A 72089-nucleotide genomic window follows, 5' to 3' on the forward strand; every position below is an offset into this window, starting at 1 on the left:
TTAATATCATTAAGGAAAAGGGTCCAAGATGTTTTTCTTGAAAAAGAAAGTTAAGATTTAAATATACAGTATTAAATATGCAAGCTCACATAGAACTTTTTAGAGCTGAATATAATTCAAGAGCAACACAAAGAAATACATTGTACATACAACTCAATAGAAAAAAACCTGATTAAAAAATGGGCAGAGGCTCTGAATAGATTTTTTTTTTTTAAAGATTGGCACCTGAGTTAACATTTGTTGCCAATCTTCTTTTTTTTCTTCTTCTTCTTCTCCCCGAAGCCCTCCCAGTACATAGCTCTATATTCTAGTTGTTGAATAGACATTTTTCAAAAGAAGACACACAGATTGCCAATAGGCACATGAAGAAGTGCTCCACATCACTAATCATCAGGGAAATGCAAATCAAAACCACAATGAGAAATCACTTCACATATGTTAGACTGGCTAGCATCAAAAAGAGAAGAGATAAGTGTTGAGAAGGATGTGGAGAAAAGGGAACCCTTGTGCACTGTTGGTGGAAATGTAAATTGGTTCAGCCTCTGTGGAAAACAGAATGGAGGTTCCTCAAAAAATTTAAAATAGAACTACCATCTGATCCAGCAATTTTACTTATATTTACCCAAAGAAAACAAGAACACTAACTTAAAAAGATGTCTACTCTCATGTTCATTGTGGCATTATTTACAATAGTGAAGACACGGAATCAACCTAACTGTCCATCAGTGGATGAATGGATAAAGAAAAATGTATATATACACAATGGAATATTATTCAGCCTTAAAAAAGGAAATCTTGCCATTTGAGACAACAGAGACAGACCTTGAGTGCGTTATGCTAAGCGAAATAAGTCTGGCCAAGAAAGATAAATAAGGTATGATCTCACTTGAATGTGTGATTTTGTTTAAAATAACAAAACAAGCTTACAGATACAGAGAACAGGTTGTTCATTATGGGAAGGGGGTTGGGAGGGGGGGGTGGTGGGGTGAAATGGGTCAAAAGGCCCAAACTTCCAGTTATAGAAGAAATAAGTCCTGAGGATTTAATATACAGCATGGTGACTATAGTTAATAATATTGTATTGCATATTTGAAAGTTGCTAAGAGAGTAAATCTTAAAAGTTCCCATCGTAAGAAAAAAAAATCTGTATATATGGTGACAGATGTTAGCTAGACTTATTGTGGTGATCATTTCACAATATATCCAAATATTAAATCGTGTTGTACACCTGAAACTAATATCATGTTATATGCCAATTCTACCTCAAAAAAAATATATTGTGTTTCATAGCATTTTTCATACAAGTCCGACACGATTTCCAGTTAGTCCTTGAAAGCTGCAGTAACACTTTTAGACCACTGAGAGTCAGTATGTTGTAGAAAGACTAGATTTTGCAGTCAGGACAAGACTCAAATTTCAGAACCAGCTTTTTCTTATCTGTAAAATAGGGATAATGCCTTACAAGTAATGTTAAGGATTAGAAGGGTCCTGTAAAGAGGTGATAGGGTAGATGAGGGCAGAGAACAATTCTTATATCTTATTCCAGCCAACCCTTTCCTTTTCTGCTGTGCATCCTTGCTTACTTCTCTATCAGTCACTCCTTGCTGTTTGCCTCCTAGTTCAACGGTGGAGCGAAGTCTTCTATGGTCTTAGATGGACTGTCAGGTTGAACTTCCAATTCTTTGCCTTAATTGAAATCTGAATTGCACCTCAAGATACACTCAGCCTCAAAAACATTCTTATCCCTTCTTGTTATTTTAGACTGTTGTTCTGCCTCCATCAACCTCTGTTTTTGAACCTTGACATCCAAGCCCTATCCTTATTGCTGTGTCTATGACCTCCATCACAACACCCTACCTGTCTTGATGATTTCGGTGCCTGGTCAGTCATCTTCTCCACCCGCTCTCATCCTTTGCCACGTTCATCGATTTTTACTTCTAGCCCATCTAATACCGTGGCTTGATACTTCCTCATTTAACCTCTGAAAATGCAGACAGGGCACTTCATAATTTGCTTGATCTGAAACTATTTTACTTTAAGTTCTCAAACACAGAGTATTCCTTTTCTGATTACAAGCACTTTATTTCCTCATTTCTGATAACTTGCTCCACACCCAAATCACAGTGTTTAGATTCTAAACTCCTCTCAGTATTCATTCACCTCATCGCTCAGCTTAGTCCATGCCAATACTGTCTTCTCTCGCCTCTAGAATCCATCTTTCTTTCCTCCATCCTTGTCTGCCATTCTCACCATTTCAGTTCCTAACCCTGTGCAGCACCATTAACTTCCTTCAATAACCACTTTTCAGAAGCTGGGCAAAACTGTGAAACCATGCTGCTGGGTTCTATGAAAAGTTCATGCTATTTCTCCTCAGTTGGGTCCCTAATTATGCTTCTTTATTTTTATCCCTTATGGTCTTCTCTACTGAATTCTTGGCTTATAGCAGAGTAGGCATTCAATAAATTTTGTCAACTATTGCCTCAATTAATTAAAATATTTCTTACTGTCCTCTAGCCTTGAATCTTTCCCTCTGCTTTCTAGGTACTAAGACCTTGGCTCCTTTCAATTTGAATGCCCTCACTTTTTCTCTACTGAACCTTTACTTTTCTATATTTTCTTTCAGCTTTTCTCCTACCTCCAATGGTAACATGTCTCTTGCCCTTTCTAAGGACTGCCATTCCTGCATCTCATTCTCCTGCATCTCATTCTCCTGCTGTCTCCTCTGGGGTCATGTTCTATCAGTAGTCTGTTCTCTTTCTGCCATCTTTAGTTCCTTCCTACTAGATCCTTCTTTTTACAACACAAAAGATCACTTCTACTCCAGTGTTCAACCCCTCTCATATTACTACTACTAGCTTGTTTGAAATTACAGACAAATTTATCCTAGTGAGCTCTACATCCTCACTACCCACTCTTTCCTTCACAGCCCTGCTCCCCTATCCACCCAGATGCCAGCTGACTCTTACTCAGGCTGTTTTCCGAATCTGCTCACCCAAAAGTCCTCAATGACCTCCTGATCCCCAAATTCATTTATCTTGCCTTAATTTTGAGGCTCTGATGACTCTGTGGTGGTTGATATTGCTGACAACCCTCCTTCTCCTTCCCCTTTACTTTTAGATCTATATCTTCACCTTATCTCACTGACATATATGTCTTCATTGCCTTTTTAAAATGCCTCTTCCTCCCCTCAACTCTAAATATAGCTGTTCTCTAAGGCTCTATTCCGGGGTTTATACCCTCTCTCTTAATCATCTCATCTAATTTTAGGGCTTTTCAATCTCCACGTGGATGCTGAAAGGTTATTGTAGCCTCGACCTTTTTCTCAAGCTCCATTGCTGGAACTTAGGTATCTGCTGTGCATCTGCAGCTAGATATCCTGCTGTGGCCTGAGCACAGTATGGCTGCAAGGGAATGCCATGTCTTCTCCAGGAGGTGGGAGTTGGGCTGTTCTGGGTTCAAATCATGACTCTATCCCTTATTAGCTGTGCTCATTCATTCAAAAATTTAGATAATGAGTGCTTTTTATGTGTCAGACATTAGTGATATAGCTCTGAACAAAATAACCACCGTCTGCATTTGTGCAAACTAGAGTTTAGGGGCACAGGTGCAGTCCTGTTTCCTGATCTGTAAAATAGGGCAAAAGACCATTATCACAGGCTGTTGGGAAATTAAATGTGAAAATGCATACTGAGTGCTTAGCACACTGCCTGGCATGTAGTGAGTATATGCACAGTAAGTATTACTTTACTAGTGCCTCTCATGACATTTCTGTTTGAGTTAACACCTCCATTCCTTGACTGGAAATTGATTAAAATCTTGGAGTCATCTTCAATCTTTTCTTATCCATCTCTTTTTTTAAAGTGTATTTTCTTTATTGAGCTAAGATTGGTTTATAACATTATGTACATTTCAGGTGTACATCATTATATTTTAAATTCTGTTTAGACTACATCATGTTCACCACCCAAAGTCTAATTACCATCCATCACTGTACACATGTGCCCTTTTACTCCTTTGCCCTTCCCCCTCCCCTCTTTGCCCTCTAGTAACTACCAATCTAATCTCTGTATCTATGTCTATGTTTCTTCTTGTTGTTTTTACCTTCCACTTATGAGTGAAATCATATGGTATTTGTATTTCTCCCTCTGACTTATTTCGCTTAGCATAATACCCTCAAGGTCCATCCATGTTGTCACAAATGCCAAGGTTTCATCATTTTTTATGGCTGAGTAGTATTCCATTGTGTGTATATATCCCCCTCATCTTCTTTATCCATTTATCCATTGATGGAAACTTGGGTTGTTTCCATGTCTTGGCTATTGTGAATAATGCTGCAATCTTTTTGACTTAGTGTTTTCATGTTCTTTGGATAAATACCCAGAAGTGGGATAGTTGGATCATATGGTAGTTATATTATTAATTTTTTGAGGAATCTCTATACTGTTTTCCACAGTGGCTGCACAAGTTTACACTCCCACCAGCAGTGTCTGAGGGTTCTCTTTTCTCCACATCCTCTCCAACACTTATTTCCTGTCTTAATGATTATAGCCATTCTGAACGGCGTCAGGTGACAATAGCTCATTGCAGTTTTGATTTGCATTTTCATGTGCCTGTTGGCCATGTGTATATCTTTGGAAAAATGTTCAGATCCTTTGTCCATTTTCTAATTGGGTTATTTTTGTTGTTGTTGTTGAGTTGTATGAGTTCTTTATGTATTTTGGATATTAACCCCTTAACAGATATATGATTTCCAAGTATCTTCTCCCAATTGTTAGGCTGTTTTTTCTTTTTCTTTCTTTTTTTTTTTTTTGAGGAAGATTAGCCCTGAGCTAACTTCTGCTGCTAATCCTCCTCTTTTTGCTGAGGAAGACTGGCCCTAGGCTAACATCTGTGCCCATCTTCCTCTACCTAGCATGGCTTGCTAAGTGGTGCCTTGTCTGCACGCAGGATCCAAACCAGCGAACCCCCGGCTGCTGAAGCGGAACGTGTGAACTTAACCACTGCACCAATGGGCCAGCCCCTGGTTTTTCATTTTGTTGGTGGTTTCCTTTGCTGTGATGAAGCTTTTTAGTTTGGTGTAGTCCTACTTGTTTATTTTTACATTCATTTCCCTTGCCTCGGGGGAGTCATTGTATTCAAAAAGATACTGCTAAGACCAATGTTGAAGAGTTTATTGCCTATGTTTTCTTCTAGGAGTTGTATGGTTTCAGAATTTACATTCAAGTCTTTAATCTATTTTGAGTTAATTTTTGTGTACAGTGTAAGATAATGATTTTTTTCTTTTGCATGTGACTGTCTAGTTTTCCCAACACCATTTATTGAACAGACTTTACCTTCTCCATTGTAAGTTCTTGGCTCCTTTGTTGAAAATTAGCTGTCCATAGATGTGTGGGTTTATTTCTGGGCTCTTGATTCTATTCCATTGAGCTGTGTGTCTGTTTTTGTGCCAGTGCCATGCTGTTTTGATTACAATAGCTTTGTAGTATATTTTGAAATCAGGGAGAGTAATACTTCCAGCTTTGTTCTTTTTTCTCAGGATTGCTTTGGCTATTCAGGGTCTTGTGTTGTTCTATATCATATAATTTGGGGATTCCTTGTTCTATTTCTGTGAAAAATGTCATTGGGAAATTTTGATAGGGATTGAACTGAATCTGTAGATTGCTTTAGGTACATTTTAACTATGTTAATTCTTCCCATCCATGAACATGGAATATCTTTCCATTTATTTGTGTGTCTTCTTTGAACAATGTTTTATAGTTTTCAGTGTATAGGTCTTTCACCTTTTTGGTTAAGTTTATTCCTAGGTATTTTATATTTTTGCCATTGTAAATGGGATTGTATTCTTAATTTCTCCTTCTCCTATTTCATTGTGTTGCAGAAAGGCAAGTGATTCTTGTATGTAGATTTTGTATCCTGCATCTTTACTGTATTCGTTTATTATTTATAATAGTTTTTTTGTTGGATTCTTTAGAGTTTTCTATACATAAAATCCATCTGCAAATAGTGACAGTTTTACTTCTTCCTTTTCAATTTGAATCTCTTTATTTCTTTTTCTTTCCTGACTCCTCTGGCAAGGACTTTCAATACTGTGTTAAATAAGAGTGGTGAAAATGGGCATCCTTGTCTTGTTCCTGTTCGTAGAGGGAAAGATTTCAGTTTTTCACCATTGAGTATGATGTTACCTGTGGGTTTGCTATATATGGCATTTATTATATTGAGATACTTTCCTTCTATGCCCATTTTATTCAGTTTTTAAAAATTATAAATGGATGCTCTGTCTTGTTGAATGCTTTCTCTGAATCTGAGATGATCATGTGATTTTTATTCTTCATTTTGTTAATGTGGTGTATCACACTGATTGATTTGCAGATGTTGCACCATCCATGCACCCCTGGAATAAATCCCAATTGATCATGGTGTATGATCCTTTTAATGTATTGTTGTATTTGATTTGCTAGTATTTTGTTGAGGATTTTTGCATCTATGTTCATCAGTGATATTGGCTTATAATTTTCTTTTTTTGTGTGTTGTCCCTGTCTGGTTTTGGTGTCAGTGTAATGTTGGCCTCATAGAATGAGTTAGGAAGCGTCCCCTCCTCTTCAATTTTCTGGATGAGTTTGAGAAGGATAGGTATTGAGTCTTCTTTGAATGTTTGGTAGAATTCACTGGGGAAGCCATCTGGTCCTGGGCTTTTGTTTTTTAGGCGATTTTTCATTACTGTTTGGATCTCCTTACTAGTGATTGGTCTATTCAGATTATCTATTTCTTCTTGATTCAGTTTTGGAAGGCTGTATGATTCTAGGAATTTATCTATTTCTTCTAGATTATCCAATTTGTTGGTGTATAGCTTTTCTTAGTATTCTCTTATAGTCCTTTGTAATTCTGTGGTGTCCATTGTAATCTGTCCTCTTTCATTTCTGATTTTATTTATTTGAGCCTTCTCTCTTTTTTTCTTGGTGAGTCTAGCTAAAGGTTTGTCATTTTTGTTTATCTTTTCAGAGAACCAGCTCTTAGTTTAATTGATTTTTTCCACTATTTTTTTAGTCTCTATTGTATTTATTTCTGCTTTAATTTTTATTATTTCCTTCCTCCTGCTGATTTTGGGCTTCATTTGTTCTCCTTTTTCTAGTTCCTTGAAGCGCACTGATAGATTGTTTGAGAAAAATCTTGTTTTTTGAGGTAGGCCTGTATTGCTGTAAACTTCCTTCTTAGTACTGCTTTTACCATATCCCATAAATTTTGGTATGTCATATTTTCATTTTCATTTGTCTCCAGGTATTTTTTGATTTCTCCTTTAATTTCTTCATTGATTAATAGTTGTTCATTAACATTGTGTTTAATCTCCACATATCTCTGGCTTTTCCAGTTTTCTTCTTGTAGTTGTTTTCTAGTTTCATGCCATTATGGTCAGAAAAGTTGTTTGGTATTATTTGAATCTTCTTAAATTTTTTGAGACTTGTTTTGTGGCCTAAGATGTGATCTACTCTGGAGAATGTCCCATGTGCATCTGAAAAGAATGTGTATTCTGGAGGCTGGCCCAGTGGCATAGTGGTTAAGTTCGTGTGCTCTGCTTCAGTGGCCCGGGGTTTGCCAGTTCAGATGCTCAGTGCAGACCTACACACTGCCCATCAAGTCATGCTGTGGCGGTATCCCACATAGAAGCACTAGAAGGACTTACAACTAGGATATACAACTACGTACTGGGACTTTGGGGAGAAAAAAAAGAAGAGGAAGATTGGCAACAGATGTTAGCTCAGTGCCAATCTTCCTCACCAAAAAAAAGAATGTGTATTCTGCAGTTCTTGGATGGAATGTTCTGTCTATATCTACTAAGTCCATCTGGTCTAATGTGTCACTTAAGGCCAATGTTTCCTTATTGATCTTCTGTTTGGATGATCTATTCATTGATGTAAGTGGAATGTTAAAGTTCCCTACTATTATTTTGTTACTGTCATTTTCTCCTTTTATGTCTGTTAAAGATTGCTTTATGTATATAGGTGCTCCTATGTTGGGTAAACAGATATTTACAAGTTTTATGTCCTCTTGTTGGAATTGCTTCCTTTATCATTATGTTATGCCCTTTGTCTCTTGTTCTCGTTTTAAAATCTATTATGTCTGATATAAGTATTGCCACTCCAGCTTTCTTTTTGTTTCCATTTGCTTGGAGTATCATTTTCCCTCCCTTTACTTTCAGTTTGTGAGTGTCTTTAGATCCAAAGTGTGTGTCTTGCATGCAGCATGTATAGGGGCCTTCTTTTTTTTATCGATTTAGCCACCCTTAGTCTTGTTATTGGAGCACTTAGTCCATTGACATTTAAAGTAGCTATTGATAAGTATGTACTTATTGCCATTTTGTTACTTTTTTCTGGATGTTTTTGTAGTTCTTCTCTGTTCCTTTCTTCTTCTCTTGTTCTCTCATGATTTGATGGCCTTCTTTAGTGTTACGTTTGGGTTCCTTTCTCTTTATTTTGTATGTATTATTATAGGTTTTTGGTTTGTGATTATCACAAGGTTCGTATATAATAATCTATGTAAATAATAATCTATATTGTTTATGGTCTCTTAGTTTGACTTCTTACTAAAAGCCCTACACTTTTATCCTCCCCTGACATTTCATGTTTTTTATATCCTATTTTACTTATTTTATTTTTGTGTATCCCCTATCTTCTTATCATGGAATTAGATAATTTTAGTACTTCTGTCTTTTGACCTTCATACTAGCTTTATAGGTGCTTGATCCACTACCTTTACTGTATATTTGCCTTTACCAGTGATTTTTTTTCTTTGATAACTTTCTTATTCCTATTTGTGGTCTTTTCTATTCCATTTAAATAAGTCCCTTTGACATTTCTTATCAGGCCAGTTTAGTGCTGATAAACTCCTGTAGTTTTTTCTTGTCTGGAAAACTCTTTCTTTCTCCTTCCATGATATGAATGATAACCTTGACAGGTAAAGTATTCTTGGCTGTAGGTTTTTCCTTTCAGCACTTTGACTATATCATGCCACTCCCTTCTAGCCTGTAAGGTTTCTGCTGAGAAGTCAGCTGATAGCCTTATGGGGTTTCCTTTGTATGTAACTTGTTGCTTTTCTCTTGCAGCTTTTAGGATTCTCTCTTTAATTCCTGACATTTTAATTATAATGCGTCTTGGCGTGGACCTCTTTGGCTTCACCTTGTGTGGTGCTCTTTGCACTTCCTGTACCTGGATGTCTATTTCCTTCCTTATGTTAGGGAAGTTTTCAACTATTATTTCTTCAACTGGGTTCTCTGCCCCTTGTGTCTCTCTTCTCCTTCTGTGAAACCTATAATATGGATGTTAGTATGCTTGATGTTGTCCCAGAGGTCCCTTAGGCTGTCCTCATTCTTTTAAATTCTTTTCTCTGTTCAGCTTGGGTGATTTTCTCTACTCTTTCATCCAGATCGCGGATCCTTCTTCTGTGTCATCTACTCTGCTATTGATTCTCTCTACTGAATTTCTCATTTCCATTATTGTATTCTTCTGTTCTCAATGGTTCTTTTTTATATTTTCCAATTCTTTGTCAAAGTTCTGTGTTCATCTCTTCTTCTCCCAAGATCAGGGAGTATCCTTATGACTACTAGTTTGTACTGTTTGTGAGGTAGATTATTTATTTCTGTTTTCTTTAATTCTTTTTCTGAGGGTTTGTCCTATTCCCTTATTTGGAACATATTTCTTTGTCTCCTCATTTTGCCTACTTCTCTGTAGTTATATCTATGTATTAAGTAGCTCAGCTGCATCTCCTGATCTTGGAAATGTGGCCTTATGTAAGAGATGCTTTATGGGGCCTGGCAATGTGCTCCTCTCTCATCACCTGTGCCAGATGTTTCCTTGTGTGGGCTATGTGTGCCCTTTTGTTGTGGTGGAGTTGCTACTGCTACAGGCGCATGGGTAGGTTAGGCTGGCCCCTAAGCTGGCTGGTTGTAAGGCTCAGCTGGGTGTGGCTGCTGCAGTGACTTTATTGCATGGGGCAAGCCCTGGCATGGCTGGCTGTAAAGTCTAATAGCATACAACGACTGCTATTTTGCTGTTAAGTGAGTCAGGCCCCCACTGTGGCTGGTTGCGAGGCTCAGGGGTTCACAATTGCTATAGGCTTTCAGTGTGGCTCCCTGTAGTGCGCGGCCATTGTCAGCTCTCTCAGGAGTGTAGATGGGTAGAGCTGGCTCCAGGTGTGGCAGTGTACAATCATTTCAGGTGTTGGAATGTGGGGCAGATCCTCTATGTGGCTGTTTGCAATGGCCAGCAGCACAAGTCTGCCGTGGGCCCATGTGCCCCACCAACACAGGCCTGCACACACACCTTGTCAATGTGGACCCACAAGTTTGCTGCGGGCTTGCTGTGGGCAGGGCCAGTCCCTGGGGCAGGCTGCCTGCTGCCTGGCTGTGCTTGATTGCCACGGGTGCTCTATTGGGTAGGACAGATTCCTGCACTAACAGGCTAAAGGAGGAAATCCAACGGCAGCTGCCAATGTCTGTGTCAACACAACTGAACTAGGTCACAGTAATGGTTGCTACCAGTGTCTCAGTCCCGGGGGTGCGGTGGGGGGTGGGCTCAGCTGCCTCCTGCCTCTCTGAGATGTGCTCCAACCTTAGTAAGTGAGTCAGTTTTACTAATGAACTATGCACTTTTCTTTCTGGTGTTTTTGTGTTGGTTTCCAGATCGGGTGAATCTGTGTGTGGGCCCTTTAAGATCAGGTTTTCCTTTCTCTGAAATTCTGTGGTTTTTCCAGGCATATTCCCTATTGGTTTTCAAAGCCAGCAAAGCCAGGTATTATGGGATCTCATCTTGGTTGTGCTGAATCCAAGGGCTGGGATGCCTATTGTGGCATAAAATCCCTGGCTCCTCTGGGAAAAGCTCTGTACCTTTGAGATTGCTCCTGGCCATGAAGCGCCATGGCTAGGATGTGGTTTTTTCCTCAGCAGAGTTGTATTTCTGCCTCTTCCACCTGTCAGTGTTGTCCCTTGTGGGGGTTATTTTTATCCAGTTTCCAGATCTCCCTCAGAGGAAACTGTTCCACAAGTAGTTGTAGATTTGTTGTGTCCATGGGAAGAAATGAGTTCAGAGTCCTCCTACACTGCCATCTTCCAAACTCTCTACCTCTCTTTCAATGCTCCATACTTTTAAGTCTAAGTAAAGAAGAGTGACTAAGACTATAAGCTCTGGAACTGACATCCCATGTTCAAATCTAGGTTGGGACACCCAGGTTTGAAGCTAGTCACTTAACTTTTCAAAACCTGTGTGAAATAAGGATTTTTTTTTATTGAGGTCATAATAGTTTATAACACTGTGAAATTTTAGTTGTACATTATTATTTGTCAGTCACCATATAAATGTGCCCCTTCACCCCTTGTACCCATTTCCCAACCCCCTTCCCCTGTGATAACCACTAAACTGTTGTCTTTGTCTGTGAGTTTCTCCAACATATGAGTGAAATCATACGGTATTTGTCTTTCTCTGTCTAGCTTATTTTGCTTAACATAATACCCTCCAGGTCTATCCATGTTGTTGTGAATGGGACGATTTTGTCTTTTTTCTGGCTGAGTAGTATTCCATTGTATATATATACCACACCTTCTTTATCCAGTCATCGGTCGATGGGCACGTGGGTTGCTTCCACTTCTTGGCTATTGTGAATAATGCTGCAATGTAACTCCCTTTGAATTGTTGATCTCAAATTCTTTGGATAAATAACCAGTAGTGGGATAGCTGGGTCATATGGTAGTTCTATTTTTAATATTTAGAGAAATCTCCATACTGTTTTCCATAGTGGCTGCACCAGTTTGCATTCCCACCAGCAGTGGATGATGGTTCCCTTTTCTCCACATCCTCTCCAACATTTGTTATTTTTTTGTCTTGGTGTTTATAGCTATTCTAATGGGTGTAAGGTGATATCTCAGTGTAGTTTTAATTGACATTTCCCTGATGATTAGTGATGCTGAACATCTTTTCATGTGTCTACTGGCCATCTGTATATTTTCTTTGGAAAAATGTCCGTTTAGCTCCTCTGCTCATTTATTGATCAGGTTGATTGATTTTTTGTTGTTGAGTTGTGTGAGTTCTTTATATATTTTGGAGATTAACCCCTTGTCGGATATATGATTTGTAAATATTTTCTCCCAGTTGGTGGATGGTCTTTTCACTTTGTACCTTGTTTCCTTTGCCTTGCAGAAGCTCTTTAGTCTGATGAAGTCCCACTTGTTTATGCAAAAAGGATTTTTGTGCCATCTATCTCAAAGAGCTATTTTGAGGTTTACATGAGATAATGTATGCAAAGAACTTCACAAGGTATGGGTAAGAAATCATATTTCCTGGAGATATTTTCTTGAACCTGACTCTTCTTAGTTGCATTAATAGCATCCTAATTCAGACTCTTGAGTGTTTGTGTCATCAACTGCATCTGTCTCTGTGGCAGACTCGATAGTGTCACCCCTCTATAATCTGTGTTTCCTGATGTTCCTGCTCCTGTTTAACCCTCTCCCTTTGAGTGTGGAAGTGACCTGTGACTTGCTTCTAACCAAAAAAATGTGGCAAAAGTGACAGGACATGTGATTAAGTAAGATTACAGTGCTCTCCAGCTGAAGTCTCTCACTCCCTTGCTGGCTTTGAAAAAGCAAACTGCCCTGTTGTGTGATGCCAATGTAGGGATGCTCATTGAAGGAAGTGAGAGAAGTCTTTAGGAGCTGAGGGTAGCCTTTGGTTGACAGCTAGCAAGAAACTGAAGTCCTTGGTGCAAAAGTTACGCAGCAATAGAAAATGAGTAGTAATTATTTTTCCTTCTTTTAGCATTCCTTTCTTCAAACTACTACCCCACCAAGTTGAGCTCTAGAGCATTGCTCTTGCCACCTCACGGCTGAAAAACCTTCATCCCACTTGTCCCAACTATGAAATGGGGCTTGCAAACTTTGGGTGCAGCCTACCTTATCCTATACTCCTATACAAAATCCTTTTCTCCAAATAGACTAGACTACTTCTTTTCTGAACCTGCTTTCCAGACCCAGCATCTTCTATTCATGCCATTTCCTACAAGTGAAGGCAAACTCTCAGTCCTCATCTCCACCATCAAAATCTACCTCAGCCCTTAAGGCTAGTACAGATGCCACCCACTCGCCTTTCTGCAGTATCCTCACTCTCCTCTCAGTGCTTTTCATTGTCCTCATTTATATCATCATCACATAGTGCTCTGTGTTATCCTATTTGAATATACTCCCTCTTCTACTGCTCTGGGCACTCATCCCAGGCAGCAGAGCACAAGGGTTAAGGGCACAGAGTCTAGAGTAGACTGCAGGATTTTGTATGTTGGTTCTGCTACTAACCAGCTGCATAACTTTGGGCAAGTTACTTAACCTCTTTGTACCTTGGTGTTTTTTTTTTTTTTTGGAGGAAGATTAGCCCTGAGCTAACATCTGTTGCCAATCCTCCTCTTTTTGCTGAGGAAGACTGGCCCTGAGCTAACATCCGTGCCCATCTTCCTCCACTTTATATGTGGGACGCCTACCACAGCGTGGCTTGCCAAGCGGTGCCATGTCCGCACCTGGGATCTGAACCGGTGAACCCTGGGCCGCCGAAGCAGAACGTGCGCACTTAAGTGCTGTGCCACCAGGCCGGCCCCTGTACCTTGGTTTTCTAATCTGTAAAATAAGAGTCCCTAATAGACTTCCTACAAAGATTAAATACAGTGATAATTGCTTGGCAGAAAGAAAGCAATTTATTGTGTTTGCCAAAAGAAACAGTCATTTTTGTATCCTCCCCCTTTTTAAAATCTCAACCTCTAGTCCATAATAGTACTCTCTATAGAGACAAATAGTCATTAAATGATGAATGAAGGCTTGACATTTGCATTTGTTTAACTGTGAGTAGGAAACAGCATTAGAAATCTCCTGATCAATAACTTTCCACCTTCATTTCCCACCAATCAAATAGCCTTTTGAGTCATGAAGATCTTAAAATGGGAAAATAAGAAAGGGGGTAGGGAGAGGGAGGGGGAGGAAAGGAAAAAAACCTGGAGAGGGCAATGTTTACAAATAAATCACTAAAATTCACTGAAAAATTCTATTTACTATTTTCATTCATTATTATCAAAGTTCCTTGCATGATCTCTTGCTGAAACCATGGAAAGTAGCATATTTTCCGGTAGGCTCTGTGCTTGCTCTGATGTACCTTTTCAGCATCTGGCCAGGCACATTTATATATGTAAAAGCCCAAGTAACATCTTGTCATCCTCGTGCTGATTTTAAGGACAGCCCTGCAGGCACTGACTTGGCAGAGTTACTCACTCAGCAATACGTAGACAGCTTAAGGACTAAGAAAGTGACATCACACCTGACCTTCAAAATATAAACACCAGAAATCCCAACTAAAAAAATAAAAACGTATATTCCAAATGTTATTGCAAAATACCCTCCTGTTTTCCTGGCTTAGTGACTGCTGGTAGAAGAACACAATGCTCGGGAGAAAGAACGAAAATACTTTGACAGCAGTGTGTGGGTTGGGATTAGAAAAAGTCATGCTCTCTGATGGGGCACCTTCTCCCCACATCGTAGAGCAAAAACAGAAAATGATTACAATAATGGGAGCTGCACGGAGGATGCTGCAGTGGACAAAGCAACAGAATCGTACGCAAGCAGGCAAAATATGTTTCATTTTGGCAGAGTGAGAGATCTAATCTTTACCAGCAGCATGACTAGACTGACAACCTGATGGTAAAGCAAATAAATGATCAGTTCCCTGTTCCAGCCACGGAACCCACAGTGCTTCCTTTAATAACATATCTAGAAATGTACAGCTCTCTTTGAAGGTGAAACAATTCTCCCTTGCCTACTCAACACCCACCTAAAACCAGTTCATATGCAGAGCTATTTCTGCCTGTTTTTTGTGTTACTTCTCCATCACATAGCTAAAGAGTTTTAAGCCAAGAAATAACCACAGGAACTAAGTGATGCAACTGCTCTTGCCACAATTAACCACAAGGAATTTATTCCTCGCTTCCTACACAGCACATGCTTTTTGTATTGCTCCTTTATTCACCTTGAGGAAATTATTTAACTGCTTCATGTTCATAGATGGGAGATGGGAGAAAATACAACCAAGAAAATACACAAAACTTCAAATTTTATCTATTCAATCCTAATCAATGACAAACCTATAGAATTTGCCCTCTTCCCAAAAGAGTTGATAAAAGATCTAGGATTTTGGACAAGGGAAGGGAGGTTTACTACGGTTTGTGTGACACATCTGCTGATCTTCTACCGGGTTTACTGCCTGTGCTTTCCTTGCCAGTTCAGGACTGAGAAGTGTGAGCGAAGCGGCACTTCATCTCAGTTCCTGATGTGGGACTGTCATTTCTTTGAACAAGATCATTAAGCTATCACCTCTAAACAAAATGGATACCCCTCAGGGTTAACTTGAATCATTCTCTATCTATAGAAATTTACGATCTGATTACACAGTTATAGTCTGAGGGTGGTGGTGGAGAGGTACCTAGAAAAGGATAGAGTGTCCCTCCAGGCAAGGACACCTTCATTCTTCTCTGAGGAGAAATGAACACACTGCCAATCAGTCAGAACTAGGATGATGTAAATGTACAAGCAACTCAAGCCATGAGAAATTCCAACTTTTGGGCATCCCATCCAAAGCAACCAGGAAAAGTGACTGCTACAAACTTGACCCCTTACTACTCACACACGTTAAGTTCTGTTCACTAGCATAATTCCTATATGAACTAACATGAACTAAATTTATGTCAAGGGTGGCAACATAGCATTTAAACTCTAACATGTCTGTTGTTAAATAATTTTGGCAAAGTATGGCTCCCTAGCTTGCAGTGTGCAGACCATGCTGAAGATCTTGGCCTTGGATGATTTTCTATTGTCTAGCCTTTTTTCCCCTGTTTTTATGTTTTACAGTTTTCCTGCAGAGGACTGTCACATGAAGACAAGGTGGAAAAAAGTCATCTATTATCTTTTGTTAATTACCATTATTTTCTGGTAAAAAGAAAACCTTTAGAATTATTGAGACAATTAAATCATAGATATGGGTAAATTTCAAAAGCATTAGAAATTTGGAGCTAAAGGCTATTTTTTTAAATGAATTAATAAAGTTTTATTTATATATAAATCACTGTACCTAAACCACTTACCAATATGTTGACTAGCTTGTTATATACCCTAAGTGTGGGAAATAGATGGACAGAATATGAGTGGGCAAGCAAATGAAAATAATAATACTTAAAGCCATAGGAGATACAGTAATATTGGCATAGTCTTTAATTCTGGTAAGAATTTAAATTGGTATAATTTCCTCTTGGAATGAAATCTGGCAATTTTTACATAAGAATATTCATACCCAAACATTCATGACCCAAAGTCTTGTTTCTAAAATTTATCCTTAAGAAATAATTTAAATGGGAAATACTTCCACTCTAGTTTTATTTATCACAAGCTTAACATAGATAAATAATTAGAAACAATAAAGATATACTACAATGCAGGGTAGTTAAGTCAATTAAGGTACAACAAATGAATAGAATAAAGCAGGCACTAAAATAATAATTATAAAGTAAGCTGGGCCAAACCACAAAGGTTGGTCGGGGTTTGAAGACTGGTCAAAATGTCTTAGACTCAACTTAGGTTACTTTCATTTTGGTACCAAACTGGCAAATAGTACAACAGATGTATGCACAATCAACAACACGTAAGTGGACTTGGTCCTCGGTTCCCTCTCCGGTTCCTCCCACACTTGTGCCTGAAGTTCTGTGGTCAATGTAGAGTGAAGAATCTGCCAGGTCAGAGGAGCCCTGAACTCTGCCTTGGCGAGAGTCCACATTAGCAGTGGAGCTTCCACCCCATTTCCGAATGAGAAAAATTTTCCACTGTATTACTTTATAAGAAAACAACTCATCATTCTTTTTCCTACTATGTCATCACACCTACAGCAAGCTTGGTCATGGTCTACTTCGTGAAGATTACCTGGAAACATGGAAAAGGCCTGGAAGTTGGCAGTGCAGGAGATACCAAACTGTAAAACATTCTCTAGGATATAAGGTTGTACGGATAAGAGAAAAATGGAAACATGGAAAATAGGAGGGAAAAGGAAATCTATTGAGATGATTATTTTTACTTTTGAATTTATAGTTGTGATAACATCACTTTGACAAGATGGGAGAAACTTTAGTGACTCACAAACAACTAATCTTGGGCCTCTTCTTCCATTTCTTTTTGTTTCGCCCTAAAATTTTTCCCCTTGTAAAGGTAGGCATTAAATTTATTAGCCATTCACATGCTTCCACTGGCACTGAAAGGAAGGGAAATCTTGCCTTTGAAGTACATTACCTTCTCCATCATGCTGTTTCTTAATATTGCCCCAAAGTCCTCAAAGCACTGGTTTCCATATTTATACTCCATAGTCACTATACTGCTTCCCGTCCTACAGGGCCTGCCTTTGCCCACAGCTCCAGGGTTCCCCACGAGCAAGTGGCAATGCTTTGCCCCACAAACTGCCTGCCCGGCTGCAACTATGTTTCACACCAAGGCCGTCAACACCCGTGGTATAGAGAGAGTGGATGCTTTATACCAGAGAATGACTTGACAGTTTATATTCTCTCTCTCAGAAGTCAGAATAGGAAATATCTGAAGAGGATAGAGCCATACAGAAGTGGAAAGACTGAGAGAGAGAAGAGAGTAAGCAGAGGTCGTAAGAAGGGTCAGGTACTTGACAGTGACAGAGGAAGTGCGGAAGAGGGAGGCCAAGAGCAGCCTGCTGCCAGTCTGATGGACAGTATTCCCGACCTCCATGAGGCAGCGCTGAGCGGAAGCTGAGACTTTGCTTTCTTTCCTATTTTTTTCCCCTTACTTTTCTATGTAACTTTACCATGAAACTTCTGTTAACAGAGAAAATCAAGGGTGTCTCTGTTCCTCTCAATGTGAAAAGTTCTAACAAAATAATAGCTAAGTTCTTAGAGCACCGATCCTGATTCTGAAACTATAAAATCCCACAGGTTCTCAAAAAAGTGTATCACAATCACCATACAGCTCCATTCCTGCACCAAGATTTTTTCAAACACTGAAAATACAGTATAAAAAATTAAAGTAACTTTCCCCGTGTAGTCACTGTGGGAGGGGCTACCCTGATTCCAACTATGCTGTACTACAGTGGTCATATCTTCTGGAATTCCTTTTTGAATCATATTCAGAATCTGCTGCTTTGTCACTCAAGAAAACCAACCTTATTTTTTCACTTTCTACTTTGGGCTCTCTTCCTCTCCTTCCCTTTTCCTTTTGTTTCTTGCCATCATGAGCCAATCATATGAGGAGCTGTGTTAAGTACTGGGTGAAATGAGCGACTGAACCAAATGGAGTAGAGGTGGGGAAACAGTATAATTGAAATAATAGCAGCAAACACAGGATAATAAGTTCATTTGTGTGTTATGGCTCTAGTGCCATAAGAAATAAGATGGATGTTGCTGAAGGGGGTTGTATTGCAGCCACACTGCTCCATCATTGGTATTTCAGTTGATAGCCACTTGCTGTGATATCCTAAATGATGCCCCATATCTGGCACAATGTATACATTTGTGAAGTCACTGAGTAAATAAATGAATGAAGGAAAGGCTTAATGGCTTCAATAGAGTCTATTTTGCTGGTTACTACTAATTTACTAATTTAATAACTTTAATAATTAAAAACAATTTTTTCATAAAAATTACACTATAGTAAATGAAATTAATAATATAATTTATAATGGGACCAAAGTTATTTCTTTGGAACAGGGTTATGATTGGCCCTCATGTGACTGTGCTGTGACAAGGATCTCGTGATGGTAAGTTATACCATCCCTCTCAAGTTCCAAATCAGATACCTGAGCTTTTTCCACACTTACGGGTTCACTCTGCTGCCTGACTTCTTTTATTCCCCTGCAATACTTGGGGACCTTTCTCCAGTGAGGACACAACACCTCTATCTTCCCTCTTCCCTCCCCAGGCTTCAGAGGCCAGTTCTTAACACATCTTACAGATAACCAATGCTCAATAAATGTTTTTAAAATAAAACAATAAAAATACTTGTACAATTCCCATTAGGATCTGACACAAATTTCTCCACTATATATTGTAAGCATTAGAGAAGACGTGTATTTGTTGTCAAAAGTTTTTAAATTCTAAGAAATTTATCTCTACTTAATTTAAAAACTTACTGCCTGTGGCAGTATGGGAAAGACACATTTCCTTACCATACGCATTGTGAAATCCATCTGTATCATCTCAAGCTTTAAGAATTTCAAGCCACACCAGAACTCTGATTTAATTTTCTTTCCACCGCAAGAGTGCCTGCACAGTATCCGTCACTCATGTTTATTTGCAGGTGCATGGGAATGAATGTGGCTGATTTATTGCTGTAGGCTATCTTGATGCAAACAATGGTATAATTTGTTTCTTGGATTCTTTTCAATCCATTCTACAGCTGCCTTCCATCAAGTGTGAGTTCTATAGCTTCTTTATGAAAGCTGTGCTCCCAACAGAAATGTCCTTGAGTAGCTGTAAATCTTCACGTGATGAAATTGACTAATATTTGTATAAAGTTTTACCATACACAAAACACCTTAATATACATTGACACATTTAATTCTCATAATAATCCAAAGCAATAGCATCGTTATTCCCATTCTGCATACGAGACAAGTCTTTGTAAATTACAGCGACTTTCCTAAGATTATGTAGCAGCGGTAACATTGAAACCCAGACTTCTCTGTTTCCTTCTCCTTCAACATAATCATCCTAGCAGTTCATATGTATATGAAAACTTCCTTTTCTTGAGGCTTCTTACTTTTTATGGAATTTAAATGGAAAAAGCACTGAGATGAAAACTCTGCTTGAAATCTCCCCTAAGTCAGTGTTGTTCTTTAAAGTCAGTAGTAAAGTCAGTCAGTAAAATTCTAACCAAAATGAGTAGAATAAAACGCTTCCCAAAGAGCATTAGGAATTAAAACAAGCAGCATCTTGGCCTCTGTGTCTTTATATTCTCTTTTGACTCAGTATCCATTTTGCCCCAAAGCACAAAACAATAATTAGAAAAGAAAGGATACTTATATGAGCTGGAAGTTAAAATATCATGTAACAATCTCGATAACTAGATAATTCATTTGAGCGCAGTGGTGCCAAAAGTATGAATGGATGACAAAGAGAACAGTCATTCTGATGCAATAAGATGGCAGTGTTAAGCAGTCTTTAAATAATACATGTTCTAAAACACAGAGTTACATCATGAGTTTGATACAGTCACCTCAGTAAGGAATTAAACATGAAAAAATGTTTCCTCTGAAGTTGCTTAGAAGATGAAAATACATATGGAATGTCTTACTGATTACTTAAAAAAGAAATTGTGCCATTAGTTATTGATGTTAGAATTTTATAAATGATGAGGAGATAGAAAGTCATTATCATAAAAGTATAAACTGTAAGGCAGTTTCACATTATCTCAAATTTCTGCTAAAGTGAAAATGTAATAGCTTCACAAATTAAGCATTTTCACTACAAACTGCCTTTTTTCTCACCTCCTGATTTATACAGAAACTTCTGAAACACCTTACTGGTTATCAGCAATGAAACAAAACTATGAAACAGACAAGATGTGTCTCAGTCCTTCCAAATCAAAGATGGTTTCTCTTTGGGTGAATGTATAGCTTTACAGGTCCATTAAAATCTACTCCAACCTTCCGTCTACTCTATTCCTGGTACTGAGCAAAGCAAATTATGTCACACCTACCATGGCACTCCTCTTCCTAGAAACAGCCCTGGCTTCACATGGGTGGGGGGCTGGGGAGGAGAGGCCCCTGCATGGTCTGCCTCCTCCTCCAGCCTTACCTAGTACCTCCTCCACCTCACTCACTACCATCACCCTGTGTCTCAGAGGCCAGCGCAGTGGCAGGCACACAGCTGGGGCCCAATAAAGATTTGTTAAATGAATCATTTTTACCATTTGACAATGTAACAATAAAACATTGCCTCACAATTTTGAAATTTGTTTATTTCCAAAACAATTTTATGTAAGGAGACAATGAATTAGTAATGTAATGAGTCCTTTATTCTTTGTATGAATTTTTATATATTTTGAAAGTTTACAGTAGGTAAACTTACATATATTTTAACTCCAAGTAATTACTGCTTTTGTTAATTATTTCAACAAATAAACGTCTTGTATTCTAGGCACAAGAATAAGCATTAGAGAAGATGAATTTAAATATTCATTTATCCTATCATTCAACAATCATTTACTACAAGCTAAGTGTCACTTAAAATTGTTAGATACACAGCCAAAATCTATTGGCAGGTGAGATGGGAGTTTTTATATTTCCCAACACACACACACACACACACACACAAGCACTATAGAAGAGATATTAGTGGAAATCTGTGGTTTTTTTCTTTAGAAAGAGAGAAAACGGTCTTGTAGCAATGGAGAAAAGTGGATGGGTGGCTTGTGTAGGACCCTGACATAGCCTGAAGGAGGGGACTTGACACATTTGCCTGTATTGGTAGAGCTGTCTAGAAGAGCAGCTCTAAAGCCTGGTAATGAGGAATATTCTGAGCAAGTGAATAAGCAATGGGCAATCTTAGATTATGGATGTCTCGTGAATATATGAACTGGGAACTACTCAAGGTCTGGGCTCTCTCTTGGATCCTAAATGGACTTGTACACTGTGGGTTTACGGTAACCACCGTCATGAAACTATGCCTAGAAATAAGGCCAACGTATTAGGAGATAGAGAGTCTTAGAGGAAAAGCACATATTCTACAACTTAAGAAAGGCTTGCTATACTTTTATTATGAAGTAAAGGGCAGTCTCCTATTGAGAATATTTTGTGTTTATCTTGGGTAGAAGTTTTCCCAAAAGGGTCCCTGGGGCTGATAGTATGTCTCAAAGTTCTATCCCATAAGGAAAAGGGGGGGTCCCCAAGCGTCTGAAATGCACATTCTAAGCAGACACTAGCATATACAGAACACAAAATTCAGAGATGGGTCTTCAGGGACTGTTAGATCAGTCTGGCTGCCCTAACCACAAGAGAGAAAACTCAGAGTCAGAAAATTTTAGGAGTTGGGGAAACTTCAGACACAGAATATTAAATCTGGGCTCAACCTTGGTGAGTAAATCATTCTTTGTGTTTCTGTACCCTGTGTGGAGCGTGGGAGATAGCTCAAGGGGTTAAATACTTTATCTAAATCCTCTCTCCTGTAACAGGTACAAAGACTATTTTCCCTGGAAGAAAGTGCTGATCAAATTTAAGATTTCAGCAAATGGCCTACTTTGAGCTCTTTTTTTGTCCCATTTGCCTTTGTTCTTGGTGTAGTGCCCATAAGAGCTTCAACATTTTTATATGAATCAAATCATAGTCACAATTAAGTTTTCTGTAAATGTTTTTTTCCTTAAAAAAATTAAAATTGGAGCCCTGTAATGTAGTAAAACAATGTACGCAACCTAGATGTTAAGGTAAGCCTCTGATCCACGTATCAGAAGTGACTCAACTGGTTGAAAGCGACAGAGGAAGTGGAGATGGAGTTGGGTATATGGCCAGTTTGTACAGAGGTTAACGGCACAAGCTTTGTAGTGGAACAGACTTTGGTTTGAATTCTGGCTTAACTGCTTACTAGCTTCCACTAATGACCTTAAGCTAGTTATTTAACCTACCTGAGGTTCACTATCTTCATTTAAAAATGCTTAGCATGGGGGCCGGCCCAGTGGTGCAGCAGTTAAGTGTGCACGTTCCACTTTGGCGGCCTGGGGTTCACCGGTTTGAATTCTGGGTGTGGACATGGCACCAGTTGGCAAGCCATGCTGTGGCAGGCGTCCGACATATAAAATAGAGGAAGATGGGCATGGATGTTAGCTCAGGGCCAGTCTTCCTCAGCAAAAAGAGGAGGATTGGCAGATGTTAGCTCAGGGCTAGTCTTGCTGAAAAATTTAAAAAAATGCTTAGCATGAAATTATAATTACAAAAACAACAGCAGTTATTGTTGCTATTAATAAAAATGCATGTATTCTGAAGGCCTGGGCCCCAAAGACAAAAAGGAATATTTTTTCTTCTATAAAGTTCTATACATTACAACATTCCCTTGTAGATATGATCTGTTTCCTAAAGGAGAAGGAAATAACATCATCTGGGTTCCTAGGACATTATTTTTTCCTTCAGCTCATTTTATTTATTTATCCCAGTCACAATCTTTTTGTTAATTATTTTGTAACATTTTGGTATACTTCCTTGGCTTTCTCTTTAGTCCTTATTGAAACAAGTTTTCTCTTCATGCAATCATGAATAAACTTATTCTTATTTCTATTCAGTAATGTAAACACTGTCTTTTAAAACATTATGATAGGGGCTGGCCCCATGGCCGAGTGGTTAAGGTCATGTACTCTGCTTCAGCAGCCCAGGGTTTCGCTGGTTTGGATCCTGGGCGCGGACATGGCACCACTCATCAAGCCATGCTGAGGGGGCATCCCACATGCCACAACTAGAAGGACCCACAACTAAAAATATACAACTATGTACTGGGAGGCTTTGGGGAGAAAAAGGAAAAATAAAATCTTTAAAAAAAAACCCAAAACATGATACATTTTAGGATGAAAATGAATAAATAGCAAGAGACAAGAGAAGGTGGCCTGTGAATAAATAAATAAATGATGATGCAAAGTTAATGGAAACACTCAGGAGCCTCAGCTTATGATTCCTCATAATCTAAAAATCCAAAGGGCAAATACACACGTTTATTGATGATAAACTGCTATTTGTTAGACATGAACCCTTCCAGGGAGGAGGGGTATTATCATTTACTAAATGCACAGTTCAAGTTTTACTGGTACTAAGATAATACATGTGATGCCGTTAATTCCATCATAGAAATGTGACCCAAGTATGAGAATGTATCCTAAGAACAATTACATAGTAATAAAAATAATACTCTGGTTTTTTTTTTGGTAAAGATTGGCACCTGAGCTAACAAGTGTTGCCGATCTTCATTTTTTTTTCCTGCTTTTTTCTCCCCAAATCCCCCCAGCACATAGTTGTGTATTTCTAGTTGTAGGTCCTTCTAGGTGTGGCATGTGGGACGCCGCTTCAACGTGGCCTGACGAGTGGTGCCATGTCCGCGCCCAGAATCTGAACCAGTGAAACCCTGGGCCGCGGGAAGTGCAGCGCGCGAACTTAACCACTTGGCCACGGGGCTGACCCCAAATAATACTCTATTAAACATACTTGCTGCTGTATATATACAAAAAGTATTCCACTTCTAGGAGATTTATGCACATTGAAATGACTAATCATGACTCTCTACATGTGCAAAAGAATTAGGAACCATCTAAAACTTCCCTAAAAATACTCGAACTTGCCTGTTTAGGTCTCTAGTGATATAATCCTGCTTATATCTTTGATAAGCACAATTAATAGAATGCTGACTCTATTAGAAAGTAGCTCAACGCTCAAAGCTGCCCTGCACCCTCAATTTCCAAACTCCAACCACTTATCCACATGGATCCCATCATCATGAAATAAAGATTTTGGTGTACTTAGAGTTATTTTCCCATACATATTTAACAATCTAGTTTTTGTGTGTGTGTGCAAATAAAATTAGGTTCATATTATAGTTGTCGTACAGCCTGTGTTAATTTGTTAAAATTTATCATACAAAGAGTTTTAGAAAATATTTATGTACACTTTAAAGAACAATAAGATAATCACCGATTTACTCACCAACCAGGTTAAGAATGACGTCATTATCAGACTTTAGAAGCTGTCTCTGGGCCACTTCCTGATTGTATCCCCTCCCTTGGCCCCACAGATAATCACCATCGTTAATTTTGTGTTAATTATGCCCTTGTCTTTCTCTATTATGATACTATTTATACACGTACTCCTAAAAAATCAGTAGCTTGATTGTGCCTGATTTTGAATTTAATATAATGGAATATTGTACGCTTTCTTTTCTGACTTGCTTCATTCTTTAATGTGCTTTTGGGATTCATTCACAGTGATGCCTTAGCTGAAGTTCATTTTCAGCTGAAAAAGGTATATACTTTGTATATACTTGTATGAATATACCAGTTTAGCCATTCGTTTCCAGTTTCTAAAAATTACGTATAATGCTGCTATGAACAAATTTTTAACATGTCTCCTGGTGCATGTATAGAAGAGATCCTCTATTAAATATAGGGAAGTGGAAGTGTTGGATGGTAGGTATGTGCAGTCAGCTTTACAGACAACACAAACTGTGTCCTAAGTAGCGGTACCAATTTAGATTCTCAGCACCAGGGGGCGGGAGAGGAGTGTGCACTGCAGCCTAGCCAGTTTTTCTTTTTTAAATATCTGCTAATCTGGTAGATAAAGATGGTACTCTATTATAGTTTAAATTGGCACTTTCTTGATTAAGAGTGTGAGCCCCTTTTTCATATATTTATCGGCCATTTGAGTATCTGCTTTTATGTGAGACGTATATAATTAAAAGTTTTCTAGCAGCCACATTAAAAAAGTGAAAGGAAACAAATGAAATCAATTTTAGTTATGTATTTCAATTTAACTGAAAATATTTTGATTTCAACATGTTTTCAATATAAAAATTCTTAAGAAGATATTGTACGTTCTTTTTTTTTTGGTACTAAGTCTTTGAAATATGGTGTGTATTTTACATTTACAGTACATCTCAATTGAGACAAGCCACATTTCAAGTGCTCAAAGCCACAGTGGCTTGTGGCTATCCTACTGGGCAGCGCAATTTAGATACTAAGCCTTTGCCAGGTAGATTTACTGTAAATATCTTCTATCAGTGTGGGGCTTCTTTTTTAACTTCTTTATCTTTTCATGAATCAAAATTATGAAATTTAACTTGTCAAATATATTTATAATTTCCTTTATGGTCTGCATTTTCTTTAACTGGTTTAAAAAAACCCTTCACTTTCCTTGGGTCATAAAGATATACAACTATATTGTCTATTAAAACTTTTGCAGTTGGCAAATAACATGGTTATGTATGTAGAAAATCCAAAGGAATCAACAACAAAAAAAGTTACTAAAATAAATGAATTTAGCAAGGTTGCCTTTTTTGAGATCAGTATATGAAAATATATTGCATTTCTACATACTAAAACAAACCACCGGAAATTAAGAAAAATTCCATTAACAAATAGCAACAAAAATATAAAATATTTAGGAATAAATTTGACAGAAGATGTGCAAGATCTGTACACTAAAAACTACAAAACAGTGCAGAGAAATATTAGACTAACTAATGCAGAGATATACCGTGTTTATGGGTTTATTGCTAAAGATATCAATTTTTCCCAAATTGATCTGTAGAGTCAACACAAACCCAATCAAAATCCCAGTAGGCTTTTTGTAATTGACAAGCTAATTCTAAAATTCATAGGGAATTGTAAGGACCTAAATAGCCAAGACAACTTTGCCTCCGTCTTAGCATCCCATTGGGGGTTCGTGTACAGTCCTTAGAGATGACTGCTGCATGTACATCCCCTCAGAACCTTTCTGATGTGAAGCCAACCAAACTATCTTCTGCGTGGACTAGCTGGTCCTGACTTCTGGGATGGACTCTGCCGTGGGTGGAGGGGGCTGGGGCTGCTGCTTCTGGATATTCCTGACAGAAACCCAGTCTTGGCTCTGAACAATCCTCCAAAGGTTGTTCATTCACCTGCTCTGCCTCTTGGTAGGAATCCCTCTCATTAAATGTATCCCCCTTAGCCACAGGTGATCCCTTCCAAGACCCCCAGTGGATGCCTGAAACCGTGGATAGTACCGAACCCTATATATACTGTTTCTTCCTGTACATGCATACCTATGATAAAGTTTAATTTATAAATTAGGCACAGAAAGAGGTTAACAACAATAACTAATAATAAAATAGAACAATTATAACAATATACTGGTAATAGAAGTTACTGTAGATCTTAGCAACCTCAGCATATGATTCTTTTTCTTTCCTTATTAAGTTGAGAACTTTCACCTTTTCACTTAGAGGAAGCACTTTATGGCTTCTCTTTGGCATATCGGAATTGCCGGCATCGCCACTCTTGCGTTTTGGGACCATTATGAAGTAAAATAAGGGTTACTTGAACACAAGCACTGTGATACCACGACAGTTGTTCTGATAACCAAGACAACTACTAAGTGACTATCAGGCAGGTAGTGTACACAGAATGGATAGGCTAGACAAAGGGATGATTCATGTCCTGGACAGGATGGAGCAGGGTGGTGTGAGATTTTATCACGTTACTCAGAACAGCACACGCTTTAAAACTTATGAATTGTTTATTTCTAGAATTTTCCATTTAACATTTTTGGATCACAGTTGATTGCAGGTAACTGAAACCACGGAAACTGAAACCATTTTGGACCACAGTTGATCACAGGTAACTGAAACCATGGATGAGGGGGGGACTACTGTAATTTCTTAGGGTCATTCAGCTAAGCAGCAACATACTTTCAAAACAAATGATCTCAGAACATTATCTCAGAACAGAAGCAAAAAGAAACTTTAACCCTAAAATCGACCCCCATTCTAATAACTTTCCTTTTATCTCAATGGGCCCATTCAGGTTGGCAGGTATGGGACTCTTGTGTGCTTTGTTCAAGAGGAGGGACTGTGGAGAACCGTAAACACTTTCTGCTCTGAACTTACACCTACTCCCTTGTTCTCTGGTACTGAGAAACTAACCCACTCCCTCTAAATTCCTCCTTTGAGCCAACAACTCCTAGAAAAGGAGGTAATGGCCTGCAACAGCCAAACTGCAAGGAAAAAACTCATTTCTGCAAGATTGCAACACCTGTCTGACCAACACCCACCAACCTTGCAGCTGGCGCTTGGCCACTTTTGTCTCTTTCCCTCTGTAAAATCCTCTCTTCATTTTCAGAGAGAGACTTCCTTTGAGTATGCTCTCTGTTGCAACTACTTGAACAAAGTACCTTTTCTGTTGCATTGTGAGATTCAGAGAACTTTTGAGCAACTGACAGAATTTTACTCTCATTCTTGAAAGATATTTTCACTGGGTATAGAATTATAAATTGATGTGTATTTTCTCTCAGCATATTGAGGATATAATTCAATTCTCTTCTGGATTCTGTTGAGAAATAAGCTGTAGGTCTAATTGCTCTTGCCTTGAAGATGATTTCTTCTTCCACCCTTTTAAACTGCTTCTATGATTTTCTCCTTCTCTTTGTTGTTACGCAATTTCACACCAATGTGTTTAGGGTGGATATCGTCTTACTTATACTGCTTGGGACGCTTAGGGCTTCTTAAAGCTGTGGATTCAAATATTCTAGAATATTTTCAGTTATCAGATCTTCAAATACTGCCTCTTCCCCATTCCCTCTATTTTCTCCTTATAGAGCTCTGATTTGAAGTATATCAAACTTCTTATCCTAACCTCTCTTATATCCTGATCTCTCATATTCTTTGTCTTTGTGTTTCTTTAGACTTTGTTCAGGATAACATGCTCATATCTGTCCTCCAGTACATTAACTGTAAGTCAAATCTGCTGATAAATCTATAGAACTAAATTGTAAACTTAATTTATCATATATTTCTTTTCTAGAATTTGATAATTATTTAAAAAATCTGCTACTCCTTGCTTGTATTTTCAAAATCCTCTTTTATTTTTAAAATATATCAACCACGGTTATTCTATATTTGTCTAACAAACCCCACACCTGAAATCTCTGCAGGGCCATTACTGCTATCTTGTGTTTTATTGACTTGATTTTTGTTCATGGTGCCCTAGTACCTTTGTATTTTTTGTGATTTGGACTGTGAACTGCTCGTTTTCCTGGAATTTTAGACACCTGGGGGCTGCTGTAGAACTGGAACCACTTTAGAAAAAGTCTTCAGCTGGAGATTTCTACAGACACAGGTGGCATGAATTCAGGCTGAAGCCCATGTAAGGGCTGACTTCTGGTTTTAAATTCCTGGGGTAGGGCATTTCCCCTCTGTCCATGCAAGGGTTGTGAAAGGAAAGTTTCCTTGTTGTCCTTTTTTGCACTGGAACATTTTTTTCTTTAATAACAGCTTTACTGAAATATAATTCTCATGCCATAAAATTCATCATTTTAAAGTATATAATTCAGTGATTTTTAGTACATTCACAGAGTTGTGCAACCACTACCACTATCTAATTTTAGAACATTTTCATCACTCCAAAAAGAAACTCCATCCCCGTTAGCAGTCACTTCCCAGTCCTTCCTTCCCCTAGCCCCTGACAACCACTAATCCACTTTCTGCATCTATGGATTTGCTTATTACGGACACTTTATAGAAATGGAATCATATTGTATGTGGCCTTTTAAAAGTGGCTTCTTTCACTTAAGATAATATTTAAAGGTTATATATGGCCACTTTCATATTTCATTCACTCTCACAATTCAGGGTATAGCCCTTGACGTCCTAACTTTACCTGAGTGTGACCTTGTGATTAAGTTTTGGCCATTAGAATGTGAGCAGAAATAAGGTATTTCACTTCTAGGTCATTTTCTTAAAGGAAAGCTGCTTGCCTTCTTTTTCCTTTTTCCCCATTTCCATAGTCTGGCCCAAGGTCTTGGTGATGGTGAGTCGGCTGAAACTACGTAAAGAGTATAGTCTTCAAATTAACAGAGAAAGAGAGTGGAGACCTAGCTCCCTGATCATCTTCTGGTGCACAGCCACAGGGTTAGTACCTCTGAAATACTGAAATTTATTGAAATTAACTTCTCTGTTGAGGTTGGTCTTTCAGTTATAACAGTTTAGCCTGTGTGCTAATGTAATGAGAACACAGTGTCATTTATTTTGTCATTTGCCTACTGATTATTATTCCAATATTTTTAATAATACTATTGCTGCCATGAACATATATATCTTCGACTTCCTCTCCAATTATCTCCTTATAACACAATTCTAGAAGTAGGGTTGCTCATTACCTAAAATGTGTGGACATTATTAAGCCTCTTGACACATGTCTACAAATTTCCATTTAGAAAGATGTCTTGTTTTACTCTCAACATCAGTGCAGAAGAGTGCTTTGTTTGCTCACTTAAAAAAACTTAAAAGATAATAACCTAAAAAGTGCTATTTGGTAACCTGCCTAGGGTAAATAATAGTAAGTAATGAATAGTGAAAACTATTCATTTTATTATTTGTATAAGTTCTGATGCTAACAAAACAACAACACACATCTCTTCTAGTGACTTAAATAAGCATCCCTAAGCCTTTCAACTGGGAAACAATGGTTAAAATTGTATTATGTTTGCAATATAATTATCTTTAAATACATTGAAAATGCTAACATTTTCAGCATACACTGAACTTATTTTGGATTTCTGACTTGCATTTCCTGAGCTATATTTATAATGTTATTTTCCCATTTCAGCTCAATATTTTCTCATTTATATTGTGGTTCTGTAGCAGAAAATGTTTTTCTCTTTTCATAAGCAACAGCAATTGTGAAAAATATTGTATGTGGTGATTCGACACAAAACGAGGAGCTAATCCAATAACCCATCTCTTCTAAAGTAGCTAAATATTTCAGTGGGTTTCACAAAGATGATGAAGACAACCGCAACCCTAATTTTTGTTGTCTCATGTTGGTAGCTTTTATTCTGTAAGAATGATAAATACCATCAGATAATCTAATCATAGTCCAAGATACAAGTGTGCTTTAAAATAGAAGTTAATGAATACATGTTATAGGCCAGTTACAGTAAACACAGATATACACAAACACTGAAAACCAGTCATGAGTCAACCTACACATCCCATCCGTATGAATATAAAAGCTATCGTTTTCATTAAAATCTACCTCAAACATGATTTTTATTCAGAGCTGTGGGAGGCAGCCTGCAGGATGTCCCTCAGTGATCCCACCTCATGGTACTCATGCCCTTGTGTAGCTCCCACTGAATAACCTATGTAACTATTATTGTGGAATGATGGAGCATGACTTCTGAAGCTAGTTAATAAAAGATATTAGGACTTCTGCCTGCCTCTCCCACATCACTCGCTCTGGAAAACAGCTGCCATGTCATGAGGACACTCAAGCAGCTTAATAGGGAGCTCCACAGGAAGAGAAAATACAGCCTGACTGACAACCAGCATTGACTGGCCAGCTGCAGTCAAGCCTTCAAATGACAGCAATCTCTGAGTGACACTGAACCAGAACACCTCAGCTAAGTTGTTTCTGGATTCCTGATCCATAGAAACTGTATGGCACAATAAGTGTTTATTGTTTGAAGCTGCAAAGGTTTAGGGTTATTTGTTACATAACCTGAAGAAGAAACTGAAAACAAAAGGTGACACCTTGATAGTAAATTAAAATCTATATTCCCAAGCAACTTTTGATTCATCAAAAATTTATAACATCCCTATCATATATAAGAAGAGTCCTTTAACTTCTAACTGTAAAGCTGGTGCTTCTCTCCTGCGTAGACCCTCCAGCCTTCTGTGTTCAGCCTCCTAGCAAGGCACATACATACACCTCCCAGGACCCCCCACCCCAGGCTAGCGCGAAGGCAGAGGAGAGACTCACGAGATACATCAGCTCCATTCTGGGCTTTCCTGAGCTCTCAGTACATTTCCCATAACACCTCTGTATAACCATAAAAACCTCTCATACTCCTATAGCGCTAAATGAAGCTTAAAATACTTTATAAATGGTCCCCAAAATAAATCAGGGTAATGAAACAAAGGTACTGCCTGTCTTCAAATTATATGCAATCGCACCATCCCTACTCCCTATTCCCACCTCAGGAAAGGCACAACCACCTGGAGAATTGCAATGATGTTTTTAAATTTCAAAATTAACTTTAATTTCAAAATTCAAGAAAATTAACGTTCTTTAATTTTGAACATTAGCACCCCCACGGTATACTTTTATAGGGACTGATCCAGAGTCATCTCTAAAATTACAGTAAAAATAAGCTTCACTTCCACTGCCGCTGGCAGAGTAAACCAAACAAAGGAAACAAGTATGACAGCTCAAAAAAAATCTGAAGTTTAGCTAGCAGCTGGGTCAAAAAGATTGGAAAAATCAAGGCTACAAATTGGTCTGTACAACTAATAGCAATTCAAAAGGTGGAAAATGCATCTCAGTGAAATGCAGCAACTGAGTGATTTTAAAGTAAGGCCTATTATACAAAAACATGCTCAGAGACCAAGACAGATAATATCTTCACAGCACTCAAGTCTGACAACTGAGGCGGGTTGGTTGAATCATGAGTTCACATGACTCAGAAAGAAACTTGGTAGAACTTTCAGCTCATTGGTCCAGAGAGAATCAAATTTATAACAGCATAATTTGTAAACTGTCAGAATCCTTAGAGTATGAATTTGTTCCCAATCTGCAGTGGAGCAGCTGATACATACAAAATACATAATGAAGATTGATGCCCAGCTTTTTCTGTGGTTCCATGAAAAACAGATCCTTGCTGAGAAAACTTATATACAGTATTTATTGTAATATTTAGTTGGACCTATTCCAATCTTCTTAGGACATGACAAAAATCAGGGCAACTCTAAAACTGCCATTGAGCTTCCCTACCCAGGCATCCATCTTCAAATCCTTGGCATTTTTGCAGAAAGGTAGTTGGTACTGACATGCTTTGAATGAAATTTGTAAACAGAAGAAATATTCGTGGCTAAAATCTCTTCTGGGAATGGTATAAATTGGAATGCAAAGTATGCTGAGTAAGATTTCGCAGGGCTATTTCCAAGGGGGGCAGGCTTGGAAGAACTGGGGCTGCCGTGGGTAGCAGAGTCAGAAACAAACAGAGAAGCTCCCCCAGAGATGATGACAATCTACTTGAGAGGGCCAACTTGGTGGCCTAGCCTAATTTCCCCTGGCACAAAGATAAGATTCAAAATTGGTAATAGTCCATTTTAAGATTATTTAAAAGGCAGCTGAATAAAAAGATTACTAGAGCAGAAAAATTCACCAAAGTTACCAGTGCTGGGAGCAAGAGGATTTAATTGGGAGTCAGCTGACTTATTTTCTTGTCCCAGCTCAGCCATTAATTAATTGGTCTTGTAAGCTTTAGCAAATCATTTAAAATGTCTGGGATTTGGTTTCCTCATCTATATAATGAGAGGACAGGACAAGAATCTAGGACTTACTAGTTTGTACAAAATCAATATTGTGTTGAGGAAGATTCTCAGGCTGCTTGGAAACCCATTAGGAAAGGAGATGGTAATCAATTAGTAATGTCTGCCAGGACAAGGTGTGGTGGAAGAATGGCTGGAGATGTGCACAGCCATTAGACTCAATCATCTTTAAGGGCACTTACAACTAGAACATTCTATCATTTATTCATTGAACACAACTAGCCAGAAGACCCATTGATAGGTTATTTCAACAAAACTACACCTTTAGGAAATATAAAGAGCTGAGTAACAAACAGAAAGAAAATTCTTTATTGTTAAAGCCTGTTAATTCAAAGAGGTAACAATGACTGTATCAAAGTAATGGATGTTCAATTAAAAAAAGAAAAACAATTTAAAAAAATGGTAAGTACTAGGTTACACAGATAAAACTCCAAGATCATGATCAGAAGATGGCTTTGCATTTCACAGGCCTGAGGCAATATTAACTGTCACAGGTATAAGAGCTGTCATAGGTATAATAGCAAGTACTTCATTAAAGCCGCTATACTTGGCCAGTTACATCATTGTAAAATTCTAAACAGCTAGAGCAGCATTTTAAAACTGATGTAAGCTTTACATTGTAAATTTGAAAAGAAAATGCAATAAGAAATAGAGCGGGCAATGGACTGCCACATTTTTAATCAGTAGCATTGCCGCTGTTATTAATCTATTTCTCAAGTGCTACCACTTAACAAAAGCTTAGTTAAAAATGTAGATTAATCAAACAACAAATCAGAAATGATTTAAAGTAATTTTAGGCCAGAGAATTTACACATTCATAAAAAATACTTTAAAGTACTTTTTGATGAAGTTGTAAAAAATAGAAGTATAGGGAAACCACACGGAAATGAATTCAAATGCATTTCTTTATGAGACTTAGCACTAAGTTATCTGACCACAGTGGATGGCCTGTCCTTGGATCAAGGGTATGTGAAACCTAGTGGCAAGAGAATATGTTAATGATAAATATCAATATCACTGACTTTTTCAAGGTAATAAAACCTGCTTAAGTCCATATGATAGTTTGAGCTTTACTTGAACACTGAGAATAAAATAAAATTGGTATTCAAAAAAATAAGCAAAATCTGTCTTCATAAATTCTTGGAAACCTAGATTACGCTAATATATTTTTTCTAATAAACATCACCAAATATCATTTTGTAATAGAATGAACAAACTATAAACATTTAAGGTCTTTTTTTTCTTTTGGTCCCAGAATCCATCTTTAAGCATCTGAATGGGAAGAATATTTTTCTTACTTCCAAGCTAATCTTTTAAAACTCTGATTTTGGGTTTACTTTTAAATCTATTAAATACATATGTTGTTTGAGATTTTCTGGCTCTAGGGATAGTGTTAAGTTATTCTGACATATCTTTGGCCTTAAAATAGGTTGCTATTTGTAACACTGGAAATAATGGACTAAATTATTTACCCATTGAAACAAAATATTTTTTGAGCCAGGTACCATTCTAGGTGCTAGAGCAGTGAACAATACAGAAGTTTCTGTCCGCACAGTTTATATTCTAGCAGTTGAAGATAGCTAGTAAATAAGGAAGCAAATAAATAATTTCAGGTAGTGGTAGTTGACATGAAGAAAAAAATCCCAGAGTGATAAGACAGAGAAAAATTAAGTGGAATCAGGCATTTGACTAGCTAGTCAGGGAAAGGAGAGCCGGCTTCATGAGGATGTGACACGTATGACTGCACAGAACCCCACACTTAGAAGAGCTGACACATGGTTTAATGCTCTGCTGTCACTTCCTGAAACTTTTAATAAGAGGCCTTGCACGTTCCTTTTACACTGAGCCCTATGTAGCCAGGTCTTGCAGAGTACCATTGTTTTTTTTTTTAAACATTTTATTCAAGCACCCAGTAAACATCAAACCTCCAGTGCTCCCCCACCCTCTGTGAATTCTTCTCATGTAGACATGGGTCTACCGGAAGGAACTTGTGTCTGCTGACGGCTCCAATGGTGAAGAATGAAGACACAGTGGCCTCAAAGGTACAGAGAGTCTTGTATCTGACATCCTTAAAACCAAGACACAGGGTATTTTACTTCCAAAGTGAAGAGTGCATGTTCCGCCCTAGCTGTCAATCCAGAAAGTATGCACTACAGAAGGATCCATGTGGACTCGGCACAGTTCTTCTCATACACGAGCTCCCTTGACTGAGGGGGGAGTCTAACTACAAAAAGTGCCATTTTCAAAGCACTCATTTAAAGCATTATTATTATTATTTCAAAGCATTATTTAAAGTGTGTGAGGATGAAAAGCAGAACCCTGCAACTTATCTTAAAAGAAAGCGCAAGTTCCAGGAGTTTTTGTTGTCTGACTAACAGAACACGCAAATTCAGGCAGTGAGGTCCTCAAGGAATGACATGCATCTTTCCCTGTTGTCTGCCCTGTGGTCCTGTATCTCCTAAGCACTTATTATATTTCCTTTAAAGATATAAGACACTTACTTTGCTTACAAATGCAATCCAAGTGTGAATAAATAAATGTATTATCTCTTAACACCCCCCTTCCATGTTCCTTTAAATAGAAAAATGTGCTAAATGTCCCTTCATATCCTGTTGGGCGACAGCTGTCTCACCTATGGTTTTAAAAACAGACTGTAACTCGATCTTCTGAAATCCTTTCTTGAACTGCAGCTCATTCTGTTGAAGAAGTCCTGGGAAAGAAGTCCTATTGATATTGTTGGTAGTCTCCAAAAGGTGAGGACGGTAATTGGGCTGAAGGCAACTGGGAGGGGTTTTCAGCAAACTGAGGACCACTGGGAAATTGTGCAGAGGCAAATCTTGTCAACAAGATACCAGCTCCTTCAGTTAAAGCTAGGAGAATGCCACCCATCGTGGCTGACCCGACCATGGCCACTGGTCCATTTCTCCTGGCCAGGATGGCTCCTGTTAAGGCACCACTTGTGATGGAGTTCCAGGGGGTCTTCCTTCCCTCTGACCTGAACCATACTGGAGTCAATCATGGAAAGCTCCCCAAACTGCAAAGCTCCCTCCCAGCTGCGGAGCCCTGGTTTTAGCAGCTGTCAAACTCGTGTGCAGTCTGTGGTTTACTCCCACTGGAGAATTGCGAAAGCCTTTGATTGCTTGAAAGATACCGCCACCTATAGTACCTATCGTAAAGCCCCCCCCCTCCCCCCACAGTCATCCACAATTTGCCAGGGGCATGGCTCCCATGCATACTCCTCCATCTTGGCTCCGGCAGCCGAGAAGTAAGGTCTGAATGACAAAAAGGGGCTAGATCTATGCGACAACAGTGGAAGGACATTCTTTGAGAGGGAACAGCGATATTCTGTTGCTGCAAAACAGCAGGGTTTCTCAATCTTGACATATTTGAGAAACAGAAAGAAGACTAAGTGGATTGATGCATGGAAGTAAGAGAAATGCAGTGGTAGCAGATGAGGCCAGAGAAGTACTTAAGGACCAGTTCATATAGTCTTGTAGGAGACTGGATTTTTATGTACGCACAAGGATAGTGTACCTGATGATAAGGTGTATGAAAAGAAAAATCCACCCACTGGCAGAGAGACACGAGAAAACGTGTCTGTTTTGGCGTAAACTGAGGTTGAAACACTATATAGTATGTGCTTGTGTGTGTGTATGTCTTGTGAATATATATACACACATATCTATATACTATATATATTTAACTATCTTGAGCATTTATATCCATAGGCCAAATATCATATCCGATTGAGGTTTCTTAGCATACGATGAATAATCTAGGAATGTCCAATTAGAGGCACTAACACAAAAATATGTCCTAGGACAGTTAACCTAGTAGAAGGGCAACTCAACCAGAGTGGAGTTAACCAAGATCATTACATATGAAAAGAGGCCTCACTGTCGTTATCTTCCATGGGCCCCCTGGGATACTAGGAAGACAGAAATTTCTAAATTTATTTGTAATAACGTTTGGAAAAGAGGAGGAATGTACAGCCACCCCACGGGCCCCCACCTAAAGTACAGGGCACAGGGCAACCACTCTAGGTGCCCTTTTACGGGACCAGCCTGCAGGCTGGTGACAGTCCTGCAGTATCTAACAGAAGCAAATGCAAAAAAATCTCTGGAACGACAAGCTCTTAACTCAGGCTATACAGGGCTGCCACAGATAAAACTGTGCTGAAAATGAACTTACGTTACAATTACACAGAACACATAAGGAAACAGTCTACTGTGATCAATTGCCAGTAGATGATAACAGCAGACAACAACAAATAGAATCAGAGTTGCAAAAACTTTAGACTGTCAAACTATCACCTAGAAGCAAAAAATTAAGCATGATTCAATGATTTAAATGAGATATCTAAAATACGCAAAAATAAAACACTATAAAAATATTCAGATTTGAAAAAGAATCAAATATAACATCAAAAAAATATATATAGTCATAGAAAAAAACCCTTCATAGATGTACTAATCAGCAGATTAGACCTCGTGAAGAAACTTAGAGAACTGGAGGAAGGATCCGAGAAAATTCCCCGAACATGACACTAAGAAAGATGACGTAAGAGACAGGGAGGGCAGAGGTCAACAGGCCCGTCACTGGAATGCCAGAAAGACAGAAGCCGGAGAGCTTGAGGAGGGACAATATTAGAAGACACAGTGTCTGGGAGTTTTTCATAACTGATGAAAAACAACACTCTCCATATTTAGAAAGAACATTTATTCCTTAGCAGGATAAATAAAATTAAATTTGCATCAAGGGATGTCACTGTGAAACTACGGAATCCTAAAGAAAAGGACCAGAGCTTAAAGCATCCAAAGACAGCAGAGACCACTTCAAAAGGAAAGAACCCCCCTGGTGGCAGACCGTTCAGAAGACCCTGGAATAATACTTTGAAAGTACGGGGACAAAACAAGCGTCAGTCTAGATTTCTATGTCTAGGTTACCATGATTTAAGAGTGACAGAAAAATAAAGTAATTTTTCAGATAAAGCTTGGGAGACTCTACTACGAATACTCTTGCAGAAAAGCTTCTAAGGATACAGAATATGTATATTTCTTCTTACATATTCGTATATCTATGAACATGAGCTCAGAAAATAGAAAAAGATGAAACAAGAAATCATGAACAAAAAACTAGTGTGAATGTGCATAAATGTAAACAAGCTGTGACTTGAAGAGACAGCTGGTTAGAATGGTGGGAAAAAACACCATATATGCTCTTGAGAAGACACATAAACATATGGATGCAGACAGTTGCAATATTTATGAAGAAAAAAGATATAACAAATATTAACAAAAAGAAAACTGGTGAAACTACACAATAATAGGCATAATGGATTTTAAGGCAAAGATAGTTATTAAGGATTAAGGGTACTTAATAATAAAGGGTTCATTTCATCACAAAAATATAATAGTTCTAATCTTGTAAATGCCTGATTGAATATACTTCAAGCTATAGAAGGCAACACTGCAGGATGTCAAAGAAAAACTGACAACTTCATAATCATAATGATAGAGTTTAACATTCATTCTCAGAAACTGTTAGATTAATAATAATAATAATCTGTCAAAATCAATTTATTTACCAAACTAATGTAACGCTTATTAAATAGCTTTAGTATTCCCCGATTCCTCTGCTCTTAGCTTATTCTGCCACTTGTGGTAATGCAAGATAAAATAAAGGTGATACAGATTGGGTAATTAACTAATTTACCCAAGAAATATTTACTACAGGACCTCGAGGCTCCAGGCACTGTTCTAGTCTATGGTGTCACAGCACTAACAGAAAAGGTCACTGCTCTCCTGGAGCTTACATTCTAGATGGGCACACAGAAAACTAACAGATAACCATATAAAACGTTAAATGTGTATATTTAGACATTAAATGTCAACATAGTAATATAAATACTAAAAAGAAAATTAAAGCAGAGTGAGTAGTGCAGGAGTTGGGTGCATAGTTTGTTACCTTACAGGGCTCTCAACTAAGCACCCAATGCTCAGGAGATGAGGGAGCAGAGAAGCAAGAGGGTGCTCCCTGCAGGACTCTGAAGGGACAGCTGTCCAGGCAGGTAGGAAAGCCAAAGAGGGAAGCCTGCTCCACCTCTGCAAGAACAGCCAGAACTGAGGCTGCAGTGGAGGGAGCGAGGGAGACAGCGTTGGGAGGGCAGCTCAGAGAGGTGTGTGTCGGGGTGCTCAGAGGGTGCAGCACTTTCTAGGGTGCGGTTTTTATTCTAAGTGACGTGGGAAGCCATTGCAGAGTGAATGGAAGAGCAGTGTGATCTGGCTTCCAGTTTTAAAGGGTCACTGTGGCTGTTCTGTGAAGAACACGGTGGTGGGGAGGGTGCGGGGGCCAGGGCTGAAGCAGGGAGCCGGGCAGGAGGCTTCCGTAGTAATCCAGGGGCAAGACAACAGTGGCCAAGACCAGGGCGTAAGCAGGAGAAGGGACAGGAGGAGAGGGATTCTGGGTCTATCGTGAAGATGGATAAAGGATGAGTCTTTCCAGGCAGCAGCAGCCACCCATGTTATACTCTCTCAGATTCTTAATGCCTCGGATTTTCTTTTCAGCGTCTCCACTCCCATAGGCTATTGGGTCTGAAACAACTGTATTTAAAAACTGATCAACTGCAACATGCTTTTAAAATAAAAGCTTTGAAGAAGTTGTAAATACCGCTGAGAGCTCTCTTTGAAAATCCATTCCACATAAATAACCTGCTCATTAAAAGGCAAAGGGAGTGAAGGGCGTTGGGGGGTGGCACCTCCTCAGTAACTCAGGCACCGAGGAAACTGGATCTGAGCGGGCAAGTCAGAGGCAAGGTCTTAGACAAATGGCAGAGAAAGAGGAGTTTCCTGGCCCTTTCTCCACTGTTTGCTGAACGGAAAAAGGAAAGATAGCTGAATGGTTGTTTTGGAGACACAGGCAGACAGCAGAAAGCTGTGCACAGAATCTGCCTAGTTCCACAGGTAACTGGACAAACCAGCAAGAGACAATTAAAGTCTAGTGTGTTCATTAAACACTTGCCTCAGTAATAGCAGCTTTCCTGCAATTTTTACAGCCTTCTTTCTGATGCTGACTGCTGTATGAGAAAGCTTACAGTGACAAAATCTTAGCTACGGCAGAAGAGAGGATTTAAAAATCACAAAACCAATCAGTAGAAGAATGTATAATACAGTTTCACAAGGGCTCCTGAGAATGAGATTTCACGAACTAGAAATTAAGAAAAAGACTGCTGACAAATTTACATTTCAGAATTGACTCGTCTGATCTTGCCTGGAACCTCTGAAGCTGAAAAATTAGACCAAAAGCTCTCAGTCTGCTTGCAAAGGGAATGAAGAACCAAACCTTTGCCCAACAAATTGTAAGGCACTCTTAAGGTGAATATCTAACTGATGGGCGGTGCCCGAGGAATCGCCCTTTTCCACGACAAAATGGTGTTCTGTCCCTTTCTCCTAAATGCTACTGGATGCATTTTCCCCTGGACTCTAATTAGAAGCTACGCAGGATGCTGACTGCATTTATCATTACCTGCAAACTATAAAATGTCCATCAAAAGTCAGGTTCTCAGTTGTGAGCAAATCTAACCCAAGATAGACCTCGGTGCTACATAAGTGAAACTCCACTGTACTTGAAAAGATAGAACTTCCTCAAGCAAACGTCCTTATGGTTAAACAGACTCAGGAAAAAGATCTGAAAGTACTTCAGACAGTATACAAAGAGGTAATATTGCAAAATTTGCGAATTCTCTAAAGTGCTTAAATTTTGGGGGGAAACATAATTTAGTTGTTAGAAGTTTTGTCATGTAATGATGAAATCAAGCTATTTGAAAATAACTTTCTAGAAGTTAAAACTGCAAACAACCCAGATGGCCTTCAATGGGTGAACAGTTAAACAAACAATGGTACATCCAGTACCACGCAATACTAGTCAGCAGTAAAAAGGAACAAACTATTGTTACGTCACCATGAATCTCCAGGGAATTATGCTGAGAAAAAAGCCAATCCCCAAAGGTTACACACTGTACAATCCATTTATTAAACATTCTTGAAATGATGAAATGATTGAAATGGAAAAGATATTAGTGGCTGTCAGCGGTTGAGGACAGGGGTGGAGAGGTTTGGGGGGAGGGGAGCAGGAGGAAAGTGGGTGTGGTTATAACAGAGCAATACCAGGGATCCTTGTGGTGATGGCATTGTATCTTGACTGTGCTGGTGGATACGAACCTACACATGTGACAGCACACACACGTGTGATAGAACACAAACTGGGGAAGTCGCTAAATAAGATCGGTGGACTGCAACAATGTCAGTATCCAGGTTGTGCTACTGTGGTATAGTCACATGCAAGATGTTATCATTGAGGGAAACTGGGCAAAGAGTACATGGGATCTCTTTCTATTATTTCTTAAAACTATATGTAAATCTAGAATTATTTAAAAGTAAAAAGTTTAATTTGAAAAAAGTAAAGAGTGGCTGGAAGACTTGATAAACATATCAGTTTGACTACTGATTCACTGTCAAAGGTAAACTGATAAAGTTTTTCAGAATTTGGCTTTTAATAACAGTATCAGGAGAATCTTGCAGTGGCTAATGGTGTCACCAAATGCTGCTTACTAAATGTAGAATTATTCTGCCCTTTGAAAATAGCTAGAGAAATACAGTTTTGTATGTTAGGGCCACTCTTAGAAGCCAAGTAATCCAGGAATTCCATCGCCTATTGATGTATAACATACATAACATAAACTCATTTTAAGTGTGTAAATCAATGAGTTTTGAGAATGTATAGACCGGTGTAACCACCATCACCACAAAGAGGATACTGAGCATTTCCATAGCTCCACAAAGTTCCCTCATGTCCAGTCCTAGTGAATAACTTATCTGCCTTTGGTCACTAGAGACTAGTTTTGCTTTTCGAGAATTTCATATAAAGACAACTATATAGTACATATTGTTTTGTGTCTAGATTCTTCTGTCTAGCATAATGTTTTGAAATTCTACCAGGTTACTGGACATAGCAGTCATTCATTTTGATTATATCTGGGTGGTATTTAACTGTACAGATGTACCATAATCTGTTTATCCATTCACTTATTGAAGTAACACTTGGGGTAGTTTTCAGTTTTGTCAATTACGAATAAGGCTGATATGAACAAGAGCATATAAACCTTTGTTGGGCATGTTTTATTTCACTTGAGTGAATATGTAGTAGTTAAATTACTGGATTGCACAGAAAATTACGATAAACTTTATAAGAAACTTCCAAAATGATTTCCAAAGTGTTTGTACCAATTTACACTCCCACCAGCAGCATGCTTCACAACCTCACCAACACTTAGTATTGTCCATCTTTTCCTTTTAGCTATTCTGGTGGGTGTGCTGTGTTATCACACTGTTTTAATTTTGATGAACTCCAATATATCATCTTTATCTTTTCTTTTCTTGTTTGTGCTTTTTGAATCCTAACTAAAAATTATCTGCCTCCTCTGAAGTCACAAAGATTTCCTCCTATGTCTTCTTATACAAGTTTTATGATTTTAGCTTTTAAATTTAGGTCTATGATCCATTTTAAATTATTTTTTGTTTATGGTGTGAGGTAAGGATTGAGGTCCATTTCCCCCTGATACTGACAGACAACTGTTCTAGCACTATTTGTTGAAAAGACTATCCTTTCCTCACTGAACTAACTTTCTATCTTTGTGGAAAATCGATTGGCCATACATGTATGGATCTATTTCTGGACTCTATTCTGTTTCATTCATGTATACATCTGTTCTACCAATTCTATGTTGTCTTGATTACTGTAACTTTATAGTAAGTTTTGAAATGGTTTAAGCCAAATCCTCTTGTGGTCCTTTTTCAAAAATGCTTTGGCCACTCCAGTTCTTTTGCATTTCCAAATAAAATCTTAGAATGAACTTGCCATTTTTTACAGAATAGCCTGTTAGGATTTTAATTGGGATTATTTGAATGTATAAATCAATTTGGAGAAGAGTGATATCTCAACAACATTGAGTCTTCTAATTCAAGAGCCTGGTATATTTCTCTAGTTAGTTCTTCAATTTCATTCAGCAATATTTTGTAATGTTCAGTGTAGTGATCTTGATATTTCTTGTTAAATTTATCTTTAAGAATTTATATGTTTTGATGCTAGTATAATTAGCCTTGCTTTAAAACCATTTCATTTGCCAGTTGTTAATAAATAAAATCTATTTTTGTACATTGACATTTTTCTGAGATCTTGATAACTTCACTTATTTGTTCTAGTAGTTTTTTTTTTTTTTTTTTTTTTTTGCTGAGGAGGATTCCCCATGAGCTAACATTTGTTGCCAATCTTCCTCTTTTTGCTTGAGGAAGATTTGCCCTGAGCTAACATCCATGCCAATCTTCCTCTATTCTGTGTGTGGGTCACTGCCACAGCATGGCTGCCAACGAGCAGTGTAGGTCTGCACCCAGGAACTGGACCTGGGCCACTGAAGCAGGGTGTGCCAAACTTAACCACTAGGCCCTGGGGCTGGCCCCTGTTCTGGTAGCTTTTATGTAAAAATAACATCAACTGAAAATAGAGTACATCTTCCTTTCCAACCTGTATGCCTTGTCTCGCCTTATTACACTGGCTAGGACCTCCAGTAAAATGTTGCACAGAAGTGGTAAACTGGACATGTTTACATTGTTACTAATCTTAGAGGGAAATAGTCAGTTTTTCACCACTAAGTATGAAGCTGGTAGTAGGTTTTTCACAAATGTCCTTTAAAAGGTTGAGGACATTTCCCTCCAATCCTAGTCTTCTGAGAGTTTTTATCATAAATGGATGTCGAACTTCGTCAAATTCTTTTTTCTGCATTTATTGAGATGGTATCCTTTATTCTTTACATATGATGAATTATATCAATTGGTTTCAAATGTTAGATCACCCTTGCATTCCTTTATATTGCTAGATTCAATTTGAGAATTTCTATGTTTATACATATAAGGAATATTGGGATGTTGGTCTGTAATTTTTCCCTTCTTGTAGTTTTTGTATGGTTTTGGTACCAAGATGATATCAGCCTTATGAGTTGGGAAGTTGTTCCTCCCACCTCCCCCAGCTATTTTCTAAAAGACTTTATGTAGGATTAGTATTATTTCTTCCTTAAATATCTGTTATTCACCAATAAAGCCATCTGGGTCTGGGGTTCTCTTTTTGGGGAGGTTATTAATTATAAACTTGATTTTAAAAATAGATATAAGAAGACTTAGGTTTTCTATTTTTTATGTGTCAGTTTTGGAAATTTGTGTCTTCAAAAATTTTGCTGGGGGCTAGCCTGGTGGCGCAGTCATTAGGTTCACACGTCTGCTTCAGTGGCCCAGGGTTCTCTGGTTTGGATCCCAGGTGTGGACCTATACACCGCTTGTCAGGCCATGCTGTGGCAGGCGTCCCCACATATAAAGTAGAGGAAGATGGGCCCGGATGTTAGCACAGGGTTAGTCTTCCTCAGCAAAAAGAGGATTGGCAGCAGATGTTAGCTCAGGGCTAATCTTCCTCAAAAAAAAATTTTGCTCATTTCATCTAAGTCCTCTCTCTTAATTCTAATAGTGGTGAGTTATGACGTCTTCTCTCTCTTTTTTCCCCCTTGATGAGTCTAGGCATAACTTAGTCAACTTTACTGACCTCTTAAAAAATAGCTTTCGATTTCACTTACTTTATTTACTGAGTTCCCATTTTCTATTTTATTGATTTCTGCTCTGTATTATTTCTTTTCTTCTACTTTGGGTTTTATTAGTTATTCATTTTCTAGCTTCATAATTGGAAGTTTAGATCATTGATGATTTTAGACTTTTCTTATTTTCTAATATAATTATTTTAAACTATACATTTGTCCTGAGCATTGCTTTATGCTGCAACACAATATATTTTATATATTTTCACTGGGTTCAAAATATTTCCTAATTTATCTTTTGATTTCTTCTTTATACCATGGATTACTTGGAAGTGTGCTTGTTTAATTTCCAAATATTTGGGAATTTTTGCAAAAGCCTTTTTTTTTTTTAACTGATTTCTAAGTTAATTTTATTGTGGTCAGAGAATGTACTTTGCATGAATTCAATTACAGGATATTTTTCAGACTTGTCTTATAGCCCCGAATACTGTAGATCTTAGTAATGTTCCATATTCATTTGAAAAAACTATGGATTCTGCTGTTGTTGGGTGGAATGTCCTGTAAATGTCCAGTTGGTTGACAGTATTGTTCAAGTCTTCTGTGTCTTTACTGTTTTTATCTATTTGTTCTATCAATTACTGAGAGAGAGTAGTGAAAAACTCTCCAATTAATTGTGGATTCAGTTTTTGCTTTATGCATTTTTTGAAGCCCTACTATTACAGAAATATACATTTAAGATTCTTATGTCTTCTTGATGAACTGGCCCCTTTGCAGCTTTCTTTGTCTAATATTAACAAAACCACTCCAGTTTTCATATGAGTAGTGTTTGCATGGTATGTCTCTTTCTATCCCTTTACTTCTAACCCATATATGTCTTTATATTTAAATTACTGTCCCCTCCCCCAGACAGCAAATAGTTAAGTCTTGCTTTTTTTAATCCACTTGGGCAATTTCTGCTTTTTATTTGGAGTTTCTAGACCATTTACATTGAACGTAATTTATCAATATAGTTGGTTTAAATCTACTATCTGTTTCTTTTATATTTATCCCATCTGTCCTTTGTTACTCTTTCTCTTCTTTAAGATTTCTGTTGCCTTAATTGCATATATTTTCACAATCCATTTTATGTTATTTCTCCTGTTTGCTTCTTAACTACCATTTTTTGTTTTAATTTTTAGTCATTGATCTAGGCCAGCATTTATTTTGATATAACCTGTTCCTTTATTATACATTCAAATATATTCAAAAGACTACCAGTATAATTCATATACACATTTTATACTGGTATATCCATAATGAACTTTCAACAACTATAAATACATTGCCAGTTCTTTTCATCTAAACCCGCACTAACTCTCACCTCTTCTAGATTATTCTGAGGCAAATGACAGATAACATATTATTTCATCTGTAACTATTTCTGTATGTATCTCTGCAAGGACTTTTTAAAAATATGAAAACAATATAATTTTTCCATTGAAAAATTAACAATAATTTCTTGATAGCATTAAGGAGCCTGTCACTGTTCAGATTTCCCTGATTGTCTTTTAAAAAGATTTTTTTCACAATTTGTTTGAATCAAGATTTAAATAAGGTCATTCCTTGCAAATTTTTTTTTTTAACGGGGGGGGGGTGAAAAAGATTCAGTAAGATTTAAAAACACTGCTGCCGCCACTACCATCCCTGAATCCAAGTAGGCCTGCTGTTTGAGTTAAAATTTTAAATAATAATTAAAAAGATTTAATTTGCAATATTAATTAAACAGAGCTCCTATACTACACACATTTTAAATTGGAGTTTCCATTTTACATTGAAGAATATCATTCTTGGGAATTCTCTGAAGCCTACAATGCCACATCTTAGGTAACACTCCATCTTTTGAAAGCTTCAATTTTGGACCATTTCCAATATGAGTGATTTCCTATTACTTCATCAATATTATATTGCCAAATTCTGTAAGGCCATAATAACATCTTCCAAGAGGAGGAAAACCGATCAGGAATACTCTCTTAAATTTTGCCTGCACTGTTTTATTTATGACAATTAAGAGTTAAAGTGAATTAAAAATGTGAAGACTAGGGACTTCAAAAAATTAATCAACCATTCTGACGTAGATTCTATTTCTGGAGTTTTAATGACATTGCTTTGCCTCCCAAGGAAATGAGCTAGAGATGTAGAGACAGCAATTGATAGGTTATGAGGACTAAGCTAATCAAAGACATTTAATAAATTATTCATAATTTCCTCACTGGACCTTTTTTTATGAGCCTAAACTTTTTCCAAATCAAAGGTAAATTGGAAAACTCTATTACTTTAGGAAAAACACAAGAGGGCTTGAGAGCTGATTTTATTATGTCAAATAACATACTGACTCTCTAAAGAAATTTAATTAAGATTCTGATAATACTAAGCATTGTCATAATTGTATAAGATTTAATGAAAATGAGTTGATGAACATTTTTACAAACTTAAGAATGAATGCATTTGTACTTAAGTGCATGAGGATTATTAGCTTTGAAAAGTATCTCAGTATATGCTAGCCACAATGAAAGTCACTTCTTACATTTCCAGTCTGGGAAAAATAGTTAACTGTTATTTTAGTTAAATTATATCACGTCCACCATTCTATAAAAGAGAGCCAAATGTCAAATAAATATAGCCAAAAAAGCTGCAGAAGTAGAATAACCTGTTCATGTTCATGTTTCAGAGTCCATTAGTGATATTATGGAGCCATAGATTTCTGAAATACTTTCCCTTCTGTTCTGAGCATTTTTTTAATTCCAGAAATTCAATTAGATATTCAAGTCTTATTTAATTATCTATACTGTAGACTCTACAGTATTCGAAAAATCCTAACTGTAACATGAGGCCTACAATGCGTCTTAGACTGATACTGAACTGGTGTGAAACAGTTTCACAAGAATTTGCCTAGTTCTTTTTAATTTGTGTGAACTATGGGTTTGTTTCTTGGTTGGGTCCATGCTTTATTGTCATGCTTCTCAAATTACATATGTTCTGATGTGCCACAGGATAAAATAGCACATTTTCTAGGAATAAAAGTTTTCCTTTTCTCACTGAAGAAAAATCGATGGATAAGTAATAAAAATTGTAATCTTAAACTGAATATGGCTATATTTTAGAATATAAAAGAAAATTCATATGCATTAAAAAAATAAAATACTGGATTAAAAGACAAACCTGCCCTTTCATGGGTCTCTTTGGGCTCTGCTGCCAGAATCTCTATCCATTTGCCTTTATTTTACTTAGAGAAGTTGGCGAAAAGTAATGCTCTACTGAATTCACAAGAATTCTGAACATTACTATTTTTAAGAGTTTGAAAGAGTTTAATAAAAAGTGCTTAGAGGATCAGATGCTTTAAATTTGTTTTATATCTAATACACTAGGCATGCTTGATTGTTTATTTTATCTTGGGCTAGTATATTATTATTCCATTGTGGTTTGGCCCATTTCCAATTTCAGAATGCCTTGAGCCACAAATGTAGGTAGTGAGTGACTTTATCCTTCTCTTCTGAAAACGGCAGCACACACAGAAACATCTCATTCCATCTTTGACCTGGAAGATGAAAGAGGAATGAAGGGTATTGGGAGAACATTAAGTTCTCTGAACATCTCACTAAGGAGTGCTCAGCACAAACTCACAAGGGCTACAAAGTCTCTTTTTAAAGAATCAGACTAAATCACAACCAGACGGTTGTGTGTTGCTCATTTTGGGGGTGGTGTGTGTGTGTGCTGGGGTGGGGTGCAGGAGGTCACCAGTCAAAGTTACACTGCTGCTACGAGTCACAGGTGAATCCACAGGACGATCAACTCCACTCCCGTGTCAATTAGGATAGGCTCTGTCAGCTTCTACTTGTGGATGATCTGCCACAGATTTAGGCTTCGGATCATTTATATTCTCTCAGCCACTCACATGACGCAGAAAACAGCGCCTTGTCTGAAATGAAACTGCTGCACTACAGGACATGAAACATTTATAGAAGCCAGTCGAGAAAAGCAACTGATGGCTGCTGAGGGGTTTAATGAAACAAAGATAGAGTGCCCTTCATCCGCATTCATAAAATAGTTATTTGTACACAGTAGATCATAAAATTTAAGGCTACACATACTATTCTGTCCTCATCATTTAATATATTTGAAATACATGTTTTAAAAATATCAAAATCCACTGTATACAGATATTTAAAAATATATCCACTGTATTTCAATACTAAATCTCTAAGACAAACTCAAAGCAGTGAGTCTTCTCAGCACTCTGTCAATAATATATCTGGGGGAGTTCTGCTTACTTCAAAGGCAGCTCCTTGCCCAGCCAAGAAAGATCTACAAATGAGAAAGCTCCTCCAGACAAGGCTGACTATGTTCTCAGAGTGCTTCCTGAGCCAGCTCCAAGATATACATTCCTTGAACTTGTATAGGCTTGCCTTGCTTTATCTTCATTCTATTTCTCCAGTTTCTTCTCTTCCTTGTCCTTCCAATTTGGATAGCTTTATGATAGCATTTTCCAGCTCTTTGTCCTCTACCCATGCTTCCTAATCTATTTCGTGCATTCCTACGCCAAATTCCTCTTTTGAGCTTCCTTGGGTCACTCCTCTGACCCAAGTGACGTCCCTAGGTGTGTGATCCCCCTTCCTAGTTTTGCCAAATGAAGGGAACCAGAAGACATTATGCCAAAATAAGCCTTTTTGACATTTTGAGCTGAAGGCAATTAAGCAGTAGCAAATGCAGGAAAAGCTCTCTGCCCTCTCCCTATTTGCCTAAAAGCAGGATATAAATTTACAAAGGTGTCCCTTCTTCCCTAACAGGAAGGACAAAAGTTAATCACAGAGCAACTTTAGACCCTACCAGCCTGTAGATGGCACAGAGGAATCTACATAATGAACTTTACTAAACAGCCTTTATCTCCCACTCCTTTCCCATATATTTGCCTTCCTACAATATGCCACCTCTAGAGACTCAAGGTCCTTTTCCTTTGTCTTGTCATTTCTCTGAAAATGTATTGTTCTTTGTTTAAGATGCTATATAAGCCTGAATTCTAGGCCACCTCTTTGGGTTACTCCTCTCTGAGTTTCTCTCCCGTATATATGAGATATACATGCTAATAAACTTCTGTTTGTTTTTTCTTGTTAATTTTTCTTTTGTTACAGAACACAGTCCAGAACCTAAGATGGGTAGGGGAAAAATTTCCTCCCCTACACTAACGTGGTTTCCCAGAACTTGCCTCCCTCCTGGCTTAGGGCAGACAGAAATAATGCCATAAAAATCCTCAGAATTAGCTGGGCAGCAGTACTAAACACGTTTCCTGGTTTAATTGTAAAAGACATGAAAGATTTCTGTGTACCTTCTTAATTTCTATTTAAAGGAGCAAAGTTGTTATAATAGATCAAAAATTATTTGCTAAAATGTTCACTGCTCGCAAGACATCAGGTATCTTATGAATCCATGAAGAACTTACAATGACAGCTCCGTTAACAGGGAAGAGGATGTTCTGGCCAAACATCCTTTGTTGAACTCTGATGTTCCTAAAAGTAGCTTCTGTGGCAGCGCCCAGGGCAAGGACATTTCTCCGCTTTATGATACCTTGGAAGTTCTCTTTCAAGTGTGTCTCACTGTCCTAGTTGATCTCCCCCAAATTTTCACCAATACCAAGCTCTGCAATTCTATTTTGGGTTATAAGCAAAGTTATTAGTCACAGTTTGTTGAATAATTAAATAGGCATAATAAATGCAGATAAGACGTTTCATACACACTTTCCTCCAGATGAAAACTAGAGTTTGAATGCACAGATGTAGAAAAGCTTCACACATTACTGAAATAGAAAACATTGACTCAACACTGCTCTGCCCCTTTCCTTCGTCCCTTGATTCTCCGGAGCAGAATTCTGAATGCCTGTTTCCTAAGCCAAATAATTAAAAAGTAACAATAGGTCTGTACAATCAAGTACTTCCTAAAAGCTCAATGTTAAAACAAATGAGATGATTTCCCATTGTCAATCGGTTTTCAGTCAACTAGCCTGCACTCACAGAAAACAAAACAGTATAGTTATATGAACAATAGTTTCCCATCCCCGAAGCTTCAGAAGTTTGATGGCTCGAATGCCTTAATAAATGCGTTTCCACGTATTACACATCAATCTCATTTTTAAGCTTTCAATGAAATTTTCATTAAGAATAAAAAACGTTACTGCAGCATTATTCACAAGAGCCAAGATATGGAAACAACCTGTGCCCATCCACAGACGAATGGATAAAGAAAACGTGGTATACATATGCAATGGAATATTATTCAACCATAAAAAGGAAATCTTCCCATTCGGGAGGACATGGATGAACCAGGAGAGCATAATGCTAAGTGAAATAAGTCAGATGCAGAAACACAAATGCTGTATGATCTCACTTATATGTGGAACCTAAAAAAAGGCAAGCTCATAGAATGAGAAAGTGGGACGGCAGTTGCCAGTGGCAATACTGGTCAAAGGGCCAGACTTTCACTTAGAAGATGGATAAGATCTAGGGATTCAATGTCCAGCATGGTGAGTATAGTTAATAGGATCGTATTATGTACTTGAAATCTGCCAAGAGGACATCTTAAAAGCTCTCAACACAAACATACACACAAAAGGTAACTGTGTGAGGTGCTGGACGTGTTAACTTGATTGTGGTAAGCATTTCACAATGTATACACAGTGTACTAAATTACCATGTTGTACACCTTAAAAAATCATGTGGTACAACCTAAATATATACAATTTTTGTCAATCATACCTCAGTGAAGCTGGAAAAGAGAATAAAGAATAATATACGATATATTTTCATGAACCTTAAAAGCTGAGAAGAAATTAATGATTTATAAATGGTTTTATAGTTTGGAAATTTTTTCCCTCAGTTATGTCATAAAAAGTTCACGTAAGGCATTGTGATGGGGGAATTCCCATTATTTAAAAATATTTTTTAGGGTTGGAACACCCAATTTTGTAAACATTTACAATCCATGTTTTGTATCTGAAATACTCTGTCCCATAGTTTGCCATAAACTTTTATTCCTTAAGCCTTCCATTATTTGAAATTCCTAAAAGCCAGGGTTGACTTATAAAACTCATTCCATATTTGCACATTCTACAACATATTTTCACACGTTCTCTCGCAATGTCCTTGACCCTAAGCAGTGTACATGGTAAATACTTTTCTTTCTTTATGTATTTGTAAAAGGAACATTCATTTCTTTACAATAATTTTTAAGTAGGCTTGTATAAAGGTTGCTATCTATCTGTCCTAGATTATCAATCTTGAGGTAATGTCTGTGTCTTTTTAATACATTTTTAATAGCATGTAGCACAATATCAAATTTCAATGTTACAAAATGACTTTAGAAAAAACTCTTCATACTTCCAGCTACAAATACCTTACCAATGTGAATAAGATTTAAATTCTGTTATAAAATCCAACCTATCAATAATTAAACATAAGAATATTAACATTTATGGGTTTGTCCATACAGAATAGGTCTATATCCAATCTTTTCCCTGTAACTCATATATCAAATAAACAACAACAATAAGGGAAAATAAATTTTTATCTATTTTATTTTTTAGAGGGTTCCAGGGCACATGTGTCTCTGGAATGAAAATAAAGTTGGCAAGTACTTGGAAATATTTATTTTAAAAATAAAATTCTTAGACGGAAAAAACAGCACTTGTCACAATAAAAGACCAGTCATGATACAGGGAAGGGCATTATAATGAGCTCTTCCTAGAAATCATGGGGACAAAGTAATGTGTTCTGATAGTTTCCACTTGCCATTCTGGCATCATTTTGAAGCCATAGGGGTTCTGACTGATACCAGTTCATGAATGTCTATGCAAATTCCAAGTGATAAAACACGCAGTCATTGTTGTACAAACAGTAAGAACCTGTAAACCAAGATCCTACATAATGGAAAAACTATTTTGTTTATGTTTTTAAAGCTGGCACTGAAACCATGAGAGTAGGAAGGACTTGAATACTAAATGATGTGTATTGAGGCAGCAGCTCTTTAATCTGAAAAACTGGGTTTAGTTCACACATGCAGTCTAGCAAGAAACTTTTTTTTTTTGGAGGAAGATTAGCCCCGAGCTAACATCTGCTGCCAATCCTCCTCTTTTTGCTGAGGAAGACTAGCCCTGAGCTAACATCCATGCCCATCTTCCTCTACTTTATATGTGGGATGCATGCCACAGCATGGCTTTTGCCAAGCGGTGCCATGTCCGCACCCAGGATCCAAACCGGCGAACCCTGGGCAGCAGAAGCGGCACGTGCAAACTTAACCCCTGTGCCACCGGGCTGGCCCCTAGCAAGAAACTTTCTGAGAGTATTTGGATTTCCAATGCTGTTCTTCTTTCTGTATCATAGCAACATGGTAATCTTCCTTTTATATGTCTGTATTAAAAATATATATATTTTATAATTTTAATTATAATAATGTATTTATATAACATAATAGTTTATCATTTTTAAAATATTAATATTTAAATACATACAAATATATTTTAAAATGCAGATGGTACCCCTCCACATCCCTTATATTAATAAATTTCAAGTGCCCTGCCTTACCATCTACCTGTTCTTTTAAACATTCTTCCTTTTTCTATCAGAATTTTAACTTCTAAACCCAAAGCCATTCATGTTAGCCCCGACTTAAAAGCCTTAACAGCTCCCTACCACCTAGAGCAGTGTTCCCTAAACTTAAGGCACTTGGTAACTCCTTTTGTGATTATTTACCATATTTTTCTTCTCCTTGTACTATTATTTGTTTAATAGTTTGAAAAAAATGAGCTTCCTTTTATAACTTAAATTAAAAAATTTTCTGCCATTTCCACAGTGGAATACAGTTCATCTTGCTTTACCAGTCAGAAGAGAATAGGTTATGCAGAGGTAACAACAGAGCCCCAAATCCCAGTCCATAAACTGAGTTAGTTTCTTGCTCACATTACAGGTCCATCTGAGGTCACTGGTGGGTCTGCTCCACATTTCTGTACTCTGTGACCATAGCTAAAGGAACATCTATTCTGGGACATTGCCAACTTTACTCCAAAGGGAAAAGAGGACACGGCAAATCCTTGCTCTTAAAGTTTCAGCTCGGAAGTGACACAGCTTGGTTCCACACTCATTTCCTTGGCCAGAGCAAGTCATGTGAATAGGACTGAATGGGCGAGGGAAATCTAATCTTTCCCCAGCGAGTGCAGCAGATAATTTGAACAATAATACAACCAAACACAGTTGCCAAGAATAGAAGATAGTTATAATAAAAATGGAATGAAAACACATCATCAATTTCTAGTTAGATAATGTTTCCTGCCAAGTGTTAAAATCCTGATAGTACCAACCAATTTTCTTCTTAATATATTTAGTATATCTGGAAGAGAACTATATCTCACTATGTCATATCCACATCTGGGTATCACATAAAGTCATTCACCTAAAATCTTTGCCAGTATGATTTCCACACCTATGAAAATGTACCTATAAAAATCAAATTAAATTCCTAAATAAGGCTCTCTGACACTGATCCAAACTCACACTTCCAGGATCAACTCCAGTCTTGCATTTTCCTTCCTCTTGTCCCTATTGCTCCCTATGTCCCCTCTTTGACAAATCCCAAGCTCCCCAGACTTCAGCTCTGCAGTACCAGATCCTCATTGCTAAGTTGCAGCAATATTTGATGAACCAAGACTCGCCATTGTTATTTGATATTCAAACACATGCAACTCTAGTCTCAGCCTTTATCATTATACTAAAAGTCTTACACTGTTCTTTAGTGAGAAATAACTCACAGACTACTTTTCAGATGAAGTATGAACTGAAGAATAATTTAAAAAATGTAAAAGGGACTAACTAAAAATGTAAGGTTTTGGCCTAAAATGAAGGGTAGTCAAATATATTATGAGTGTTACCACTTGGATAAAACTGTTAAAATGTGTTTATTATTATAATTAAATGTCAGCTAAGAAACTGGACAATGAACATGGAGGAGGCAGATAAATTTTTCATAAATATTTTGCTTTTCTTAATTGTATACTTTGCATCATAAATAGCATCAGATTTCACAAGAGACAATCTCAAAATCCAAGAAAGTCTAAGTTTCTGCACGTGAAAAAAGAAGACCCCAGCGGGATGTGGTCTCTGAAATTATTTATGTATAGATGAAACTTACAAATGCAAAGCACACAGCTACAGATCTTAAAGGGGGTAATCTAGCATAATGACTTCTATTCCGGCAAAAACACAAAGGAAAGTTTAGTTCAAAAAGCAAAATGGATTAAAATATTTTATATTAGATTCTCTCTCTACTTCTCTCTCTCTATAAAATGTATGCTGGCAAAATTAATTTTAAACTATACTTTATTTTAAATCCCCAATATAAATAACTGATAACAACAGCAATCCTGTATATGAATACATTAAGACACTGATATAGTTTGTTAATGATAAATTTCTTTTTCTAAACACCAACTGATGCGTATCTTTAAAAGTTAAATTAAAAAAAGAGAGGTGATGAAGGAAAATTCCTGTTTTTGCTATTTGGCCTAATTTCATAATACACCTCACACTGTCACTACAGATATATTGCTTCCCTGATATACCAGTGAATGTTTTGAGGAAATGTGCTGAATATTCCTTTCAATAATTTTTAAAAAGTATTTGTCATGTAGTATGACTACAAGCAATATGTAGTATGCATTCTTAAAGTACATGGTTAAGTTTTATTCTTTAAACTTTTTCAGTGTTTTAATCAGTACCAAGTAAACATTTAACATTGTTAATTAAAATCGTTATCACTCTCATTTTTCTTTAGAGGTTTCCTTTCCTGGAAATAAGTATGAATGCAGGAGATAAAACTAAAATGAAATGAAAGGAACACCACATCCTCTCATTTGGAACTGTGGTACTTTCAAATTTTCCACTGATGGCAGCCTTTTCCATTTCTCATTAAACAATTATTGATTGAATGCTTGATATGTACAAGGCATCAAGGGATTAAAGATAGTGCAGGATACAGACACTGATATCTATAATCCAGAAGAGAAGATACATCCAAGCCCAAATTACTATCATGTAAGACAGTATAATTATCATATAAATTATATAAGGAAGTGCTAGAGGACAGTAGGGGATATAATCAGCATTGTGTTCTGGGGCCAACCAGAGACTGTAAGGAAAAAGTGACACCTGATCTGGGCAAAAAATAATGGTTAAAAGTCAGGCAGAGATCACAAAGAGGGAGAAGGAGGGTAAATTCTAGGCAGAAAGGACAGCCCGTGGAAAGGCATCCAGGCAGGAAATCATAATGGACATGGGATATTTCTCATAAGGGGTTTAGATTGACTAGAATTCCGTGTGGGAGAGGGGTGGGATGCGGGGAAAAAAGGCTGGTTGTTGTATCAGAGTGCAGCTTTCAGAAAAACTTCTCTGCTGAATGAACACAATAAACCAGGCATTCAGTGCGAGTTAGAACAATGAATTGCCAAATAGGGAATTTATCTAGCTATTTTAGTGTGTATAATTACAGGGCGAAAATGATGTATTATAGGAAACAAATACTGAATCAGCACATTAAGAAAGTATCCCTCATTAGCAATACTTTTCAAGAGTCAGGGTGTTTAAAGTTTCAGAATAGATTATTCATGGTTTTGTATGTAGAGAGAGCCAGGAGATATGGAGGTGGATGCACAGACACAGATAAATAAATAGAAAGTATCCTAATGCACTTATCTGTTAGGAAGTGCTTATTCTAATCTAGAAAATGTGTTACTGACAAATCTAAGAAAAAAATAAAAATTAGTAAACGATATTACTACTTACATTTGCACAGGGCATTCTATTTTTACAAGTGTCTTCAGATAGACCCTTATTTAATCTTCATAAAAACCAGACTGTTAAACAGCAATTATATGACTCCCATTTTACTCAGAGAGGCCCAGCCTGTCCAAGGGCCACTTATGAGGTAAATGATAAAAGCTCAAATTTGAAACTGTCTGACTCTAAAATGTGCATCTTTCCACTACCCAAATGTTGTTCCCCTAAAAATGGTGGACTTACTGGCTTTTTAACTTTGAGAAAGTCATTCAGACCCTCTAAGCATCACTGTTCTTCTGTCTAATGGGAATAAAAATCTCACTTCACAGAGGTGTCCAATTGGTTTTGGAAAATTATATTTTTTCTAGAAAACTGTCTGTTTTACCTGTTTTCAAATGCATTGGACAATTTTATTCGTAGTGTTCTCTTATGAGGTTTAAAATCTTTACTATCTGTTATGTGCCCTTTTGTCATTCTAAATACTGTTTATCTGTGCCTTCTTTCTCTTCTTAACCAGTATTACCAGAGGTTTCTTCATTACATTGATCTCTAAGAAACAATTTACTTTTGTTTTTTGATCCTTTAGTATTTCTTTGCTTTGCCTTATTTTTTTTCTATCTTTTAATTTCCATCGTCTGCTCACTCTACAGGCTAACTCTGTGTTCTAGTTCTAACTTCCTGTGGATCTTTTCAGTTGTTAATTTTAATGTCCTATTTTCCATGAAGATTTCTTCTTCCCCCTTTAATTAATTTGAAGTATTTTTTTAACCTTCCAAACTAAAGTAGAAGTGGTGATAAATATCTTTCTATTGCTTGCAGTGTTATTGCATTTTGGTTAGAAAATATGTTTTGCGTAATATTGGTTATCTAGATTTACTTAAAATTTACTGAAATATATATACATTTATAAAAATTTATTGAATTTGGGGCTGGCCCCGTGGCGGAGTGGTTAAGTTCGCGCGCTCCGCTGCAGGCGGCCCAGTGTTTCGTTGGTTCGAATCCTGGGCGCGGACATGGCACTGCTCATCAAACCACGCTGAGGCAGCGTCCCACATGCCACAACTAGAAGGACCCACAACAAAGAATATACAACTATGTACCAGGGGGCTTTGGGGAGAAAAAAGGAAAAAAATGAAATCTTAAAAAAAAATTTCTTGAATTTATTGTTCTTGAATATGGTAAATTGTCATAAGTGCTCTATATTTGCCTAAAAAGAATGAAATTCTCTGTGTGTTAGGTTGATTATTTAACTCTTACACCAAGCTTGTTATTAAGTTTTCCCAATTCTCTAATCTGTTATTTTTTTTGTCTTCTTGATTTAGCACTTATCTAATTTTTTTCACTCCTTTATTTCCAACCTTTCTATGATTGTCTCTCGTAAATAGCATACAACTGCATTAAAAAAAATCCAGTTTGAGGATCTTTATCTTTAATAGGTATGTTTAATTGGTTTATCTTTACTATAATAACAAGCGTATATTTATACTTAATTTTGCTGGGTTTTTTGGTGATTCCTCCTAACATGTTTTTTTTCCCCTGTAAGTTCCCTCTTTTCCTGTTTTATTTGTTTGATTGATTCTCTTGGTTTTTCCCCCCTCTATTAGTACATATTTTTAAGAAATGACACTCATATTTTTAACATGTATATTTATCAAGTTTCAAAACTACTTGTAGTCTCCATTTGTTTCTGAAAAAAAACAAAGGAATATCGAGGGCTTTTTTCTAGAAGTTCCCATACCACCTTCTATGTTTTTTATCTTTTATTTTATGTTATTTTAGTTTTGCAAGGTTTTTTTTTTTAATTTACTTAAGTATATACTTAGGTATATACATGTACAGATACTTACATACACATATACACATACAATGCACAACTCATAAGTGTACAGCTTTCAGTATAATTGAAACAATTATACTACCTTCTTTATTTCTTTTACACGTATTATTTAAAAATCTCTTTCAAAATTTTATTTGTAATACAAGGTTCTTTAGGTATTCATTTTTCCATTTGTCACACTTGGTGGCTTTCTTTCCTTCATTAATTGATGTAGTCTGTAATTTTTGACTGTCATCTCATATTTACTGAGTTGCTTTCCAAGCAAGTCTCATGTGTCCTGGGTTCTGACAACGGCATGTTTATGTTTGAAGTGGTTCTGTGGCTATCTCCAGTTTGGGACCCACTTTTTTTCAGTGTTCATGTTTTTCAACACGTTCACGCTTCACAAAGGCAGTGTGAAGTTAGAACCCGTGCTTCCCCATAGTGAAGGCTCCTGGTTCTGCTTTCTCATGTGTGACACTGCTTCTATTCAGGGCCCCAAGTGGGCAGCAGAACTTAGCAGCTTGCCCAGGGCAGCCCAGCCCAGCCCAGTTTTTCTTGCCCCTATTTCAGAGCCTAAATAGCACTTCACAGTTCTAGAGGCAAGGCTGGGAGCTTTATCTCTCTCAGCAACTAAAACACTAACCTCTCACCCTGAAGCCCTGCTTCGCTTCTGATATTCCCATGGGCTGTTGGGTCTCCATATGGGCTTGCTGCTCTCCCTCTCATTTGTGGCAGCTGGGGATTTCTCTCCAGTTCAGCTGTGCATTAAACCAGTGTTCGCATGTGTGTGGGATGCGTGTGGGCAGGGGGTGATGGGCCGGAGGAGAAGGTTTTCCCTCAGCTCGGTGCACTGTATTTTCTAGAAGTATGCTAAATGATTTTTAAATGGGCTTTCCTTTTTTATTTTTAATTGTGGTAAAATACACATAACATAAAATTTACCATCTTAACCACTTTAAATGTTAACCATTTTTAAATGTACAGTTCAGCAGTGTTAAATATATTCACACTGTTGTGCAAACAATCTTCAAAACTAGTTTCATTTTGCAAAACTGAAACTCCATATCCGTTAAACAACAACTCCCTTTTCCCCCTTTCCCCCGACCCGTGGCAACCAACACTCTTCTTTCTGTCTCTATAATATGACTGCTCTAGGTATCTCGTATTAGTGGAGTCATACAACATTTGTCTTTTTGTGATTGGCTCATTTCACTTAACATTATGTCTCCAAGGTTTATCCATGCTGTAGTATGTACCAGAATTTCTTTCCTTTAAGTCTGAATAATCCATCATTGTATGTATATACCATATTTTGTTTATCCACCCATTTGTCAATTGATACTTGGCTCGCTTCCATCTTTTGGCTATTGTGAATAATGTTGCTACGAACATGGGTTTCAAATGCCTCTTCAAGATGTTGTTTTCAATTCTTTTGGATATACCAAAAATGAAATTGTTAGATGATATGTATTCTTTTCTAAAATTCTGTGAAACCACTGTACTGTTTTCCATAGTGGCTGCATCACTTTACAGTCCTATCAACACTGCACATTGTTTCCACTTTCTCCACATCCTCCACAACAATTGTTTTTTTGATAGTAGCCATCCTAATGGGTATGAAGTGGTATCTCATTGTAGTTTTGATTTGCATTTCCCTAGTGATTAGTGACATAGAGCAGTTTTTCATGTGCTTACTGGCCATTTGTAGATAGATCTTCTTTGGAGAACTAAATGATTTTTTAAAAATATTTTTCAGTGAAATTTACCAACATATAGACAAGCATGCTGATTGAATCAAAGTTTTGTTTCCAGTAAATTATGGTTGATTATACAAACGGTTGTCCTTAGTTGAGACAATTCAGAGTTCATAAAAATCATCATATGAAGTCCATCATCAATGGTATTACCATTCCACACCGTGTCCCTTCGGGAAATAGCTACAGTTAGAGATCAGGATATATGGCTATGAACTGCCTCAGTCCTGCCCCTGAAATATCTATAAATAGTATATCTCAGATGTGAATCCAAGTAATGGTAGATTTTGCCCTGAGAATTCATTTCCAGGTAATCGTATAAAACCTATCAATCAACCAACAAACAAAAATACAGTGAATGCTATTTTCCCTACAAATGGAAAATCTGTTGTAGGACTTTTCCATGGTGAACATATCCTGTCTTCTTTGCTTTCTTTCTATCAGAGATTGAGGCACGCAACCACAGTGGCCAAGCTGGGGTGAGGGCTGCTGCTCAGCACAGAGAACACTGACGCTCGCCTCCCACCAGCCCCCAGGCCCACGCCCCCAGGTACCTCTCCCAGACGGAATCCTCTTCGCAGGCGCCCTGGTCGTCCGTGTCCGGCAGGCAGGAAGAGCGGGAGCTGAAGGACGGCCTCCTCAGGCTAGCGGCCGGCCGTGGCTGTGTGCCCAGCGGGGACACGGAGCGGCGTCCACGGACGCCGGGGCAACGGACGAGCCCGGCCCGGGAGAGAGCAGCAGAGCGCGGCCGGACTCCGCCGGGCTCGGCTCTGGGCAGGCAGGCGCGGCTGGCCGACGCCTCCCCGGACGGACGGCGGCCCAGCAGCCGCGCGCTCCCCGCGCGCGCCGCCGCCCCCACGCTCCCCGGCCGCTGCCCCGCCCCCCCTCCGGCGGTGGACTGCGGACAGCCACAGGGACACCCTCCTGGGAGAACTCCTGGGGCCCCGCCCACACGCTGCTTCGGCCCTCCGCGGAGCGGCCAGGTGCGCTGACAGGGACGCAGGGGCCCCGCTACGCTCGCTCTCGGGGGAACTGCAGCCTCCTGGGGTTTGACTTGAATGTCACACCCGAAACCATGCAACGCCCACAAGAAAGCATAGGCAGTATGCTCTTTGACATCAGTCTTAGCAGCCTAGTTTCAAGTACCACGTCTGACTGGGCAATGCAAACAAAACACAAAAGGAACAAATGGGGACTACGTCAAAGTAAAAGAAATCTTCTGCACGGCAAAGGAAACCCTCCACAAAACCAAAACACAACCTAACAGCTGGCAGAAGAGACTTGCAAACCATGTATCGGATAAGGGGTTTCTAGCCCAAATACAGAAAGAACTCACACAGCTCAACAACAACAAAAATCAACAACCCAATTAAAAAGACGGGCAAAAGATCTGAGCAGTGATCTCTCCAAAGAAGACATGCGGATGGCCAACAGGCAAATGGAAAGGTGCTCAACATCATTAGCCATCAGAGAAAGGCAGATCAAAACTACAAGGAGAGGTCACCTTCCTCTGCTCAGAACGGCTCTAATTAACGACACAAGAGACAAGTGTGGGAGAGGATGGGGAGAGACGGCAACTCTCCTACACTGCTGCTGGGAGTGCAGACTGGTGCAGCCACTATGGAAAGCAGTATGGAGCATCCTCGGAAAAACTAAGAATCCGTCTACCATATATATGATCCAGCTAGCCCACGGCTGGGTATTTATCCAAAGCACTCGAAAACACCAATGCAGAAAGACACCTGCACCCCTAGGTTCACTGCAGCATTATTCACAACAGCCAGAACTTGGAAGCAACCTAGGTGCCCACCAAGGGAAGAATGGAGAAAGAAGACGTGGTATGTATACACAATGGAATGCTACTCAGCCCTAAGAAATGGTGAGCTCCGGCCATTTGTGACAACGTGGATGGACCTGGAGGGTATTATGTGAAGTGAAATAAACCAGAGGGAGAAAGTCAAACACCACACGGTGTTTGTGATCTCACTCATAAGTAGAAGATAAAAACAATGACAAACGCACACAGAGCCACGGAGACTGGATTGGTGGTCACCAGAGGGGGAGGGGCGAGGGGAGAGAGCCAAAGGGGTGATGAGGCTCACATGTGAGGTGACGGACTATCATTAGTTTTCGGGTGGTGAACACGATGTAATCCACACAGAATTCGAAATACATTACAACGTACCTCTGAAAGCTACATAATGTTAGAATCCGCTGTTACTGCAATAAAATAAAATAAAATAAAATAAAATAAAATAGAGAAGTGTTGGAGCCTCAAGAGGCTAACAGGCTTTTGAAAAGTTATTCTAGGGATTTGTATGGCTTAGCTCAGGGCGGCACACACCAGCCTGAGACACAGCTGTGACATAGCCCCTAACTTCAACTAAACTCTATTCCGCCTGGAGGGAAATCAAAACTACTGTAATCATAATTGATTGAAGGCTTCACTTTGTGCCAGATCCTGTGCCGACTGCTTTGCACCAACTGTCTCATTTAATCCTCACATCCAAAAGGCAGGTTACCGTTATTCTCCCCATTTTCAAGGTGAGGAGGCGGAAGCAGAAAGATGGCCATCTGCCTGGAATTCACACAAGGCTTCTCTAGGTAATGACATGACTTTTGGACAAGATTTAAAGGTTTAACACATTCCAGTGAAGACGCAGATCCCAGTATCACAGAACGTGAAAAACACTGAGTCCTGCCACATGTATTAAAACACTAACTATGGATCCTCACAATCTCTTGGCCTGTTTTTTCAGAGGAGGGAAAACCCAGGGTGAAAACCCGTTGAGGAGATGTCTGCAGATGAGGACTAGGTCTGGTCTTTAAAGCCGGGAACTATCCCAGTAGATTCTGAGTCAGTGGGTCCAGAGTAGGCGTCGAGCGTCTCCGTTCTTTGAAAAAGCCCCACAGGCTACACTTCCGTGCCCTTGGAGTTGGGAAGTACAGTCAGGCCCTACATCGGGACGTTTCAGTCAACAACGGGGGTCCCATAAGATTAGTCCCATAGAGCCTAGGTGTGTAGGAGGCTCTGCCGTGTAGGTTTATGAACTCCGTGGTGCTTGCACGATCACGCGATTGCCTGACCGTGACGCACTCCTCACAGCTTAGCCCCACTGTTAAGCAAAGCATGACTGCACTGCCTTAGATTCTCCACGGTTCCAGACCCTGCGCTGTTTAGATGACTGCACACGCAGAGGGCACCGTGTCTGAGGCAGAGAGCGGCTGGAATCACAACAGCTCTCGACGGAGAGTCAAGGAAAGGCGTGCTCTGCTTACACGACTCTCTACTTTTCTCTGTGTCTGAACTATTTTACAGCTAATCTACTTTTTTTAACCAAGCAGCTGTGCCAAAAGAATGTTACCAAGCAATACTAAACAAACCAATATCAACCATACATATTAAATAAGCCTAACCCTACTAGGCTACGGAAAAGGCTTTTATTTCCCTGGGATAATTTGGACAGCATTAGATTCTTTCACCAAGAGCAGCCAAGTCGAGGGAGATTATTTCTAAGTCCACAGTGCTGCAGATGCGGTCAGTAGCAACCGCAAGCTGGAAAGGAAACAAAGTTGGGTGTAATCCATTCCAGTTCACACGTTTCACCAGGGACAGCCTCCGAGCCTTGAATACTTATGTACGCATTTATCCATTTCTTTAACCAACCACTACTAACGCCTACCAAAGGCCAGACACTGCTCGAAGTACTTTACGGATGTGAAATATCCTCTAACCTTTACGCTCGCCTACGGAGTGTGTATGATAATCATCCCCGTTCTACAGATCAGGAAACTGACACGCAGAATGGTACAGTAACTTGCCCAAGTTCACACAGCCCGTAGGCGGCAGAGCCAGGACCCATTTGACAGAGTCTGGCCCCAGAGTCCACGTGCTGAATCACCACGCTTAGTCTCCAAAAACCTGTAGAAAGCGCCAGGCTTAATCGAAAAGTTTTGTTTTCCCCACCCCAGCCTACAGTCCCTACGCGGCCCCAGTCTCCAGGGCATTCTTTCAGCTCCTCTGACAGGCCATGCTCCTCCCTTGCCCTGTCCCAACACTCTCCCGCACAAGTCCTCCTTTTCTTTTAGGCATCCGCTCTCGGCTTCCACATCACTGCCTAAGTCACAAGGTCTAACAGTAAATGCTGCATTTCTCAGCACTCAACACAAAATTGCTTTTACGTACCTCCTAGGTAATTAGTTGCTGCCTGTCTGTCCTTTCCAACTAGGCTGTGAGGTCCCGTACGTCAAACAGCCTGTCAGTCTTGCTCACCAAGTGTCCAGACCACTGGACACGCACCGACCAGAGGAAAGGAAGGACCGGTCCCCAGGTCAACTCTCCAGACTTTCTGTGGAAGGAGGGAACGAACGGAGCACCCTCGAGCCTCACGCTTTCTTTGCCAGACTTTCAAGTGTGGGACACATACCTGTGCTCACAATGCTCCCCGGACAGACCCCACTGCACCCCTATCAGGTAGACCTCTGCACAGGCAAGGCCTTTGGAAAGCACCGGCTCTGCACACAAATATTATGTGGCCCTCGACAGGCCACTTCCCCTGAACCGGCCTGAGCTTCAGGGCCACAAGAGGCTTCGTGAAGACCCCAACGGAACGTAGCCTCGAAAAGAGGGAGACCTGCACTCCTCAGAACGCATGGAGACCAGTGTCGTTACCGACGTCGCGTCTGTCCTTCCAAGAAGCCAAGACCACGGGTGCCGCTTCAGCGCCCGACTCCCGGGCACCGCATCCCCAGGCTGGCCCCTGGGCAGGTGCCCGGCACACACCGCCCGTTCCACGAACGCGTGAAGGGCACGAAGAGACCCCCTCGCTCCCCGCGCCGCACAGCTGTCCCGCCACCTGACGGGCACCTCTCGGCGCACAAGCCTATTCCTCAGGGACACGCTCGCCTCCCACCAGCCCCCAGGCCCACGCCCCCAGGTACCTCTCCCAGACGGAATCCTCTTCGCAGGCGCCCTGGTCGTCCGTGTCCGGCAGGCAGGAAGAGCGGGAGCTGAAGGACGGCCTCCTCAGGCTAGCGGCCGGCCGTGGCTGTGGAAGGCCCGGGCTGCTGTGCCCAGCGGGGACACGGAGCGGCGTCCACGGACGCCGGGGCAACGGACGAGCCCGGCCCGGGAGAGAGCAGCAGAGCGCGGCCGGACTCCGCCGGGCTCGGCTCTGGGCAGGCAGGCGCGGCTGGCCGACGCCTCCCCGGACGGACGGCGGCCCAGCAGCCGCGCGCTCCCCGCGCGCGCCGCCGCCCCCACGCTCCCCGGCCGCTGCCCCGCCCCCCCTCCGGCGGTGGACTGCGGACAGCCACAGGGACACCCTCCTGGGAGAACTCCTGGGGCCCCGCCCACACGCTGCTTCGGCCCTCCGCGGAGCGGCCAGGTGCGCTGACAGGGACGCAGGGGCCCCGCTACGCTCGCTCTCGGGGGAACTGCAGCCTCCTGGGGTTTGACTTGAATGTCACACCCGAAACCATGCAACGCCCACAAGAAAGCATAGGCAGTATGCTCTTTGACATCAGTCTTAGCAGCCTAGTTTCAAGTACCACGTCTGACTGGGCAATGCAAACAAAACACAAAAGGAACAAATGGGGACTACGTCAAAGTAAAAGAAATCTTCTGCACGGCAAAGGAAACCCTCCACAAAACCAAAACACAACCTAACAGCTGGCAGAAGAGACTTGCAAACCATGTATCGGATAAGGGGTTTCTAGCCCAAATACAGAAAGAACTCACACAGCTCAACAACAACAAAAATCAACAACCCAATTAAAAAGACGGGCAAAAGATCTGAGCAGTGATCTCTCCAAAGAAGACATGCGGATGGCCAACAGGCAAATGGAAAGGTGCTCAACATCATTAGCCATCAGAGAAAGGCAGATCAAAACTACAAGGAGAGGTCACCTTCCTCTGCTCAGAACGGCTCTAATTAACGACACAAGAGACAAGTGTGGGAGAGGATGGGGAGAGACGGCAACTCTCCTACACTGCTGCTGGGAGTGCAGACTGGTGCAGCCACTATGGAAAGCAGTATGGAGCATCCTCGGAAAAACTAAGAATCCGTCTACCATATATATGATCCAGCTAGCCCACGGCTGGGTATTTATCCAAAGCACTCGAAAACACCAATGCAGAAAGACACCTGCACCCCTAGGTTCACTGCAGCATTATTCACAACAGCCAGAACTTGGAAGCAACCTAGGTGCCCACCAAGGGAAGAATGGAGAAAGAAGACGTGGTATGTATACACAATGGAATGCTACTCAGCCCTAAGAAATGGTGAGCTCCGGCCATTTGTGACAACGTGGATGGACCTGGAGGGTATTATGTGAAGTGAAATAAACCAGAGGGAGAAAGTCAAACACCACACGGTGTTTGTGATCTCACTCATAAGTAGAAGATAAAAACAATGACAAACGCACACAGAGCCACGGAGACTGGATTGGTGGTCACCAGAGGGGGAGGGGCGAGGGGAGAGAGCCAAAGGGGTGATGAGGCTCACATGTGAGGTGACGGACTATCATTAGTTTTCGGGTGGTGAACACGATGTAATCCACACAGAATTCGAAATACATTACAACGTACCTCTGAAAGCTACATAATGTTAGAATCCGCTGTTACTGCAATAAAATAAAATAAAATAAAATAAAATAAAATAGAGAAGTGTTGGAGCCTCAAGAGGCTAACAGGCTTTTGAAAAGTTATTCTAGGGATTTGTATGGCTTAGCTCAGGGCGGCACACACCAGCCTGAGACACAGCTGTGACATAGCCCCTAACTTCAACTAAACTCTATTCCGCCTGGAGGGAAATCAAAACTACTGTAATCATAATTGATTGAAGGCTTCACTTTGTGCCAGATCCTGTGCCGACTGCTTTGCACCAACTGTCTCATTTAATCCTCACATCCAAAAGGCAGGTTACCGTTATTCTCCCCATTTTCAAGGTGAGGAGGCGGAAGCAGAAAGATGGCCATCTGCCTGGAATTCACACAAGGCTTCTCTAGGTAATGACATGACTTTTGGACAAGATTTAAAGGTTTAACACATTCCAGTGAAGACGCAGATCCCAGTATCACAGAACGTGAAAAACACTGAGTCCTGCCACATGTATTAAAACACTAACTATGGATCCTCACAATCTCTTGGCCTGTTTTTTCAGAGGAGGGAAAACCCAGGGTGAAAACCCGTTGAGGAGATGTCTGCAGATGAGGACTAGGTCTGGTCTTTAAAGCCGGGAACTATCCCAGTAGATTCTGAGTCAGTGGGTCCAGAGTAGGCGTCGAGCGTCTCCGTTCTTTGAAAAAGCCCCACAGGCTACACTTCCGTGCCCTTGGAGTTGGGAAGTACAGTCAGGCCCTACATCGGGACGTTTCAGTCAACAACGGGGGTCCCATAAGATTAGTCCCATAGAGCCTAGGTGTGTAGGAGGCTCTGCCGTGTAGGTTTATGAACTCCGTGGTGCTTGCACGATCACGCGATTGCCTGACCGTGACGCACTCCTCACAGCTTAGCCCCACTGTTAAGCAAAGCATGACTGCACTGCCTTAGATTCTCCACGGTTCCAGACCCTGCGCTGTTTAGATGACTGCACACGCAGAGGGCACCGTGTCTGAGGCAGAGAGCGGCTGGAATCACAACAGCTCTCGACGGAGAGTCAAGGAAAGGCGTGCTCTGCTTACACGACTCTCTACTTTTCTCTGTGTCTGAACTATTTTACAGCTAATCTACTTTTTTTAACCAAGCAGCTGTGCCAAAAGAATGTTACCAAGCAATACTAAACAAACCAATATCAACCATACATATTAAATAAGCCTAACCCTACTAGGCTACGGAAAAGGCTTTTATTTCCCTGGGATAATTTGGACAGCATTAGATTCTTTCACCAAGAGCAGCCAAGTCGAGGGAGATTATTTCTAAGTCCACAGTGCTGCAGATGCGGTCAGTAGCAACCGCAAGCTGGAAAGGAAACAAAGTTGGGTGTAATCCATTCCAGTTCACACGTTTCACCAGGGACAGCCTCCGAGCCTTGAATACTTATGTACGCATTTATCCATTTCTTTAACCAACCACTACTAACGCCTACCAAAGGCCAGACCCTGCTCGAAGTACTTTACGGATGTGAAATATCCTCTAACCTTTACGCTCGCCTACGGAGTGTGTATGATAATCATCCCCGTTCTACAGATCAGGAAACTGACACGCAGAATGGTACAGTAACTTGCCCAAGTTCACACAGCCCGTAGGCGGCAGAGCCAGGACCCATTTGACAGAGTCTGGCCCCAGAGTCCACGTGCTGAATCACCACGCTTAGTCTCCAAAAACCTGTAGAAAGCGCCAGGCTTAATCGAAAAGTTTTGTTTTCCCCACCCCAGCCTACAGTCCCTACGCGGCCCCAGTCTCCAGGGCATTCTTTCAGCTCCTCTGACAGGCCATGCTCCTCCCTTGCCCTGTCCCAACACTCTCCCGCACAAGTCCTCCTTTTCTTTTAGGCATCCGCTCTCGGCTTCCACATCACTGCCTAAGTCACAAGGTCTAACAGTAAATGCTGCATTTCTCAGCACTCAACACAAAATTGCTTTTACGTACCTCCTAGGTAATTAGTTGCTGCCTGTCTGTCCTTTCCAACTAGGCTGTGAGGTCCCGTACGTCAAACAGCCTGTCAGTCTTGCTCACCAAGTGTCCAGACCACTGGACACGCACCGACCAGAGGAAAGGAAGGACCGGTCCCCAGGTCAACTCTCCAGACTTTCTGTGGAAGGAGGGAACGAACGGAGCACCCTCGAGCCTCACGCTTTCTTTGCCAGACTTTCAAGTGTGGGACACATACCTGTGCTCACAATGCTCCCCGGACAGACCCCACTGCACCCCTATCAGGTAGACCTCTGCACAGGCAAGGCCTTTGGAAAGCACCGGCTCTGCACACAAATATTATGTGGCCCTCGACAGGCCACTTCCCCTGAACCGGCCTGAGCTTCAGGGCCACAAGAGGCTTCGTGAAGACCCCAACGGAACGTAGCCTCGAAAAGAGGGAGACCTGCACTCCTCAGAACGCATGGAGACCAGTGTCGTTACCGACGTCGCGTCTGTCCTTCCAAGAAGCCAAGACCACGGGTGCCGCTTCAGCGCCCGACTCCCGGGCACCGCATCCCCAGGCTGGCCCCTGGGCAGGTGCCCGGCACACACCGCCCGTTCCACGAACGCGTGAAGGGCACGAAGAGACCCCCTCGCTCCCCGCGCCGCACAGCTGTCCCGCCACCTGACGGGCACCTCTCGGCGCACAAGCCTATTCCTCAGGGACACGCTCGCCTCCCACCAGCCCCCAGGCCCACGCCCCCAGGTACCTCTCCCAGACGGAATCCTCTTCGCAGGCGCCCTGGTCGTCCGTGTCCGGCAGGCAGGAAGAGCGGGAGCTGAAGGACGGCCTCCTCAGGCTAGCGGCCGGCCGTGGCTGTGTGCCCAGCGGGGACACGGAGCGGCGTCCACGGACGCCGGGGCAACGGACGAGCCCGGCCCGGGAGAGAGCAGCAGAGCGCGGCCGGACTCCGCCGGGCTCGGCTCTGGGCAGGCAGGCGCGGCTGGCCGACGCCTCCCCGGACGGCGGCCCAGCAGCCGCGCGCTCCCCGCGCGCGCCGCCGCCCCCACGCTCCCCGGCCGCTGCCCCGCCCCCCCTCCGGCGGTGGACTGCGGACAGCCACAGGGACACCCTCCTGGGAGAACTCCTGGGGCCCCGCCCACACGCTGCTTCGGCCCTCCGCGGAGCGGCCAGGTGCGCTGACAGGGACGCAGGGGCCCCGCTACGCTCGCTCTCGGGGGAACTGCAGCCTCCTGGGGTTTGACTTGAATGTCACACCCGAAACCATGCAACGCCCACAAGAAAGCATAGGCAGTATGCTCTTTGACATCAGTCTTAGCAGCCTAGTTTCAAGTACCACGTCTGACTGGGCAATGCAAACAAAACACAAAAGGAACAAATGGGACTACGTCAAAGTAAAAGAAATCTTCTGCACGGCAAAGGAAACCCTCCACAAAACCAAAACACAACCCAACAGCTGGCAGAAGAGACTTGCAAACCATGTATCGGATAAGGGGTTTCTAGCCCAAATACAGAAAGAACTCACACAGCTCAACAACAACAAAAATCAACAACCCAATTAAAAAGACGGGCAAAAGATCTGAGCAGTGATCTCTCCAAAGAAGACATGCGGATGGCCAACAGGCAAATGGAAAGGTGCTCAACATCATTAGCCATCAGAGAAAGGCAGATCAAAACTACAAGGAGAGGTCACCTTCCTCTGCTCAGAACGGCTCTAATTAACGACACAAGAGACAAGTGTGGGAGAGGATGGGGAGAGACGGCAACTCTCCTACACTGCTGCTGGGAGTGCAGACTGGTGCAGCCACTATGGAAAGCAGTATGGAGCATCCTCGGAAAAACTAAGAATCCGTCTACCATATATATGATCCAGCTAGCCCACGGCTGGGTATTTATCCAAAGCACTCGAAAACACCAATGCAGAAAGACACCTGCACCCCTAGGTTCACTGCAGCATTATTCACAACAGCCAGAACTTGGAAGCAACCTAGGTGCCCACCAAGGGAAGAATGGAGAAAGAAGACGTGGTATGTATACACAATGGAATGCTACTCAGCCCTAAGAAATGGTGAGCTCCGGCCATTTGTGACAACGTGGATGGACCTGGAGGGTATTATGTGAAGTGAAATAAACCAGAGGGAGAAAGTCAAACACCACACGGTGTTTGTGATCTCACTCATAAGTAGAAGATAAAAACAATGACAAACGCACACAGAGCCACGGAGACTGGATTGGTGGTCACCAGAGGGGGAGGGGGGAGGGGAGAGAGCCAAAGGGGTGATGAGGCTCACATGTGAGGTGACGGACTATCATTAGTTTTCGGGTGGTGAACACGATGTAATCCACACAGAATTCGAAATACATTACAACGTACCTCTGAAAGCTACATAATGTTAGAATCCGCTGTTACTGCAATAAAATAAAATAAAATAAAATAAAATAGAGAAGTGTTGGAGCCTCAAGAGGCTAACAGGCTTTTGAAAAGTTATTCTAGGGATTTGTATGGCTTAGCTCAGGGCGGCACACACCAGCCTGAGACACAGCTGTGACATAGCCCCTAACTTCAACTAAACTCTATTCCGCCTGGAGGGAAATCAAAACTACTGTAATCATAATTGATTGAAGGCTTCACTTTGTGCCAGATCCTGTGCCGACTGCTTTGCACCAACTGTCTCATTTAATCCTCACATCCAAAAGGCAGGTTACCGTTATTCTCCCCATTTTCAAGGTGAGGAGGCGGAAGCAGAAAGATGGCCATCTGCCTGGAATTCACACAAGGCTTCTCTAGGTAATGACATGACTTTTGGACAAGATTTAAAGGTTTAACACATTCCAGTGAAGACGCAGATCCCAGTATCACAGAACGTGAAAAACACTGAGTCCTGCCACATGTATTAAAACACTAACTATGGATCCTCACAATCTCTTGGCCTGTTTTTTCAGAGGAGGGAAAACCCAGGGTGAAAACCCGTTGAGGAGATGTCTGCAGATGAGGACTAGGTCTGGTCTTTAAAGCCGGGAACTATCCCAGTAGATTCTGAGTCAGTGGGTCCAGAGTAGGCGTCGAGCGTCTCCGTTCTTTGAAAAAGCCCCACAGGCTACACTTCCGTGCCCTTGGAGTTGGGAAGTACAGTCAGGCCCTACATCGGGACGTTTCAGTCAACAACGGGGGTCCCATAAGATTAGTCCCATAGAGCCTAGGTGTGTAGGAGGCTCTGCCGTGTAGGTTTATGAACTCCGTGGTGCTTGCACGATCACGCGATTGCCTGACCGTGACGCACTCCTCACAGCTTAGCCCCACTGTTAAGCAAAGCATGA

The 72089-nt window shown here is 40.0% G+C and overlaps 1 long non-coding RNA gene and 1 pseudogene across 1 annotated transcript; one reads left to right on the forward strand and one right to left on the reverse strand.

The window, feature by feature from the left end:
• Nucleotides 1-662: 662 nt before the first annotated feature.
• LOC138922987 (uncharacterized) lies at nt 663-20055 on the forward strand. Its single transcript, XR_011436106.1, has 3 exons — nt 663-874; nt 12183-12299; nt 15917-20055. It is a non-coding gene; the product is annotated as an uncharacterized lncRNA (long non-coding RNA).
• Nucleotides 20056-25627: 5572 nt separating this feature from the next.
• On the reverse strand, nt 25628-37523 carry LOC138922986 (mitochondrial import inner membrane translocase subunit Tim17-A pseudogene; annotated as a pseudogene).
• Nucleotides 37524-72089: the final 34566 nt, after the last annotated feature.

The sequence above is a fragment of the Equus caballus genome, unplaced genomic scaffold (genome assembly GCF_041296265.1).
Source record: "Equus caballus isolate H_3958 breed thoroughbred unplaced genomic scaffold, TB-T2T haplotype2-0000437, whole genome shotgun sequence".
NCBI lineage: Eukaryota > Metazoa > Chordata > Mammalia > Perissodactyla > Equidae > Equus > Equus caballus.